General features: G+C 34.0%; 6 protein-coding genes and 2 long non-coding RNA genes across 9 annotated transcripts; 6 read left to right on the plus strand and 2 right to left on the minus strand.

The window, feature by feature from the left end:
• Nucleotides 1–5495: 5495 nt before the first annotated feature.
• LOC125210800 lies at nt 5496–9749 on the minus strand. The gene is made up of 2 exons (XR_007174405.1): nt 9601–9749; nt 5496–5694 (listed from the first exon to the last, which is right to left on the minus strand). It is a non-coding gene; the product is annotated as an uncharacterized LOC125210800 (long non-coding RNA).
• LOC125210799 (ABC transporter G family member 14-like) lies at nt 6463–9473 on the plus strand. The gene is made up of 5 exons (XM_048110394.1): nt 6463–6675; nt 6944–7733; nt 7986–8159; nt 8278–8465; nt 8692–9473. The coding sequence occupies exons 1-5, from the start codon at nt 6514–6516 to the stop codon at nt 9334–9336; spliced, it is 1959 nt and encodes a 652-aa protein (XP_047966351.1). The 5' UTR covers nt 6463–6513; the 3' UTR covers nt 9337–9473.
• A 2153-nt stretch (nt 9750–11902) lies between the features above and the next one.
• LOC125215220 (uncharacterized zinc finger CCHC domain-containing protein At4g19190) lies at nt 11903–15408 on the plus strand. The gene is made up of 7 exons (XM_048116579.1): nt 11903–12165; nt 12518–12580; nt 12858–12991; nt 13146–13259; nt 13468–13669; nt 14402–14516; nt 14609–15408. The coding sequence occupies exons 1-7, from the start codon at nt 11953–11955 to the stop codon at nt 15178–15180; spliced, it is 1413 nt and encodes a 470-aa protein (XP_047972536.1). The 5' UTR covers nt 11903–11952; the 3' UTR covers nt 15181–15408.
• Nucleotides 15409–16592: 1184 nt separating this feature from the next.
• LOC125212384 lies at nt 16593–18231 on the plus strand. The gene is made up of 3 exons (XR_007174660.1): nt 16593–16727; nt 16987–17031; nt 18157–18231. It is a non-coding gene; the product is annotated as an uncharacterized LOC125212384 (long non-coding RNA).
• Nucleotides 18232–19735: 1504 nt separating this feature from the next.
• On the plus strand, nt 19736–21406 carry LOC125211011 (protein FAM133-like). The gene is made up of 5 exons (XM_048110681.1): nt 19736–19784; nt 20034–20140; nt 20248–20371; nt 20603–20633; nt 20700–21406. The coding sequence occupies exons 1-5, from the start codon at nt 19752–19754 to the stop codon at nt 21068–21070; spliced, it is 666 nt and encodes a 221-aa protein (XP_047966638.1). The 5' UTR covers nt 19736–19751; the 3' UTR covers nt 21071–21406.
• A 6683-nt stretch (nt 21407–28089) lies between these two features.
• Nucleotides 28090–30333, minus strand: LOC125209936. The gene is made up of 7 exons (XM_048109510.1): nt 30250–30333; nt 30010–30054; nt 29820–29864; nt 28982–29535; nt 28868–28908; nt 28684–28761; nt 28090–28588 (listed from the first exon to the last, which is right to left on the minus strand). The coding sequence occupies exons 4-7, from the start codon at nt 29059–29061 to the stop codon at nt 28137–28139; spliced, it is 651 nt and encodes a 216-aa protein (XP_047965467.1). The 5' UTR covers nt 29062–29535; nt 29820–29864; nt 30010–30054; nt 30250–30333; the 3' UTR covers nt 28090–28136.
• Nucleotides 30334–32067: 1734 nt separating this feature from the next.
• On the plus strand, nt 32068–36466 carry LOC125217085 (F-box protein SKIP31). 2 transcript variants are annotated; one of them, XM_048118910.1, is made up of 9 exons: nt 32068–32343; nt 33176–33538; nt 33627–33700; nt 33788–33860; nt 34125–34235; nt 35146–35290; nt 35421–35539; nt 36069–36132; nt 36227–36466. In XM_048118910.1, the coding sequence occupies exons 1-9, from the start codon at nt 32269–32271 to the stop codon at nt 36295–36297; spliced, it is 1095 nt and encodes a 364-aa protein (XP_047974867.1). In that variant the 5' UTR covers nt 32068–32268; the 3' UTR covers nt 36298–36466. The 2 variants fall into 2 exon arrangements, with proteins under 2 accessions (XP_047974867.1, XP_047974866.1); XM_048118909.1 differs by having other exon boundaries at nt 32069–32343; nt 35116–35290.
• A 19265-nt stretch (nt 36467–55731) lies between these two features.
• On the plus strand, nt 55732–57906 carry LOC125211295 (abscisic acid 8'-hydroxylase CYP707A2-like). The gene is made up of 6 exons (XM_048111026.1): nt 55732–56275; nt 56372–56758; nt 56839–57001; nt 57091–57197; nt 57280–57398; nt 57516–57906. The coding sequence occupies exons 1-6, from the start codon at nt 55772–55774 to the stop codon at nt 57607–57609; spliced, it is 1374 nt and encodes a 457-aa protein (XP_047966983.1). The 5' UTR covers nt 55732–55771; the 3' UTR covers nt 57610–57906.
• The last annotated feature ends 3042 nt before the right edge of the window (nt 57907–60948 follow it).

The following is a 60948-nucleotide window of genomic DNA, read 5'->3' on the forward strand; positions in this document are numbered from 1 at the left end:
GTTTAGTGACGAGTATGTTTTTTAACTACATTATGCCCAAAATAGTGACACCGCCCAAAAAAATTAAGTACTGTACTATCTTCAGAAACAACAAGATTTATATCATAACACATATATTAATATTGTGACTTATATTATAATATTAATCATAGAGTAATTAAACTTAATTTTCAAATAATTACTATAATACTATATAACAAAAATTTTCAGTATGGCTTTAAAAAATCAAATTTTATCAAAGTTCAATAATTTATAGTATGCTATTATCCTTAAACTTAATTTTCATTATATCTCCTAGTCTTCGTCAGACGAAAGTAAAGTTGTCCTCCACTTTATATATAGGAGGATTTCCACCCTAACAAGAATTGATATAAACTTGACTCTCTATGTGGGGATTGTGTGGGACAAATATTGATTATATGTTTCATAGTCACAATCTATATTATTTGGTACTAGGAGTACTAGACATCTAGGTGTATATTAGACTCCCAGCCAATCAACATGAAGAAAAAAAAGCATCTTCCTACTACAGTCCTTCCAATTTTGTGTTCCGATAATTTTACCACAATTAAAGTTTAAAGAGAGTGTAATTCAAGAGCCACAAAGTAAGTCGATGTTATATATGCCTCACATTTTTAGAGAATAATACAAAACAAAATCAACATGATTTACTTTGTTTGACTAAATTACAGTTCTCTAGCTGAATAAAATAGCATGTGGGGCGAAATTCTTATACACAAAAGTAGTGGATTTGAGCAAGAATTGGGGCATAAAAAAAAGTCCAATTGATGCCAATTGTTGGCTATTTATAGTATAGCCATCAGCCATGTGAATAGATATTGCATGTTTGTTCCTTACTAACCTCACCACTCGATTATATATACGAAATTCAAAATAATACATATGATTTGGTGACGAATATATCCGATCATGTATGTAGGGGCAGGTGTGAGATTAAAGGTGACAAGATTGGATACAAGAAAAACAAACGACAAGAGTTACTGCACATTAGCACGCCTCTTGCAAAATATGTGCATAAAACAAAACTAGTACTACTACAATTTATAATCAACTAATGTAGATATCAAAAGTTAATGTTAATGGAGATTATGCTATTGCTGCCTATTATTAATTTCAACAACACATGTCAAGCTTCAATACTGTACTTTACAGCAACACTACAAATAGCATTAGCATACACACATATATAGGTAGTAAAATACGTACAACTTGAGGTGTTGAACGAACAACGAGGATTGGGAATTTTGTGTTTAAGGCTGAGGAAGAAGAAGAAGAGGGGTTTTATACTTTATAAAGATTGGGAATTTCGTGTTTAACGATTGGAGGGTAAGTAATTATCAATTGAAAATATAGAGATTAATTTGATGAAAATATTCATTAAGCTTTTTATATATCTTTATCATGTAAGGATTTAAGGTGATGCATGAAGATGTGGAAGTACTAAAATATGAAAGCGATCAACTTGACACCTTTTAAAAGATGAAGACATGATTTTCACTTCTTTTTCTGACCGAATTGAAGTTCAACTTCAAAGCCCAAAAGCTTAGATTCTTGTTGAGTGGATCACGCTGCCCAAGAACTCATCATAGATATCGAAGGTTAGTATTAAAAACGTGGTTTTTTCTTTTCAAGAAAAACAAATGAAATGTGATATTTTTTGACGTTTTTATACTACATCCAAACATTTCACAAAGGTATTTGGATGATTAATCACCACTATGTGACAATGAATTTTTTATTTTTTTTTTAAAAACATTTTTCAAAAGTTTATTTCTGTAGAAAAAACCTTAGGCATTATTAAAATGAGTCACTCACCCCTTAAAAGGCCTCATAAGGGGAGGGTTATCCACACTTATATAGATTAGATTGGATCATCACCAAGTCGATGTGCAACAGAATTGAGCCCCCTCACGTGTGGGCCGGAAAGGACATCGGTCTTCCATCACGTGGGTAGGCAATGCAAGAGATAAGAGAGAACCATCATCGATATGGGTCGGAAAGGACATCGGTCTTCCACTCGTGAGGTAGATAAGAAATAAAGAGAAATCCATCACGCCCCCTCACGTGTGGACCGGAAAGGACATCGGTCTTCCATCACGTGGGTAGGCAATGCAAGAGATAAGAGAGAACCATCATCGATATGGGTCGGAAAGGACATCGGTCTTCCACTCGTGAGGTAGATAAGAAATAAAGAGAAATCCATCACGCCCCCTCACGTGTGGGCCGGAAAGGACATCGGTCTTCCATCACGTGGGTAGGCAATGCAAGAGATAAGAGAGAACCATCATCGATATGGGTCGGAAAGGACATCGGTCTTCCACTCGTGAGGTAGATAAGAAATAAAGAGAAATCCATCATCGACTTGGGCCCGCTCTGATACCATATTAGAAATGGGCCACTCACCCCTTAAAATGCCTCATAAGGGGGAGGGTTATCCACACTTATATAGATTAGATTGGATCATCACCAAGTCGATGTGGGACAGAATTGAGAGAATTTAACAGGCATGTCACGCCAATTTTTTGGTGACCAAAGAAAATGGATGTGTTATATTTGAAAAAATATTGACATAATCACTGTAAAACTACTACTACTACTACTGTATTTTTCCGAAACTTAGATCAATTGATTACTAAAAACGTCTACTAGTATAATTTATGAAACATCCAAAGCCCCAATAAACTAGCAAGCGAACCTATTCAAAAATATGTGAATGGATAATCACTATATTCACTAGAATTACGATTCTAATCTGAAGTCTCGGCCAAGAGAAAAGAAAGCAAAAAATATGGAACGAGAACGTTACATCCAATTTTGTGCTAACTTGCAAAAGAGCAACTAACTCTATAACATCAGCATGATTTTCTCTTATTACTACTTTAATGTCTAAACATCTTACCTAATCTTATCTTTTCCGAAAGTCGCATTAAGGTAGTTAAGTGACAATAATTAGGCCTAAGCAAGAAAGTGAGAGACATGAAAGGCCAACTAAACTTTAAAAAAATAATAACAGAAAAAGATGAAATCTCTTATAACTGGATTTAATAATGCAACAGGCAATTAAAATCGAGTGAGTAGGGTCGGTCAGCCCACTATCCCTTCCAACCAAAGATATGTGAACATCATTTTCCAATCCAATGATTTATGATACAATAATCCCACCATTGATCCCCCACTAGAAACTAGGAGTGCTTGCCACGTGCCGCCTTCCTAACTCCATTACACTAACTTGAGAATATTTCTCAACACCCAATTTTTAATCATAGAGAGGCATTTCTTCAAGAATGAATATTGTGAGTTCATTAGTAAGTTCTAGGATGATGAGTTTCAATGTATAAAACATATGGCCAACAGAAGACAATGTGTATTCAAATTTGAAATTTATACTATAAACCATGGTTATAAACTCTCACTAATTCACCTGAAACATAAATTCTCTATGGAAATTACTGATTGTGCCCATCATTTTCTTGAAATATCATAATCAACCTACCTAATGAGGATCCATAATGGAAGGAAATCAACAGGAATTTCAGTGGGGCAAGGACATGATAGTGGCTGGCTTTGGATAGAAAATGAAATATTTTAGGATAATAAAATGTAATGGATTAAAAGTGGCTACGAAAGTTGTTTCCATTTTCTTCAAAGTGAATCCTTCATAAGTGATAAATCTGCAGTATGGACGTGATCGTAAGGCAGCTGATGTCACATGTGCTAATCAATGTTTAATACTTCTAAGCCAACCTTGATCAACACAGTATTTATCAAGAGAGGTATATAGTCTACGATGTTGTAACTACAAAATCAACAAAGATTTTTCTAATAGTGAAACCACCATGTCCTAAAATTTCAATCAAATCTAATTCAAACCCAAAAGCTAATTTGAAGGGAGTGTACCCTAATTGAAACAAAATGCTATACTTTACCACTGTGAAACTCTACCATGATCACAACACTTTCACCTCATTATAATTGCAGTTGTAAGAAAAATATTAAGCTTTATGTGGTTTTGTCCCATATGCTCGATATATAATATTTGAGCAGTTAAAAAGTCCAAAAATTCGAGGATAAACCAATGGATACTAAAGTAAGTAGCTAGTTCATATGCACAGTAGTTGGCAAGAGTTGGCAAGAGTTCCTCAGATTCACAATGGCATATTGCAACTCAGATAATTCCTGAATATGGTCCTATACGCAATACAAATACAAATATATATAGATATATACGTGCATGTTTTAAATTCTCAATTCCCATTCGTGAAAACATGAATGATTCTGTTCATTGTTCCACCCAGTTGGCTGTTTATCATTTTGATTTTCAATCTGCCTCTCACATCAACTTAGACGTGAGGGTGTTCAAGGTTCGTTTTGGATAGTGATTCAGTTACGAAAAGAACAAATGCAGTGAATACCTAACATATTGTGGATTTCAAATTTATGATCTGTCTGAGCATAGATACTAATGTATGTCAAATATCTCATAATTCATATATTCGTTTTCTACTATTGTTACGCTGAATTCTCAGGAGCCGGACAGAATGTGTGAAATAGAAGAAAAGTGGCTCAGAAATGCATATAATAACAAGTTGGTACTACAAGGATTAGCAAAAAGACAGAAACCAACTTAGTTACAAGAAAAGTTGTGATTATGCATATCATCATATATGCATAATGCGCATCCCAGTGTAAGTAATGTTTTTAAAAGAGTCTAGACTCTAGCCATCTTACCAAAACAATGCACACAAGAAAAAGAATAAAAAATTGGCTCCACCATAACATGGCCCTGGTCCTACTATCTTGGTGCTCTGTAAAAATATAATTTCTACACGCAAGAATTTTCAAATCAGATTGATATGTCGCTTCCTTTAATTATTTCTCTTTTAACATCCACTTGAGTATGGGGATTAACCTTCATTTATCTTGTTTTACTTCACCTTTTATGACGAATATTGCCGGAGAAATGTTCAAAAATGGAAGTTTAAGTATGTTTTGAGTATAAATTACTGAAAACTATAGTTGAGGAGTTACCAGGGTCCAGGAAAAAGAATAACGAAAGAGACATGAGAATCAGTTAGCTTTATAAGGAAAAGAACATTTACTTTCAACTTTTTCAATTTCTTAATCTCGTACAAATGTTCTGTCATAATATTATGGGTTTCTTCTTTTTAGCGAAGGACTGGCATTCAATGTCTGACAAAGGGAATCAATACTCCCACTGAAGATATGGATATCTGAATCAACTTTCAAATGATAAAAGACCTAATGCAGATTACTTAGATTTAAAGTTTGTTTTGACTGTTAATTGTGAACATGCAATTGATTTTGCTAGTATAGGAGATAAGAGTCACATCAATAGGTACTTAGATCACGGACCACAAGTCACATATCACAAAATATACAAGCAGATTCTTCATGTCTAGAAATTCATGCTTCTTTTTCACAACATTTTAAAAGATTAAATTTTAATATACAGATGACAAAATAAACCTACATTCCATATATTTGCATAAAAGTTAACAAATGTATAAACATACTAGCAATTATAAGAAAAGGACAATAAAAAATGAGACGCAGACGACATAATTACCGTTCAAGTTATGGATAAAGGAGAATGGGTAATATCTTTCGCCACCTACTGTGCAATTTGTTCTCTTAGTTTTCATAAATAAATTCCTGCCATAACAGCAATTTAAGTTACCAGCAGCTACAATTTTTGATAGCCAAATGATGTTGAAGAGATGAATAGATCAATAATTAGGCACATCTTATGCAAATTGCACTATTCCAGTAGCATATACAAATTGAATACAGTATTTATCAGCAAGGAGAAACTAAATCAGTAAGTGGTGCTGCAGGATAAGATTTGTCATTACAGTGCAAGAATTCATTTGCAGATAGATCTATAAACAAATAAAATCAAAACTAAATAAAGTGAAAGGTGGGAGCACTGTGTGTCTCTTTGGAAAAATGCTATAGTACAAGGCTCAAATACAAATGTAAGAATTGCTTAAAATGCCCCCATTGTTCCTGTGTTTTTTCACATTTTATATTATTAGTATGTCAGCTGAGCAATGATTTAATCAAAATAGCACAACAAGCTTGTAATAAATGCACAGTAGTCCAGTGATCATTTGCTGGTTCAGTTTGTAGGTAGGTTGCATTATTTAGGAGTTATCTTCCGAGCAGAATAGGTCATACCAAATATAATCCAAAAGTAAGGCTATAAGAAGCAAGCATCAGATGACCAGAAAGAGAGAGATGAGTATAAATAACCGAATAAGACTAGTATAAGTTATTATTACAAAAAGAAGGTGGGGTCAACTAGAGGGTCCTGGTTTACACTGTGGGGCACTTTAGCATGTTGTGATCCTTGTTTCCAAGTGCCCGCCTATATATATGTAGCAACAAGTTCATTTTGGAAATCGAAATTAAAAGCAACTCTTTAACTTCTTCCTTCAACCTAGAGACCACCAGCATCAACTGTATTCGGCCATGCCCCTCTCTTCTGTGGCTCCAAAACCAGAAAATGAGTGCCCAGAATCAGCCACAGATCCTCCAACTAGGATGGAAGCCTCTACCACAGCTTATCTTCCTTACCCCATGCAGAAGAACTCACAGTTCTTACAACGGACTTTATACCCCATAACTATAAAGGTTCTCTCTCTCACTCTCACGTACGCACACACACACACACACACACACACACAAGCGCTACAGCTGAAAACCCACATATTGAAAGGGCCTAGGAAAATATAGGTTCTCTTGACGATTAATGCATTTGTCAGTTGTCACTTACAAAGGACTAATTGAGCATACAAAACAAGTATCATGATCAATAGAGCTTCTCCACATTAAGGAACCATATAGTTTCTAGTGCGATGCACTGCATATAATCATTCTGAATATTCTGCTTGCCTTTCAGTTTGAAGAAGTTGTTTACAAGGTCAACTGTGAAAGGAAAGGAAGCTGTGGAGGAACATCAACCACTAAAGAGAAAACAATACTCAACGGAGTAACAGGCATGGTTAGTCCAGGAGAGCTACTGGCAATGCTCGGCCCCTCAGGAAGTGGCAAAACCACCCTCCTCACAGCCCTCGGAGGCCGCCTTTCTGGAAGCTTGTCAGGGAAGATCACTTACAACAGTCAGCCACTGTCAGGATCAATCAAACGTCGGACAGGATTTGTTGCACAGGACGATGTTCTATATCAACATCTCAATGTCTTTGAAACTCTTCTGTTTACTGCACTGCTGAGGCTACCCAAAAGCCTGACCAGAGAAGAGAAAGTAGAGCACGTGGAGCATGTTATAGCAGAGCTTGGGTTAACCAAGTGCCGGAACAGCATGATAGGAGGGCCACTTTTCAGAGGAATATCAGGTGGAGAGAAGAAGAGGGTGAGTATAGGTCAAGAAATGTTGATTAACCCGAGTTTGCTGTTGTTAGATGAGCCAACTTCAGGGCTTGATTCGACAGCAGCTCACCGCATCATAAAGACACTCAAAGGGTTAGCGAGTGGAGGTCGAACTGTCATAACCACTATTCATCAGCCCTCTAGCCGTCTCTACTACATGTTCGACAAAGTAGTTTTGCTCTCTGATGGCACTCCGATTTACTATGGCCTCACATCAGTTGCCTTGGAGTATTTCTCTTCCATTGGGTTCTCAACATCCATCACAGTCAATCCTGCTGATCTCTTGCTTGATCTTGCTAACGGTAATTAAGATTTCGACAATGTACTTTATATAGTTAGCAGTAAAAGGTGCTAAAAGTTCAAACAGTTCACTTCATTGTCCTTTCTCACCAAAAGATAGAATGTCACTTAGTGCACTTAGTGTGTTTCTCAATATTAAAACCATAGTGGGATAAGATGCCCCGCCCTCACAATATTCCACACACGTTTTTCTAATATCTTTTAATAGTGGAGTTTAACAGGAAATTCTCTCTAAACATGATATCTTCTTTTAGGAATTGGACCTGATGCCCAACATGATGCTGAGGACAGTGAAAACCCACAACAAGATCCAAAATCTGTGAGGGAATTTCTTGCAACTTCTTATGACAAGAACATCTCTACAAGGCTAAAAAGCGAGCTATGTAGTTCAGAAATTAGCAGCTACAATAACAAAGAGGCATTTACAAGTAACTATCTCCAGTCATCTCCTTAACATTTTAGGAGCTTGTTACATACTGTCATTAGTAATATTAATACAATATGCTTGAAGTAATGTCACTCAGTACACTTTTATGTATGACGCAGGGAATCGAGGGAATTCTGAGAAATGGTGTACATCTTGGTGGAATCAATTTAAGATCCTCCTTATAAGGGGACTAAGGGAGCGGAGATTTGAAGCCTTCAACAAGTTAAGAATATTCCAAGTCGTGAGTATGGCAATACTTGGAGGGCTTTTATGGTGGCAGACTCCAGCGGCTCACATTGATGACCGTGTAAGCATTCCCACAAAAAATATCATGATAGATAAATCCTCATATACATACATCATACAAGCAAACATCCTAAAAAATTGTGGCAGTTTTGGACACCAAAACTTAGATCGGCATTCACTAAGCTCCAGAAACCATAACTAATAACTCAAGTAAAGGTCTTAAGCATTCATGTAACTAGAACATTTACAATTGTCGCGCTAATAAGAGAGTATCTTGCAATGTGCAGGTCGCTATGCTATTCTTTTTCTCAGTTTTTTGGGGCTTCTACCCCCTCTACAACGCTGTTTTCACCTTCCCTCAAGAAAGAAGGATGCTGATCAAGGAAAGGTCATCTGGTATGTACCGCTTCTCCGCCTACTTTCTAGCCAGAACAGTGGGAGATCTGCCAATGGAACTCGCCCTCCCAACAGCCTTCACACTCATCTTCTACTGGATGGGAGGCCTCAAACCAGACCCATCCACCTTCATCCTCTCCCTACTGGTAGTCCTCTTGAGTGTCCTCGTGGCACAGAGCCTTGGCCTGGCCTTCGGGGCCATACTAATGGACGTCAAACAAGCCGCGACTCTAGCCTCAGTAACAACCCTAGTGTTCCTAATCGCCGGAGGCTACTATGTGAAGCAAATCCCCCCATTCATAGAATGGCTAAAGTATCTAAGCTTCAGCTACTACTCCTACAAGCTTCTCCTAGGCGTACACTACAACGAGAACGACTACTACGAATGCTCAAAGGGGGTCTACTGCCGAGTTTCAGATCATCCTGCGATTAAAGCAGTAGGTTTAAGCCATTTATGGATGGACATATCCGTGATGGTTCTGATGCTAATAATTTACCGATTACTTGCATATATCGCTGTGCACAGGGTGCATTGAAGCGTTCTCGGATCTGCCTGAAAAGGAGCTTCGACGGTTTCAATTTTTTCTAGTTTAACCGTGAAAATAATTTTGGTGTAGGCGATGCGAATATATATAACTTGAAATATTAATGTAGCCGTTCAATTTCTGCCGAATTATGACGAGTATTTGAGTATTTTTGTTTCTGGCACAAATTATAGCATTCATTCACAGAGAAGATATGGAATGTGAACACGGAAGCACAATCGAGATGAAAGTTAAGCAGTAAACGAGAAGACAAACCTCCACAATTGCATTTTTGCTGATCAGAAGCATGTTTTAGGCATTTGAATCAATAAATCTGTTCTGTATTAGCTTCCTGGAGAGAGAGAGAAGAGACCACGATATCATTGTTTCTTTCCCGGCTTTTTAACAGCAGACTAACAAATCCTTTTCCTCTTAAAAAACAACTAATTTTAGCAGTATAATTCTACGATTTAATTACTTTTACTCTAGGATATCGACTTTGAATACCTCGTTGGGCTAGTATATTTGGAGCTCTACAATTTTATTCAACAACTGATGGTGTTCAATTTGTTGGACTCAATAACATATTCGAATTTATCTATTCATAAATATGTTAGTAAGCAAACCTTCATACCGAAGCCGAGTCTATTATCCACAATGGGGCGGACTATGTGATGTCCTAAGCTTCGCCCTATGCATCGTCACATTAGCATTTTATCTTTCGCTCTTTCCACCTACAATGAGGCGGACTATAGCCCGTTCTATGCCTCGCCCTAAGCATTTTATTTATTATTTGAATATTTAAACACTACAAAAATTCATTAATCCTATATTTTATGTTTGCAAATATATCAATTAGCAAGAATAAAAATATAAAAAACACCACAAATTAAAGGCATATTCTATTGTTAGTATTTATTTTTTATTATTTATATTTTATGCTTGCAAAATATGAAAATCTTCAGAATTCATTGTTGAATTTAGAGAGAAATTGAGATGGGAAAGATAGTGGAGTGAAAGGTGTGAAATGAAGTAAAAAAAATGGTGATACATATAGAAGAAAATACAAAAAAAATAATAAAAATAATAATAAAAAATGTGTGCATCGTCCGGCCTATCCTCCGTACCCCCCATAATGGGGCGGAGGATAGGCCGGAGGATGCATCTTCCGTAGGGGTGGGAATACGGGTATATGTGGATACCCGACCCGAAAAAACCGGGTATCCAAATCTGACAATCATTTAAAATGTCCACCCGATACCCGACCCGATATATTTTTGGATAATCCAATACCCGCCTCGGCTATCCAAACCCGATGAATCGGGTACCCAAATACCCGATTCTTTACATGTGTTAAAAACTAGTAATAAAAAAATTCAAATCATAATTATATTTATATAACTATTGAAAATATTTAAATAGACTAATATCTTTAATGTTGCATTTATTTTGTAGTATAAAACTAAAAAAAAAATGGGTCACTTTTATTTTAAAGTACACGATTATATTTATGAGGATTGGTTATGTAAGTAAAACGGTAAAAGTTACACATTTAATTAAAATGTAGAAACATTGACCTAGAGTAAGAGAGATTGACTTATTTATACTATAAGGTTAGAGAAAGTTATAACTGGTAAATAAATTAGCCCGGCTCTTGAAGCCCGAAATGACTAAATCTAATTTATAAAAATACTTAAAATAATAAATTGGGTATTCGGGTAATTCCCGAAACCCATTCGGGTTACCCAATACCCAATACCCAAATTATCTTAAATTTCAATATCCAATCTCATACTCAATCCCATAAAAGTGGATATTGGATACCCAATACCCGGTGGGTATCCGGTCAGGTACGGGTAAACCCAATACCCGATATCCGTATTCCCACCCCTATTCCTCCATGCCATAGTCCACGAACGATCTATCCTCCGCGGAGGATAATGTGTGCTTAGTCCGTGGTGCTGCAGTGGCGGACTACGGAGCGGAGAATGCATCGTCCATCGCATCCTCCGCTCCATTATGGAGAGCATATTTTGCATTTTTTTTAACGTGCTCTTGAATTAAGAGTGAATCTAAATATTTTCCAAATTTTTCATTAGATTTTTAAAAAGTTCAAGTTTGGACATCATACAATTACAAAATATAGCATATTGTTAACTTTGAAATCAAAATTGAATAAGATATTTTTAAGTACCACATGAGTCGAGCCGAGTTCAAGTTCGTTAATTAGGTACCTTCTTCCCAACGTAAAATAAAAACTGAAATATACTAGAAGTATCGATTGCATATGCAACATAAAATTAACTTGGGTGGAATTCTATAATTCTTTTTAAAGCTCTAATTTGGGATACATCTAGAATAAACTTTATTTTTAAAAAATATATAGATTTTAAACCTTGATTTTTCGTTCTCAAGTCCTAATTTTTTAAAATTTTAGTATCGAGCGGAACGAATTGATTTTATTTCAAGATTGTGAAATAGAAATATTTTTTAAATTAATATTAATAAAAAATGAATTTTAGTTAGAAAACAATTTTGACAGCGGCGGTGAAAGAGAGGTAGAAATATAACATTGAAACGCGCAGAAGTCCGGCAAGCGTGAGCTCGGCACTAACCAAATCCCCAATTATGGAGGACGGTGGTGGCGGAGGGTTCCGATCAAGCAAGAAGGACAAAGAAGGCGAAGTCGACTACAAGACCAAGGCCGGAACGGCGTGGTCCCATTCCTTTCTCAACCAGAAGCCGTGGCATCCGCTCTCCTACCCTAACCAGCGCCGCAAATGGATCGCCGAGCAAACTCACTCTCAGAATCAGCGCCGCGCCGAGGAGGTCGCGCGCGAGGTGCGCTCTACTTTCCCTGATTCGTTCTCTGTATCGAATGTCTTGTTGAAAATTAGGTCTTTTTTTTCTCTAGAATTGGGAAATAATGGAATTGGAAGTGGTGAGTGTTGTTATGCTCTATTTGATTGTATTTCCATTTAGTTATTCAGCTCCAATGGAATATCGGTTTGTTCCGCTTACTTGTTTTTGGATTTTGCAGCTATTGTATGCGTTCTTCATTCAGTGCTCTGCGTTTCTTATTTATTTTTTTGTTTTCCTTTTTAGATTTTGATACTTAAGCCTTATAACGCTGATATATTATGCTTTTTGTTTCTAAGATTTTTACTGATTTTTGTTTCTTTCCTGTTTCCAGTATGCACAACAGCAGGATTTTCTTCGGCAGACTGCGCTTCTTTCACATAAGGAGAAGGAAAAGGTAATGTTTAAAAGTGTAGGAGGGAATTTATTTCCTATAACCACAACGAAAGGGAAAATGAGTTATGGAAGTTTTGGCAAATGAACACACACATACATCTGGTTTAAAGAACAATATGGATTATATTATCATTATATGATCTGACTTGCCAGTTGCCACTTTACACGTCGCATTCGTTCTTGTGCTTTTATGCAAGAATGCATTTAGTCTTTTTTTTTCATATATCTTGAGTTAATTACTTGGATTTTCATTTTTCTTGTAACCTTGTTACAATCAGTTGGAAATGATGCAAGCTGTAAGCTTTTTATATGTAAAACCTCCTGGTTACAATGCCGAAAGTGCTAAAGCTGCTGAGATTGCTGATGAGAAAAGGAAGCTAGAGCAATCTCTTGAAGAGGCATCGTCTTCCATGTAATAAATAGTCTTTACTTGATCAATTTAAAACTGTATGCTGATCTATGAGGTCTATTTTTTTGTTTTCATACTACTATAATTTTTCTCATAGGGAAGGTGGGCTGTGTTCTGTTTCTTTTATCAACTAATATGGTGTCTGTTACTTTTGTAGGAAGATGGAAAATGAACCTCCTGCAGGGGAGAAAAAGAAACCAGTGCCAAAAGATGTTTTTGGTCGTAAATTACCTACTGAAGAACAATTTGAGGTTCTAAAAAATGCTCCAAAGTACGTGTGAATATTTTTCTTCTTTAAAGATTGTGTGGCAGACATGTTTAATTATTAAGCTGTTTTAAGTTTTGCTTATTTCTGGAGGTATTTTTCAGAGGTGACTTTTTCTTTTCTTTATATGTTTTGGGCTATGGCTGGGAATGTCTTGAGGTTCTGACTTCTTAGGATATATAGGATGATTTGAGTGCCATTTCTCTCTTTTCAGGTTAGATACTGGGGTTGCTGGCCGGGCAAAACCATTTGGAGTTGAAATTCGCAATGTGAAATGTCTTAGATGTGGGAACTATGGGCATCAAAGTGGTGATCGTGAATGTCCATTAAAGGATGCAATAATGCCTAACGAGGAAAGTAGATTAAAACGGGATGACCCTTTAACAGCCATTCTAGCTCAAACTGATGCTGGTGAGGTAATTATCGTACATACCATGTATCTTGTAGCTGTGTACTGTATAAGAATTGAACTCAGTTAGCTGCTGATTAGAACCATTCTCTGCTGTAGCTTGATATATAGTGCTGCAATAGTGACATTTGATGTTTCATATCCATGCCAGATGGTAAATAAATGTCGAATTGCCATTTCAAATATTAGATAGAACATGTGAATATTGTGAAGGAGATGCGACAAAGAGAATTTTGTCTTGGGAATTTGAGATTTTTTTGGAAGTTCATGGAATGCTGAACTACTTTGTGGGATACAGCTGCTGATTTGGACATAGAATATGCTGGAGGATTCTGTGAAGCTTAAAAAAACCCGACTCGTCCATTACATAAAATTTTACAGCCCATGTTTTTCATTGTTGATGAATCACTAGTACCAACAGCAGCTAGGGAAAAGGTACAGAATTATACAGAATAAAGAATGAGAACTTCTTTTTCCTTAGGGTAGGGTGGGTGGGGTTAGATAGTAATGGGAGCGGATAGATGTGCTGGGTCGAGAAAATTGTTCATGCATATGGGCGTGTACGCCTGGCTGCACCATCCTTAGACTGAAGAGAATGCAGACCAAGGCATCCCAATTAGAGACAAATGATGCTGAATAATAATTGGACACTGGAAAATCTCGAATCATGTTAATGCAAATGATGTGTTTATTCAAACGAGATGTATATTTTATCATTGCTTTCTTCTCTCTCTTGCAGCCTTTAAAATGGGAGCTGAAGCAGCAGCCCGGAATGAGCCCTCCTCGTGGAGGTTTCAATCCCGACGATCCCAATCAGCAGATAGTTGCCGAGGACATTTTTGATGAGTACGGAGGTGAAAGCTATACGCCTTGCAGCATAAAAGTCAAATGTGTCGTCAGTCTTGAGATTCTGAAAGTGTAATCTTCTTTTTATCTTTATTTGCAGGATTTCTAAGTGAAGTCAACATACCAGAGTTGCTAACCAACTTCTCTACAACAAAAGCAAAGAAGAAGAAGAAAAAGAAGTCAGACAAGAGCAAGTATACGAACACTAGACGGTCTCCTTCACCAGATGAACAAACAAGACACAATGAAGGGAGTGAATCATCATCTGGAGATGAGAGGAGGGAAAAAGTAAAGAGAAGTCATAAGAGGAAGGAGGAGGAAGAAATACGGGATGGTGAAGGGAGGACATCATCATTTGTCGACGAGAGGAGGGGAAGAGTAAAGAAAAGACATGAGAGGAAGAAGAAGAAGCTAGAGCAATCCGAGTCAAGTCCATCCGAAAGCTCAGATAGCAATAGGCGTCGGAGAAGGGGAACCAGACACAAGCATCGGCATTCAAGCTCCTCCGAGGCATCTGACTCTGATGATCGGGGACGTAGACGCCATCACCATCGGGGAACCAGACACAAGCATCGGCATTCAAGCTCCTCCGAGGCATCTGACTCTGATGATCGGGGACGTAGACGCCATCACCATCGGCACAGTCGGCATAGTCATCGGCATCAACACTGACATCATACCGTTTTTGAATCAGATTGGTCAAATTTCCTACACTGAATATAGCGGTGAAATGGATGTGTTAACAGATGCTGCAGAAGTAAAGCAATTGAAAAATGTTGAGATTGTGTAGTCTGAACACAGGCTTTAGCTTTATTTACCAGCATATATTTCATTGGAATCCATTTCAACAGGTATTGCAATTTTGGACTTATATAAAATAAACTGCAATTGATGTGCACCTGTTTTAATATGTTCTTAGTAAATTCCTGTGGTACTTCATATCCAGTTTCTAATTTTATGATTTTTTAATGGGAATAAACTTCCAATTTGAGATGCCAAAATACTATTGCCAAAAAAAGTCTGAAGTTTGTATAAATAATAGAAAAAAAATTATTTACATTGCATTTTAATACATTCAGTCATATATATTTAGACAACGTTAATTTTTTGCATACGTGTGACGTACAGAACATGAACCAGCGATGCAACTTTTTGTGCCAATGAAACTTATTATATCAACATAAAATAATGTTGAAACATCTTGTACCTCGTGTAAATAAAAAGTTAATATTATCTAAATATAATTGACAAAATGTATTCATCAAATGAAATGCACATACAAGGTTTTTTTTATTGTTTATGCAAACTTAAACTTTTTGAGCTAATATGCAACAATAATGAAATAGTTTGAATAATATAGTAATCCGTTGCAAATCATAGATTTCCAGGCTTGGGTGACGGAATGGATTGTATGCATTGAGAATGGAAATATTGACCTAATGAACGGAACAATATAGAGGGAGAAGTGTGTAAACTCGATGATTAATTTGGAAGTTGGAGTATATTATTTGACTTATGTAATTTCTGTTTTTTGTTTAATTTTTAATTTGTGACTTGATATATTTATGATCTATTATTATTGTAACTTGTTTGTTTTAATTTGTGTAATTTTGTGTTGTACTTCATTAGTATGCATATAGTACTAATATTTTGAAAATTTTATTACAAATTAATTAAAATACTTCCCCATTCTCCTAAAAATACGATGAAAGTGTATAAGTTAATGCACAATTATTAAACTAAGAGACATATATAGAAATAAAAAGTGATTGAATTATTATTAGTGGAGAATGAGTCTCATCTTAGAGATAATTTTTTTTCTAAAATAGAAAGTATATAAGACTAATATGAAAAGAAATAATATTTTTAAGGGTTTGGGGAGTATGAAATAATTTTTGTAATGCTATTCGTATAAATTTTAAATATAATTAAAAATATATGAATGAATATTTTAATAAAAAAATAAAATAAAATAAACTAGAGTCAATACTCCACTTATTACAAGCTCCTTGGGGATGCAAAATATTTACCTCTGATTCTCTACACTTGACACCAACACAAAACCAATATCTGATCATCTTTCCTCATAAATACACCATCTCATTTCACTGATTATCAAAAACAACAAATTCAAAATTGTTAGCGAAGGAGAGAAAAGAGAAGTCGTAGTCTCATAGCTCATGGGAGAAGAGGGCAAGAAAGCGGCGGAAAAAGAGGAGGTGATCGATCACTTTGTCTTCTTTCTTTGATCCATTGCATTTCCCCCTTTTTATTTATTTTTTCTTTCCTTTTCCATTGCATGTTTTATAACTGTTGAAAATTGGAAGTGTTGAGTGTAATGCTCAATTTGTCTAATTTGGGGACTGCATGTTATCGATCACGATTAGAATGCTCATTTCTCTCACCTTTTTAGTCTTGCTATGCTTTTGCTAAAGTTGTTCAACTCTTTTGCAAATTTTTGTTTCTTGTGCTTTGCAGGGTGCACGAGGTCATGGAAATATTGCACAGAAAGGGCAAGAAGAGGTGATTTCCTATATCTCACCATTTTGAACATGGGAAAATACTTTATTGTATCTGTTGATTTTTTTTTGGAAATCTTTTATTGCTATTTATGTTGATGTTGATATTTGTACTATACTATTAAAAATGAGACGCTTCTTTGTTGAACGAGATTTAAGAAATTAATATTCAAAGAGATAAGTAAAGAGAGAAAATAAAGCAAGAGAGTGAAGAGAGAATAAAGTAATAGTGAAGAAATAGACTCATTTTAGGTGGGACACCCAAATAGGAAAGTGCGCCGCTTATGGTGGGATGGAGGGAGTACTATATATTTTTTAGTTATACTTATATTGGGTGGAGGACAAATACTTTTTCATTCTTGGTCATTTTGCAACATTGTATTATGATCAAATAATCTCAAATAGAATAAGTTATAATCCTATCACTTAGTTTGAAATTTTTAGATGTTTATTGCCTTCTTTTCTAATTTTTTTCAAGTATTTTTTATTTTTAAATATATAAAAGGTATGCTAGATTCATTTTCTACAATCAATATAATTTTCAACTACAAAAAATGTCTAATTATAAATATTCATATTATAATTTATGATTTTTTATTACATAAGATGTTATGATCTTGGATTCTCTACAATTAAAAACTTACATTATGTAAGTACTATAGCCAGCTTTTTTTTCAAGAATAATTAACTGCATTTCAAAACATTGAGTAAACTAGTTCTTTACATAGACCTAATATTTCTTACAATGTTTGTTTTCGGAAATGCAACTTAATTATATTGGTTATTTTTATCTCCAAAAAGTTAAATTGGTTATTATTTTTACAAATTTAAGTTTGTGGAAAATTTTCTCTATATACCTATTTAAAAAGAAAAAAAATATGCCCTACACAATATATGTAATCATAGGTGCATATGTAGTTATTTTTCATGTATGAAAGATTTAGTATTGAAAAATTTGATGGTTTTTTCTCATATAGTACTATTTGTATTCTTGAATTGTTTAGAATTCATATTACCACTAATTGGTATTTGATTGGACTAGTAATGAATTTATCGTACGCAGAAATAGATAATGTCTTGCACCACGCGGGTGAAATACTAATGTCTCAGATATTTTGGGTGTGAGCAGGTTAGTTGGACGTGGAAGAGAAAGCCGTTGCAAGGATTTAGCCATTCGATCTCCCTTTCTTACCGGAAGAAAGTGTTTGATGACATCAGGTCGGTTTTGACCTGTGTCGGTGGCGAGAAACTACTGCAACGATTTTTGGATGGCTGCTTTGGTCATCTTATGCGTTTCATCGGGGGAGTTAGTTGCAGCAAAGCTCTGCATGAGTTGATTAGTCATGAAATCACATTTCCCAAAGCCAAAGGAGATGAGTTGTGGTTCCACGTTGGTGAAACCAACATTTGGTTTGCAGTTGCAGAGTATGCACTCGTGACCGGACTACATTTTGGATCATCCACTTTTGATCCACTAGGAAGTCACGAGATGCCACGGGAAGGGCTTTTTATGCGATTATGGAAGGGTCGTCCTATCACCACGAAACATCTTTGGGGCCTGTTTAATTTGCAGCGTCTTAGTATGTCAGCGGAGGATTATTTGAAGGTGGCTCATGTCCTGGCCCTGCATCTGATGGCGTTGGGGTATGACCAGTGTAGGAGGATCGAGCCATGGGTGTGGGTTTTGGTTGAAGATCTCGATCAGTGGAATAGTTTTCCTTGGGGTGCATACACGTACCAGGCGCTCGTGCACTTTGTTAGCGTCCTGCCTACAAAGAGGGGAAACATGAAACATGGACTACGGTATATAATTTCTGGGCCGGTATGGGCCCTGCAGGTATACACTCTTTGTGTTTATTGCCTTTTCAACTTTATTGATTCTTTTGACTCAAGTTGGCACGCCTTATTTTACAGATTTGGGCGTATGAGGCTATACCACGTCTACCAAATAGGTGTGCTTTGATCACCAAGGAGGCCCGTGTGCCCCGATGTCTTAAGTGGTCGTTTCTGAGGAACGGAAGGTTGCACAAACATATTTTGGACAGGAAGGTATCATATATCATGCTTTGACGGATATTATTGCAAAAATATTCAAATTTTTTCCCCGCCAAATTTCTTTTTAGAAAGTAGCTAGGAGATTAACTTATGTAAAATTCATTTAGTAAGTTTTGTAAAACAGTATTTTAATCATTCTGCATTTTTTATTAGAAATATTTATGTTGATTAAATTGTGTATGTCTAGATTTTATGACACAAATTTATTTTGTCCAGCTTGTTTGTCATGTGACATTGGAGCCAACAGACGACGAGCGCTTGCAGCCATATTGGCTGAGCTTGCAAACTCAGCAGCCACTCGGCGTTCGTTACGCTTCCCCACGGACCCGGCAGCGGCAAGTAGTGGCGCCTCCGCCTCGTGTCGTGGGAGCTGTAAGGCGGGCCAGGGTTCCAGTCTTGTATAACTATTATTTAACTTCATCAGATGGCGCTTCAGCTAGTTCGTCGCCGCCAGAACCACAACGCGCGGCTCCTCTGGAGCCTGTCGAGGTCCCTGACACCGATGGTAGCTCGCGCAGCACTCCAAAGCCATCAGATCGTCCCAACCGCAGGCTGAACCGCACAACACGACGCCCACAGAGATGTCCTGAAGCACTGGACGAGGCTCGCTTTGTGGATCAAGTTTCTGGTAAGGTGGTTGATCATCTGGTCCAGCTTCTCGTTCCCCAGATGAAGCAGTGGATAGACGACCGGTTTGATCAGGTTCAAATTGATTATTCAATATTTTAGTTTTCGATTGTTTCACCATTTGTTGCAAGTCTTTGCTAGTTTTTACTTCATTAACACTAAAACTAACTAGAATACTTATGTTTGTTATGAGGTTGGTTAATTTTTTTCACTTTTATTATCCAAAGTTACTTGTAATATAGTGAGACACTTTTTAATAATTCATACAAGAAGCAAATTGTTGAGTGGCCTTACTAGATTCTCATTTTATGTGACGATGATCAGATGGAAAAACCTCAAGGTTGCAACCCAAAAAGTGCTAAAGCTGTTGCTGAGATTGCTGTCAAGAATAAAAAGAAGAAGAAGTACTTTGGTGGGGGCTCATCTTCAATGTAATTCTTCAACTACTGCTTTTGTTCATAGTAGTGTGTGATGATCTCTGAGGTTTGTTAGAATTTGGGTTAAATGCTGTGACTGAGGAATGACACATTCTTTCCAGGTTAGACACTGGTGTAGCTGGCGACGGAATATCAACTTCTAATCAAGAGGATTCTGTGATGCCTAGTGAGGGAAGTCGAGAAAAACGCGATGTCCCCATTCGGCCTCATAGTGATGCTAACAAGGTAATGCATAGCAATTGATTTATGATGAAGGGAATATGATTTGATGATTTCTGTCAATGTTAGTAATTTATTCACATGTAAAAGCTGTATATTGAGATGAAAGTTATTGACCAAATCAAGTGAATACTGTGAAGGTGTAGTATGATTTATGTGAATGTGAATGTGAATGTGAATGTGAATGCAAATGCTTTTTTATTCAAAATAATTTGCATTCTTATCTCCTTGATGCAGCCAGTTAAGTCTGAGATGAAGAAGAATTCAGGTGAAAACTTTGCAACTCAATCCTTATATATAATGGAACTATTTGATGAATTTGTAATTTTCTTAGTTGAAGCCAGTGCATCCAAGTTGCAAGCCAACCCTTATTCAAGCAAGACGATGGCGCCGAAGAGGTTGAAAATGAAGAAGTCTCCTTCGTCCAACGAAGAAACAAGTGATGGTGATAATGACGGAAGCAAATCGCCTTCTGGCGACGAGAGGAGGAGGAAGAAGAAGAGGAGCAAGAAACGGAAGCAGAAGTATTGGCAGTCGCGTTCGGCTGAAAGCTCAAGTAGTGACGGTGATCGGAAGAGGAGAAATAGACGCAAGTGTCGTCGGGAAAGTTCCTCCGAGTCGTCTGATTTCGGCCGTCGATCCAGTCGGCGGCACCATCGTTCCCGTCAGAGCCACCATCGCCACGAACAACATCACTCCGGTTGATCGGCCTCTTTCAGTGATGTAGGTGATATGTTTTGAACTATGCATTATCAGAGTTGAGAGTAATTTCTTGATGCATGGAATTTCTAGGTAACTTAACATGGAATTTCTAGGTAACTTAATTTTGAGCCTTACTAAGTAAATGTTTGATATTTTGTGGCTACTAATCTTGTGATGCATTACCATAAACCTAACTCAAGCATTACCTTGATGATGTTGATGTTTTATGGCTGCTTGGTTTTTGAGATGCATTACCTTAGTCTTAGGATTGTAAGGTTGTAATTTTCGACTTTTATGTACTGCCGTACTGATGCATTTTGACACTATAATGGGTCTTCAGTTCAATTCCTATGTGTTTTTTGTTGGTAATGCAATTCCTATGTTTTTAACTATTGGTTAATTTGCAGACTTTATGCAATTTTATTTATGTGTTTGGTGGAAAGATTTTTATTTTATGTGTTTGGTGGAAAGATTAAGTAAAAGAGAGAATAAAATAAAAATAAATGTGTTTTTACTTTTAAATTATTTTAATTGAGATAAATTAAAAAGGAAAATAAGTTATTTTTCAGTGGAAACAGAGGGAGTACGTACTAATTTGATCATTGAATATCATCATTGTAAGGGCTTGTTCACCTTTCAACTTGGGATAACCCAAGAAATTCAATCTGGGTGTTTGTATTCAGCATGGGCCCACAGAAATGAAAAATTATATGTTGTTCGCCTTCTTTGTCCAATACTCATTCCTGTACCCAACAGTGACCACTACACAGAATAAAAATTAATTTTTTATACTAAAATCAGCATTTACGGAACCCTAGTTTTTATTCTCCATCAACATCTCAAAGCGGCAAAAAAAAGCGGGAAGCCTATGGTGGGAGCGCATAGCGATTTTTCAGAAAGTTCACAAACAGAGGGTGCAATTGTTGAAGTTGGCTTGAAGAAACTGACTTCAACAGGTGAGTCGTGTCCCACTCCATTGCTTGGTGTTTGTATTTTTCTGCAACGTGTTCTTAAAATTTCTTTGTGTGGAAATATTTGCCGACAAACGTGTAGATGCGAATCATTGGCCGGAGTTGTTTATGCCCTAATTTCTTGAGATTCAATTGAATTATTTATCGTTCTAAATGTGTGCATTTTGATTTTGTCTGTTTGACTAATGGAATAATAGATAAAGGGATAAAGTGGTTTATAGAACAATTTTGTGCGAATGATGTTGTTAGGTTCTTTGTTGTAGTTATCATGTCTCAGTCGATGCGCTTCGGGTCTGGATCCAACAGTGGGTTTACTAGTCAGGGTGAGTAGTTTACAAATCAATTATTGAAGAATTTTCAAAGCACCTAATTAGATTTTAACCATGTAAACATAATGCCTTTCGTCGCTTCACCTTTTCTGTGCGCAAAGGGGGTATCTATTCTGGGAGAACGAAGTACCGAAAAGGGGAACGCAGTCGGCGTATGTGGACTACACGTGAAGAAGATGTATTGGTTTCTGCTTTGATTGAGCTGGCCGCTACAGGGTGGAAATCCGACAACGGTTTCCGAGCTGGTTATCTTGGGCGTATCGAGCAACGTCTGCGCCAGGCATTCCCCAATACTGATCTTATGGGTGACCCCCATATTAACTCAAAGATTGGTGCGTGGAAAAAGAATCACAAGAGTCTTTCCCAAATCCTATCGAGGAGTGGTGTGGGCTTCACTGCTGACTTCAAGATTGATTGCGATGACGAGCAGTGGGAGCAGATCGTCAAGGTAAATCAGTGTGAATCAACTTTAATATTTGTTTACTAGTAGGCTATAACAATCTGGTTACTGAGCTTTATGATTTGCATCTTAGCTTGACAGCAGTGCCAAGACAATGCGCGATAAGGCCTGGACTTATTGGGATCAGTGGGTGCTCATATTTGGAAAAGACCGTGCAATTGGGACCGGTGCTGAAGAAATCCCTGATGCTGCCCGATCACTCCAGCAGCAAAATGTTACTGCCAGCGAGAACTACTCAAATGACTACTATGTGAACATGGAGGATATACCTCAGGAGGACAACACGCAGCCACAGCCAACCCCGACACTCGAGAACTACTAGGAAAGCATTGGTCAGAGTGAAAGCACTTTGCGGAACAACATCAAAGGTGGAAAGAAGCGTAAGATAATCTATTCTGACGATTCAGCTATAATGGAGTTCCTTGGTAAGTTACATGTTGAGACTAACACCCGTCTGGAGATGATATCGGCTAGGATCGGCTATGAGTTTGATATCGGAAAGGCGAGGCAAGAAGTATTTGATAAACTTGGAAGTGTTGCGGGGTTGACCCTGGCGCAGAGGTACGATCTTTGCGACATACTGTGTGAGAAGACGCAATGTCTTGATATCTTCATGGGCATGCCTGCCGAGTCCAAACTAGGCTACGTCCTCAGGTTTCTCAATCAGAATTAGATCTCGAGGTCAACCACATAGCAAGCTGGTGGTAGAAGATTTGGAAGTATTTTGGTGACAACTATTCTATCTGTTATAATATATTAGCTAGAAGACTCTTAGCACTTATTTTGTAATATCAGACTCTCACTTGCTGTGTGTTTTGTATGTGCCCCTTTGCTGCACCTATTAAGACCATCCGACCTACCAGGTCGGCCCCTTTTGTAGTGGTGCTTATAAACCTATCCGAGGGGTTTATTATGATCATACTTGTGTGTTAACATCTAGTCTATGTTCTGTGCAAGTTCCGTTGTATTTTAAGTTCTTGAATCACGTTTCTGTAAATCCGTGAAAATTTATAATGGATACAACAACAAATAATTGGTGACGTAACATCCCTAAAATAAGCCTAGATGAAATATTTGGTTTTATCATAAAATAAAAAAGATATATAAATGAAAGAATTTTTTTCCAACTAGAAATAATATTATATAATTGAAGAGTGTCCAATTAATACATCACCAATGAATTATCATTCTAAAATATGTGAAATATTTAAATGTTTCCGAAAACCAATGCTTAAATATAAATCAAAGGTATTTGAATAAAATGATAATTAAATATATTATTGTTGTAGGCAAAAGAAATTAAAAATAAAAATTGCGATTGGTCTTCTATTGAAATGGAATGCAGTGGAGAAATCTAGAGACATTGGGAATTTGTATATGAAACAAAACCGTGCCATTTGTCCACAAGGAATAAAACTAAAGAATGTGACGAAACATGTTTTCTTTATTGGTTAACTAATTGCTAAACTTATTTGATAAATTTGATAATGAATAAGTAATTACGGTTAGTTTAGAGCTATGCTATGATTTTATTGGAATTAGGGCGTTACAGGTGATGTGCGAACAACATACATACAATTAATCCATACCAAATTATAAAACTTCATTCCATGGTTCAGTGAAAAATTCAAACACCATACGATGTTTTAGGAACCCAAACTGTTACATATGCATAGTGAAGAAGGCATATTGGAAACAAGACAAAAAAAAGTGTAATGCAAAGCTACTACTTTTTAGCCCCCATATTCATATTTTATATAAGTTGGACTAGCACGTGCCTCCTCATCGAGGTCGAACTTCAAACTTCAGGATGGCGCCACCATGCAACCGGAGAGGACGACGCACAAGAACTTGAGAGTGGACTTGCACGCATAGGAGTTCAAGCCGCTTGGCGGGGTGCTAAGTTTTTGGCATAGTTCTTGCTCTTAGCCAAACGGTTTACTACTACTACTACATTTGCTCCGGCTTTGATAAGAGGATTGAGTGGCTGGTTTGTCGATTCACGGTCAGAAACACCACCCTCATCAACGAAAAGCTTGCGTTTGACTTTAGATGTAGGGAAGATAGCGGGTGAATTGACTTCCTCATCCCCATCTCCAAATGGTTCGGCCACGGTGGTGTCCGAGATGATGATCACCGTCGGAGACTGCTCCAATTTGACGTCGTCCATGCCGAACAAGATTGCAAGCTTACTCCATATTGGCTCATGTTCGTAGTAGTACGCTCTTGCATAGGTGTTTTTCTGAAAAATTCACGATGTATTATATTTATTTTATATCTATAAACCATGCACAGATAGCAAACCTTGTGGGAAAAAAAATATTGATGATCATACCTCAAAGATCTCCTTCCAAACATCATCATCGGCGGTGACGATCTTCTCCGGCCTGTTATAGTGCGTACCTTGATGAGCGGTGACCTCCTTAAAGGTCCGGTAACGCAGCAACAAAATCTTAACTCGAGTTTTCAAGTCCCACTTAGTATACCTTGTCCCCACCTTCCTTTCTATCTCCTTCATGGCAGTGAGCAGGAAGTAGCTTAGCTTGGGAACTCATCGAGAGTCCACATAGTCTCGTTCTTCAGGCGTATCAGTGTGTCTACCAACACATCGTCGCCTTCGGTAGTCCAAAGACCTTTGTACAGAAACTGACTTTGGCGCGGGATGTTCATAGTGAGAACCAAACAACAAATTTTTTGATATGATAATTTGTTGAAGTGTGAATTGTCTGTTTCTACTTGGTTATCAATTTATAAATGGAGTTTCATAGCTAATAAATTTTTTGAATGACATTTACCTAACAATTAAATGATTAAGGGGCGTCGTCTAAATTGCAAAGTCAGTTCCTTTTTATTCATAAATTTATACTCAGTGACTCAACCACCTCTTCATTAATGAAGAAGTGCCGCATAAATAGTCAATTCTATTGGCTATAGTCCTGAAAATGTATACTGTGTTGTCATTACTTCTTTGAAGAGGTAGTTCTACGGCTCATTTATTGGAGGAACATCTCAAATACAGCTTGGGAACAAATCTTAGAACTAGTTTGCTCTAGATCATCTCCGCCGAAAACAACCCTTGAATCATGGCTTCCAATGAAACAAGCACAAACAACGAGTATGTGATGCAGAGAGTGTGTGGTCACATACAATATTGAAATTTGATTTTTATGAACGTCAGATCAGCTAGTGAATAGGAATCTGCCCTCATATTGCAAATCTGCAACAACTCAATAAAATTTCTTCATTTCATTTTCCCCTGAAATGAGATAAATGTAGTGAATCCAGTTGCACTTTATGTAAAAATTTCTGACATTATTTGTTTGTAGGTTACTAACCCCAACACACCCTCGGCTTCCGGGATTCATAAAGGTATTCTACTCCATCCAGAGTTCCAACGCACTTGTGAGTATTTTAATTGGTTATGCACCTACGAAAGTGGTACGACTTGTTTCCATGTTTTTAGCTTATCTATATTTCGGTTTGTGAAAGCGCTTACCGCCGGAGTTCATTGCTACACACGGTGAATTTCTTCCATAGGATTGTACCGTTGAGATGCCTAATGGTCGGAAGTGGAATGTCAAAATTAAAAGGCGCACATGTGGTTGGTACTTCAAGCAAGGGTGGGCCGAGTTTGTGTATAGAAATCATATACACAATGGGGATTACCTCACTTTTATCTATCCTGCCACCGTGTGTTTCATATTACGCGTTACGATTTCATGAGTGGGTGCATCCCGACCAGCGACATTGAACGTATGTAGTAGGCGTGGTGATATTAGATACACTGTTATCCATTTATATTTAGTGAACAAATAATTTACAATTTGACTTGTTATAATTATAGACTTGCCATTTCACGAAACCACTCAAGAAGCTGATATAGATTCGTCCGATGATTGGTTCCTTTCGGACACCGATGAAAACTCCATAAAAAACTCTCCCACCGGTGTTGAAATAACTACTCACGCTGCGTTGCCTGCCTTCAGTTTCATAATAACGGACGTTCACATGGGCCCTTATATGGTTAGTAATTATCGATTGCGAGTAATCATTCTAGTAAGTACATTTAAAAATTTATTTGATTTATGAGTATATTTCGGTATTTGTTGAAGGCCATACCAATTGAGTTCTGGTCTGCCAACAATGTCAAACAAGGAGAGAACATGGCAGCATTTTTCACTGTCTATTATCAAACATGGGGGGGTGTTCATAACCAACTGCAATGATAAAGTCATTGTTCATGGAGGTTGGAAGCGTTTTCTTCGGTACAACGATGTTGAAGTCGGTGTACGATGCATGTTTCAGCTCGTTGATGCTGAAAATCTGCACTTTCGGGTCATATTTAGCCGCTAAGCACGTACCTCTTTCAATCTAATTCGTGCGCTTTCATTAGGATTGAATTCGTGCGCTTTCATTAGATGCTCTTGTTTTGACTACCTATTTTGTCTTCGGTTTGTGATGTCCGACCCTCTGAGCATGCTTTTGTTTTAATGATAATGCTCCATGAAGTGTAGTATGAGATTGTCGATTAAGTCTTGAGGCATTATTTAATTACGAAGAGGTGTATGCTCACAATGAGCCAAGAAGAAATTTTTCTGCCCAAAATGAAATTTTTATTTAGGGAGTGAGTATACACAAATTCTAAATTGCCAACTAATAATTTCAAAAAATAAATATTGACCAATTCACTAAGTTTATTAATATATGTTTTGTTACTCTTATCCTTTAATAATTGATTTTTGCTTGTTTAATTGAAGATTTAAGGTGGGGAGATTAGAGATATTTATTTTGGATTTTGAGTTAAGTTATAATTTCTGCATAAATTCAATTTACAGTTGTCGGTTTGATAGAATAGACAATATTCAATTTTCTATAAAAAATTTATCGTCAGTATTATTAAATTATGCAAAAGTTTATTTTTTTTGTCATTCTTAATTAAAACATTCGAGGTTAAGATAAAGAATGTGTAAAAGTGATTTGTTTCATTCTTTAGTATTTGTCAATTAGCTTCTTGCAATAAAAAAAAATAACTTTGCATTTTCATAGATTTTATAATTGTGATATGCTATTACTTCAAAAAATATAAATAAAAGTTACCAATTTTTTTTTTGGATCCATATTCTACTTTTTGAAATGCACGGTCTATGTATTAAATTAATAAAAAAAATGAAATATATATAAGTGATTTTAAAATAGAGAAGTGCAAACATAACAAGTAAAATGGACAACACATACACACAAAATATAATAGAGATGGATAATGTTTGAAGTGATAATGATAGAACATAAAGTCAATAACATATTCCAAATCATCTATTCATCCACATTTCTGTTGCAATGTTCTCTCGTAATTGGGTCCAGTTGGTGGTTGGCTCAATGGACTCAACAATCTGTGTACCAATGACCTTATCTTCATGTATTGGGTTGTACTGGGCACCATCTAGCTCGGCTTCTATCGGATCTATGGGCATCTCACGGCGGATGAAGTTATGCAACAAGAAGCAAGCCATTATTAGCCGGATCTGAGTTTTAATTGGATAAAAGGACGGACTACGAAGGATCCCCCAACACATCTTTAACACGGCAAAAGCACGCTCTATAACATTACGCGCCTTGATATGACGCATATTAAAAAGTTCAATTGAATTCTGCGGCGCCTCAGTACCCGGACCCCATTCCTTGAGGTGATACCTAACACCCCTAAAAGGTGTTAGGAACCCATTGCTGTTGGCATAACCGTTATCGCACAAGTAATAGCATCCTGAAATATATTCGACATTAAATACAACGAATGAGATTATAATTTTCATAACAAATGAACTATATTCATAATAATCACTAGGGACAATGAAAGACCTTTTGGGACTTTTAGTCCATTTTGCCTTGACACCTCATCCCTCAACACACGAGAGTCTCCAGCTGACCCCTCCCATCCTGGAAGGACATACACGAATTGCATGTTACGGTCACAGACAGCTAGTGTGTTTGTAGCTATTTGCCCCTTCCGAGACCGGTAACGGGGTTTGTCTATGCTACTCACTAACACGGGTATATGTGTGCCGTCCAAAGCACCTAGACAGCCTGCAACCATGTGAAATCTATGTCAAATAAACGAATATCAGAACATGATGTAGAATATGGACACAAAGGATACCTTGAACCACTTCCATCGATTATCAGCACAATCGTCGCTGACTGGTGTAGGTTTTGCAAGGAAATGACAAAACAGCACATAAGACCTTGTTTACATAGTATGAAACAGTGGCCCCCGACCTCCAAAACTCAAACTTAACGACCCTATTCTTTTTGTGGTGTGCAAGAACTCCAAGAAACATGGCAACTTGTTCCTCCACCCCAACGACCTTGCCGGCGTGCAGCCCACCACGCTCAGTGAGAAGATAACACAGACGTGCGAATGTGTTACGATCCATTCGTATATTCTCAACACAGTTTGCATCACTCAAATGAAATAGACGGTCAATTCTATGTAGTTGTCTAGGTACCCTACAAATCACATTGTACCGTTTAGCCGTATCGAGGATTTGACGCCTCGAACGGACTGTGCGAGCCCTCAGATACCTATGCATAAGCAGAATAGTCTCCTCCGAAATATGGACATAATATCCTCAATCAACTGACATAGCCAAGCATTATTGGCATTTGGGTGCCTCATCTTCCGGTCAATTAAGTTCACACAAGATAATTTTGCTGCAACGAAATTAATATACTTTATATAACATAAAAAAAGAACCTCAGTTTACGGCTTCCCACTGAGGTTTAGATTCGGTTAACAAGATTTAAGCAAAACGACATCATCAATGAATTACATACAAAATGAGGCAAGATTGATAACATATAATCAAATCATAGACTACTTGAACAATCATCGTCTGGGACAACATTTATAGATGGACAATCAGAAACAAACCACAAATATAGTACAGTTTCATATTTGAACATGTATAAAAGAAGAATAAGATTCCAGCCAATACCTAGCCTGCGGATGTGAAGTCGACGTCGCTTCCCGAGCTGCACAGCTGTGGACATACATTCAAATAAAGGGCATATCAATGGAAATGCATTCAATACACTTCGACATTTTCGTAGTAGTTAAAGCTTTATTTGGTGACCCATTGACATAGAAACATCTACCAAAATGAGAAATCCCCAAGACAAAATTACCTACAACGCAGTTCTGTGTTTTATGATGCCGATCGAGTTCCAGATCTGTGGAAATTTGAAAAAATTGGATTTTCAGGTCACGTTTCTAGATTCACTCAACAAATTCACAAAATACACAAAAATTGATATGTGATGTCGAAGAATCCCTAACATATTCTTCGACGGTAGAAGAATATATAGATCTTCATTTTGGATGAGGAAAAAGCTCAAATTAAATCAAAGGAAAATGAAGAGCCTTACATGGGGAAGGAAAAGATGAAAAGGATTTTACGGCCTCTTTCCAAGCAATTTTTGGATGCGTTATCCCTTCCGACGACCCGCCGCTCTGAAAATTGAATGAGAAAGTGAATCCAATTTTCTCTTCACAGACGAAGAAGATGGAGTGTAGTCCGCCACTTGACACGTCAACAACGAGGGCAAGTTAGGGAATTAACCTTCAAATCCCGGGTGCAAAACTCAATGCAGAAATAAAATCTTAGGTTTTTTGGAAGATTTGAAATCTGGTCCAAAACGGGTGAATAGTGCGGGCCTGTCCTTTTATCTCGGCCCAATCAGATTTTAAATAGCAGAAGGCAAACATTATGAGATGCACAGATTTGGAGTGGAATCTGGGCATATCTGATAAGGTGAACAAGCCCTAATGCTTATGTAGCCGGATATGACATGCAACGTGTACATAAGACAAAAATAATACTTACATAGTCGGTAATTGCAACGGATATCATCCCTCAGCATGTTTCGAGCCAATCATACTCGGGTTGTGGGTCAATTAGGTGTGGGTTAGTCGGTTGTGATTTTTATTGGGTTATAAAAGTTCATCCCTAGCACTAAATGTTCGGGTTTCGAGTTAGCGCTAATCGGATTACTACCGATAAAATTAACATACGATCAACCCAATACATAACATTAGTTATATTTATAGGATGTAGTAAAACATTTAATTTTGATAAAATTGAGATACATGCTTATATTCAAACATGATCAAATACTAATTTCACGATATGTATAAATAATACTCCCTCTGTCCCATTAAAATTGAAACGTTTTCTTTTTTAGGTTTTCCTATTCAAAATAAAACGTTTCCTAAAGTGGAAAGAACACAATCTCTACTTTTTCGCCTCTGTTACCTTATTTTCGTCTCATTAACTCACAAAACAACATTACATAAAATTATGACGAAAAGCAAATGTTTCATTTCTAATGGGACAGAGGAAGTCTAAACATAAACATATTTCAAGAAATTTTAAAGTATGTTTAGCAATTATAATTTTTTTTTAGTAAATTTGAAGTTTCTAATTTATTTATATTATATTTAAAAAACTTAACATAGAATAATGTATACTTGTATATAATATTGAATGAGAGTTACTTCCTACGTCCTGGGTAAAATGATATTCTTAGTCGGCATGAGATTTTAGGAATTGTTGGTTAGTGCGTTTAATTGGAGAGAGAAAAGTTAGGTGTAAGTGTTAAGAGAAAATGAGTTGAATATTTAATTTAGAAGAGAAAAATGATTGAGTGTATCAATTGAAGAGAGAAAGTTTCTAAAAATAGAATCGTATCATCTTATTTGAGACAAATTGAAAAGGAAAGTGTGTGATGTTAAATGGGGAACGGAGGGAGTATTTTTTAGTTATTTATATTATAAAAATAATCAATGAAGTGTCAATTAAGAGCCAAAAAAATAGAACAATAGAATTTTATCGGGTTTCGAACCAACCCATTGGGTTTTCAGGTTAGCCCTATTCGGATTGCGGCCAGCCCATTGGATTTTCGGGTTAGCCATATTCGGGTTGTGGGCTAATCGGGTGCAAGTTAATCAGATTATAATTTAACGAGCTAGAAACTTTTAACTATAACCCTCTAAATTCAACAGGTTATTCGGGCCAGCCCACAAGTTGTGGGTTGCACTGAGATATCTAATGCATGCTAGAATAGATATTTTAAAAGGCTCTAGGGAAAGTCGCGTAGACTGTAGAGAGAGTCGCTCTATACCGAACCCGACATCTCCCGTTTTCACCCGACCCGTTATCATCCTGAAACATAATCGCATAACCCGACCCGAATAAACATTCACCCAACCCATCCCCGAATTTCGCATCTCTCTCTCTAACAAAGGGCATCTCATCGTAGCTCAGACGGAGCCGATTCGCCGGCAGCCGCTGCCGTTCACCTCCTACAGATATACATATCCTCGTTTTGAATTTTCTCCGACTTTTTCTATTTATCGACACTCGATATCGAGCTTCTCTAATTTTTATGGCTTCCGATGACGAAGATGCGAGTCTCGTTCATTTCCTCGAATCCGAAGTCCTATCTGGGCTCTCCGAAATGGTATTGCAAATTTTTCCTGATATATGTTTAAATCTATTTTCTGAATCGATATGCTACGAATTTTATGGTATATGTTGAACTGCGTATGTTTTCTGTGTTCAACTGTGTTATTGATATGCTTATAAGTTGTCGTTTGTTCATTTTAGCTTGTTTCAATGAGAAAGAAGTGTTATAATTGTTTAACTATTGTAGAAATTGATGTGCTGATAAGCTTAATTTGGAGATTTTTAGAGCCAGATTTTATTATTATTTTACTTTTTATATGCACTGATGACCTAATTATGTTAATTTGTTTCTATTTATCTAAATAAAAGTGTGACTCTATTCGGAGTCAGAATTATTTTTATATAAGTTGTATTTCATGTCTTTGATTAGACTAGTATAGGCTATTACGTTGCTTGTCTCAATTGTGTATTTTTTCCATTATGAAAAGCAAATGTCCTCTTAAGGTAGCAATATATTGAATATTGATGTATGTATAATTGTTAGATTGTCAGGAAATACTATACCCTCTCAGGGGATATTTCTGTTCTCTTTTCATTATTGTTGCATGCAATACCATTGTGGGCTTCTATTTAGAAAAAAATGTCATCTTGCAACTTTGTTGGTTCATACGACGTGTTAAGAGAGCGAGTCTAGATTGGCATATATGTTATATGTGTGCATCCGTTCGTCAATGTATATATAATTTGCTATCTTTGTAAATTTAGATATGTGAGATCCCTTTATATTGATGTACAACCTACTCATAACTCTTAAGTATTCTTTATTGGATAAACGAAATATTTCCAACACAATTGTAATTGGATCTTTTGGAATGTGTGTGCGGCAGGAAGAGGAAGAAAGAGACATGAAGAGACCGCGTGCTGAGGAGGGGCAACTAAGTGAACAAGAAGAGAAGGAGCAGCAGGAAGCCAAGAAAATAAGAATCGATGAGGGTGAAATTAGTGATGAAGAACTTTCAAGGGTGCTACGGTCATCGTCCTCATCATCACTGTCATCTGTTGAGCTGGAAGCTGAAGTAAAAACTGCATCTTCACCTCCAAAAGGAAGTGAGACTGTCATATCTGGCAATAGCAGTCGTGGGAGGCATGTCATGGAAAGCAAACCTCCCCCTAAGAGGATTGAGACTGGGATTTTCAGCCACATCCCTCCTGAGTTGCTGTATCACATCCTCAAATTTCTTTCTTCTGAGGTTTCAAGAATATTTTAGCATTTGTCCAACCTTATTCTGTTGAGTATCTTAACTGATCGAGCTATAATTTCTGATAATTGAAATGCAGGATCTTGTGTCTTGCACGTTGGTTTGTAGGTTCATGAGTTTTGCTGCTTCAGACGAGTCACTGTGGCGTCGCTTGTTAGTATTATTCCCTTTTTTTTTTCTGAAGCAGTTTGACATCATCTGATCGTTTACAAAAAATATGCACCCATTCCTCTCCTGTAGATATTGTATGCGGTGGGGTCTGCTGCCTCCGAAAAAGCCACGAGAATGTGCGTGGAAGAACCTTTACATCAAGGTAGTTTTGGACTTCAACTTCATGTCGTGTCATTTCTGCTAATGTAATTTTTTATTTGTATGTATTGATGTCTTTAGTTTTCCATAATCAATGGCTAAAGCACACTCTTCTCATTGTGTGGTCTTACTTTATTTCTTTTTCCTCCAAAGATCTGGCTTAATACTGACCCAATAATTTGTGATTATTTTCGTTATTGCTTTCAACAATTGCATTTTGAGATTTAAACTGAGGCTACTCTGCTGTTTCTTTTTCCCTATTTTGCAGCGTGATGAAGAAGACATGGCAGAGTTTGTGCGAAGCTGCCCTACTGAATTCAAAGAATATTACATCCAAATGCAGGTGGCCAAGAGAAGCCAAGCACCTAATCGTTCTCAGGTGAAAAAAATTAAGTGTTCTGATGTAGAGTTTTGTTATACTTGCTGATGTGCTTGATTGGTCACATTGTATGTTGAAGTTCTCCTGATTATATAAGAACCAGTTATGTTAAAGTTTCAGTAGTCATAACTCATAAGTGATGAATGGCCATGTATTCCTTAAACAACTTAAAATATTCACCATTTTATATTATATGGCATGTCAATAGCAAGAGGCTTTTAATGAGGGAAACCAATGTAGGACTGTATCCTGGACTCCCATGATCTTCCAACCCTGCAGCCTGAAATGTTACCAGAAGGCTTCTATTTTAGTTAGAATTTAGAAATCAATGGAGGAACTACCTGTTATTGCAAACAAACTAAATTAACATGTTAATCCTTAATTCACACTTACAACATCTATATATATATATATATATATACAGGGTACAGTTATACTACAAACCCCTCTGCCCATTAAAAGCATAAAATACGAGCTATTATACCATGGTGAAATCATTGTGAAAATTGACAAATTCATAGTATTAATTGTATTTGTGCCCACCATGGGGCTTGAACCCATGATAACAAGGTATTTTGATTAGATATAACATGCTAACAAAGTAACAAATGATAATGATGAATTCACAATTCGTAGGAAATCTACACAAATACATCACCGATTTAACGCAGCTCTTCGTAATGTAAGAGCCGAACATAGTTCCTATTTTATATGGAGTATAAAAAAGTCTTATGTGATCCACATCCTATGCATCTTTTGCTATATAGTGTTTATTTTTTATATCCTATTACAAGTGTACTGTATAATTATGGAAAGAAGGTGTACATTTGAAGTATCTTCTATTTTTTTGGTTTATGTGTAATAAATAGCTGATGTTTAGGTGAATGATGACCGTATAATTCTTGATAAGACTCTTGCTGATCAAGTGTCCATTTGGAAGAGTAGCAGAGGCCTAACTGAAACAGCAGTACCCAATCATGCTTGCTCCGGAGAAAACTGCACTTACTATCAAATCGGAGATGTATTTGTGTGTGAGAAGACTGGGAATGTTCATGGTAAGGCCGTCCTTCTCTTTTGGTCAGAGTCAGAGACACGATGAAACTTTGATGAACAAAATCGTTTCTTCTCATTTCAATATTTGACAAGGATGATGTAGACTGTTGACTTTCCCTTCTGTTTGTGTAGTCTGTGATGATACATGTAAAGATGTTATTATGGATCCTACAAATGAACTCTTGGTCTGCACCATCTCTGGCCGATGTTTTGATCGATTAATCTCACCGGATGAAATGGAACCTGATGTGGTAAGACATTTTTCCATGTATTTGGTGGACAAATTTTTTCTCTGGGTTTCTTTCTGTTTGTATACGTTTATCAGTATATTTCTTATTGCATTCATGAAGCTCCACAGAAAGTATTGGAAAGGGTGGGGAAGGAATCATGCTTCTTGTTAGTTGTCATAATTGGGAGACTCTCCCTACCTTAGATTTATGATGCACCATCCTACAAATCTCATACAGTATCTACAGCTAATTTGCATTAGGGTATAGCTCAGGCACAATAGATAGCCATAAGATAATTAGTCGAGAGACTGTACGAAATAAATTAGTATTTCATAGCACTTGGCATGTTGCATATCCTTTCTTTGCTCTCATTGTGTAGAAGTCATTCTTTGCTCGCCTCGTCTCCATTCTTTCTGATATATTTTTCTCCTGCTAATATTTCTGATTCTTAAATATCTTTTGGTGATAATTGTAACGACTGTGGTCCTCTTAATGAAACCAGACTATTATGGGGCTGATGGTTTCTGAATATTTTTTGTCGAAAATTCAGGAACAACAGCAAGCCGCTGCTAACGATGAAGCGGAGGAGCCTTTCATGGGATCTGGTCGTTTTGGTACGTGTATGCTACACCTTGTCTCGTAAATGAACAGATTCTTCTAGCTCCCACGTACTATTTGTGATTTTTTACTGTGTAATCCGTGCACCAGCTCGGGCATATTTACTTGGATATAACTGCGATGATGAGAAAGAGTTGGAGGCCGCATTGAGGTTTTGCTGATTTAGGTTCGTCTCTCAATTCTAGCTTCTACATGGTTTCGGAATCGTTGAAATAACATGGTGATGTATTTATAAGGGACACTTTAGCTGGTCACCTTCAAGTGTTTTCTTGTGAAGAAGAAGCTATATATGTATTTAATGTATCAGCCGAAAGAATGGATATTCTCTCATCTTGCATCTTTGCTTAGGTGTTTTTTGTGTTTATCTTAAATTACTAAAAATTGGGCATGATGTTTGATAGGTATATAATTCGGACGAAACCCAACAAATTTGACTGCAAAATGGGATGAATATTGCTGTGTTAGATGTCTATCAATGGATCTATTTTATTTTATTTTGTTACAAGAAATCTTTAAAACCAAGACAAAATACATGAATTGTTGTGTAAGTGCTAATGCTTAAATAAATTTCATGAATTGTGAATTAAAGTGAAGGGAACAAGTTGGATTCTAGTTCAGTTAAATTTATAATCCATTCGTCCTACAAGAATATGTATTTGTTTTTAGTCTACCCAATAAGAAAATGCACTTTCTAATTTTGAAAATTAGATTCTCTCTATTAATGTGAGACTATTTTTCGCTAACAGTACTTTAATTATTTTTCTTTCTGCTTCTGTTATATTTTACCAATTGTTCATTATAAATCTTGCCCAACTAAAAATATACACCCTCTGTTCCGCGGTAGTTGAGTCATTTTGTCATTTCGGTACATTCCATAGTAGTTGAGTCATTTCCTTTTATAGCAAAAGTCAACACATTTCTTATCTCTTACTTTACTCTCTATTAATTTATTCTTTCTTCATCTCTCTACCTTTTCAATTTTTACTTTATTCTTCATTTATTTAACCCACTTAACACAATTTTTCTTAAATCCCGTGCCGAAAAGAAACGCCTCTACTACCGCGGAACGGAGGGAGTATATTTTTGTAGGACAGAAGGAGTACCATATTTTTTTGTTATATGGTCCATTATATTTTCCATTCATATCACATTTATTCGGGATTCAAAAATCATAAAAATTTATATACTTATTATGAATACAATTATTCACTCATCTACAAATAGTTTCATTAGTTTTAATTATATTTACGAATAGTTCCAGAAGTAAACTGTAACTTATGTGGAAAAGTGAAAATTTTGAGACTAACAATTAAATTAGAATGGAAGGTCCACTCATTACGTACTTCTAAAATCAGAGGTAACAAAAGCACGTTTTGCATGGATTTCCCAAATACTACAAATAGTTCAAATACAGTATGCTGCTTAGCTGGCAAATGTCGTTGTTTATTGATTTCTTCATTCCAACTCTAGTGTCATTTCTATCTATGTTTTCACATATATTTAAATAAAACGCATTCATTATAGTGCAATATTGTGATTCGTTTATAGCTGTTACTACTACTTTTCATGTTAATAGTCCATGAGACTATCACTATCTACCCATTTTGTTGATCCGTGAGTTATTAAGGTTTCAATGGATGAACTATTTATTTATCATAAATGGGGAATATTATGTATATAAGGAATATGAGAGTACCACGGGACACTTCCATAGCAATAAAACAGCTACAAGTTATCTGTAAAGCCCAGAAATGACATGGAATGAAAGTGATTGTTCATGTTTGATGTAATTAGGTGGGTACACGCTAATCATTTCAATGTATATAACTAATTTCATAATTATTTCTTGTTGAATAAGATTATAAAATTATGTTAGGTTTAACAAGGATGTTATTGAGTTCTTTCAAAATTACTCCTCGCAATAGAAGGCGAGAATTTTATATGGATCCTAATTATAAGACAACACATTTAGCCAAATATGTAATCTAAGTACACATAGTATAATCTACACACACACCTTAGTTACAATGATAAAATGTATAGCTCAACTTAAAAAAAGCACTCCTTCTGTCTTTTAAACATAAATTTTTAAAACAACACAACTTTTAATGTATAATCGGTCAAATAAGAGAGATATACAAAGAAAAAATGAAAGTTGAGAATGGGTCTCACTTCAACAGCGAGATAACAATTCTTAAAATAGAAAATACTAAGTATATATTTTTAAGGGATGGACTAAAATGAAAATTGCTTCTTAAAGGATGAAAGGAGGACTCCGTATTAATTATGGATTTTTTTATGTAAGTATTTTCCCTTTTAACGGTGTGTCTAATTAACTAGTAGCATGAAGATATCAATAATCAAGAATAAACTACTTACATTATTCTTCGAGAAATTGAGAGACATTAACTTAATTTGATTTTTGCAAACAAACAAATGATCTCTTCAAATATACAACCTAACCGTTTATACAAGACAAAAATTGAGTGAAAATTCATGTATTTAGAGACATTATATTTATCTTTATGTTTTATTTACACTTATAGCTTCTATAAATTTAAATCCTAACAACAGTTTTTAAGATTAAATAATGTTAATTTTTGTTTTATTCTGAGTGTTTGCATTATAAGAAGTTTGCTTGTAGATTATTCAGGATAAATAATAAATAGGCGATGCATGTTTCCCTTATCACAAAAAGCAAAATATCGAATAAATCGTATCTCAAATTAGTTTTTCTATAAAAAATAATTAAAACTAACAAACTCGTTACATCATCCACGCCGTTTCTCTCGATAAGATCAAAATTTTAGAAAGAAAAAAAAAAGTGGATGTGGTACTATATACCTCATTTTCTTTAATCAATTTATAATTATTTTTCATAGAATTAAAGGGAAAAAACAAAAAGAAAAGAGAAAAGTTTGATAGCGAATTAATTAACTAACCAAAAAATACAGACAAACAATGAAACAACCCAATGAACTCAAAACATGTTGTATTTGTTTCAGAAAAGGGTTTGGTAACATGAATTTTATGGGTGGTTTCCATGCACTCCACAAATTGCAAAAAATTAGCTGTAAACAAATAAATGAATTATTAAGATTTGTGGGGCAAGGGTCTACGATTTTATTTTGTTTTTACTTCTTTCTATTTTTATATTTATTTTTCATTTTTCTACATAGAATTTGGATTTGTAGGTCATATATTAGGCATGAGTTTTCACATCCATCCAGGGTGGATTCCATTGCTACACCTCATACATGATGTATTTATTACCTCATACATGTGTTTATAGAGGGAATATTTTTTTTATCCGCAAATTTTGCTAAGGTATCAATTTTGGTACGTAACATTTGAAAATATATTCTGAAGTCCATGAACTTCGATTTAATATCATTTGAGCAACTTTTCAGTGTTTCAAACTTTTTATGGCAGAAAATACACTTGAGTAATTCAGTATATTTACTCTCTCTTCTTCATTATAATATTTGGTGAACATTTTTTTTGTCTGCGAACTTTACAAAAATATCATTTTGGTCTGAGCTTTAATTCCTTGAGAAAGTGGAATTTCTCCGGTGAGATTGTTCTCGAAGATATCAATGGAGTTTAACGAGGTGATGTATCTGATGATCTGTGGGGTTCCACCTCATAATATGTTGTTGTTCGGGTTTAAACAGAGAGATTTAGAAGTTTTTGAATTGAGTCTTAAATTGAGACATCAAGATTGTATTTCTTAATATTTATCCTCTTTAAAGACAACAAACTGCCAATTTCATCAATTATTCCTTCAAATTTGTTGTAATTCAAATCCTAATCTTCAAGAAAAACCAATCTTCTTACAGAATTGAGAATTTGTCCTAAGAGAGAACTGTGATCAAGAGTTAAGGATTTAAGGTTAGTAGTACAACTCCATGAATTAGGGAGAGGGGAAGTGAGATTATTGTGTTGAAGAGCGAGAGATGACGAGACAGAAAGACTCAATGGGATCGAACCCAAGAAGGAATTAAAGCTCAGACCAAAAATGATATTTTAGCAAAGTTTGTGGTAATCAAGATATTTTCTTCTTAATATTTTAATGAAGAAGAGAGTAAATAGACATAATTGCCCTTTATCGCCTCGAGGGTCATTTTGCCTAAAAAAATTTGAAATAATGAAATGACATGCTTGGATGAGAGTACTACTCCCTCCATCCATAAAAAATAGTCCTATTTGTGGACGACACAAGTTTTAATAAGAAACTAGTGTTAACCCACGTGCGATGCATGAAGGAATATTTTTTTGTCATACGATTTGAAATTGTTAATCGATTAATTAAAATAAGAAACAATATAATTATATAAGATTTAAATAGAAAAATATACTACTATATAATATATAATAAAAATTCAATAAATATATACTCCTCACTTCATTTTACACCTAAAGACATTATAATTAAAAAAATTTAAAATGGAATTAAAACAAACACAATTATTTGGACAATGATAAAGAGACTATATTAAGTGTTGGCATTTTTGAAAAATATATTTAAAACAATCCTTCATATTTCTCTACTAAAATAAAAAATTATGTAAAGATGAAGATAAATACTATGTATGTTTGAGTTAAGGATGTTACAATTCTTCCCTATCTAAGAACTGTAAGAAATATTGGAATAAAATTCTGGAACCATATCACGCGGTACGCTAACTATTGTAATCAAAGAAAAAAACCAAAAATAAATGAAATGGAAATTACAATGAAAATTAGTCAAGAAAAACCCTCTTTCCACAATACAAATTACATCACGGTTAGTGCTCTCGAATTGACGTATTTTCCCCAAAGATGAAACGACTTCCTCTTAACGTATATAACATCTCAAACCTGCTAGGCACCTATAAACTTGATGAGACTCCAAAATCGAGCAAAACAGTGTTCCTACAATGTGCAATAAACTGTTGAGAACTTGAGAGAGAATGAAAAATGTGTTGTTAGTGTGTATTTCATCCACAACTCTATACCTTTTATAGGTACAAAATTAGTACTCCTACATGAGAGATCATGGAATTAAAACATCATAAATTACAAAATCAAGACAATATAGGTTACAAAATTTGTTAAAGGCTCATTATTCTATTTAAATATTTGTAACCACCAATGAGTCATTGTAGTGCTTTAAGAATTAGTCAAATGCTCATGAAAATATCTAAATAAATATTTATGAGAGTTACTTAAAATATTCAAATTGGTCCATATCTTATAAATATTTTAGAATAAGGACAAAATATATAAATATTTCAAAAAAAATGCCAAAACTCACCTTTTATATATGTATAGATTGGTAAAGTAAGAGAAGTAAGAGAGATATGGAGAAAAAGTAGGTAAACTAGTAAAGTATATAGGAGAGAGGAGAAAAAATGGGTAAAATATAAGAGAGAAATTTTTTACTTTTAGAAATTAAACTATTTTTTGTTCGATATCCAAAAATAGCGAAATGACACTATTTTTCATGAACGAAGAAAGTATTTTTTGTGGAAATTCCAATATGATAAAATAAGGCTATTTTTTATGGACGGAAGAAATACATATATTAGGTTCAAACTCTAATTATTTCAAGTATTCTTGTGCTCAATGTTTCAAGTGGATTACGACTTTATTGGTTGGTATACGTGTTGGGACGAGATTCAATAGACAAGTGTTGATACGTGATCATGAATAATTGACACCTTCATTAGTAAAATCGACATATTTAAGGTTAAGAGTGATGGCACGTAGTATGAAATCCACAATTTAGGTACTCCGACATAGAGGTCTTATTAAATATTTAGTCATTAATGAACATAGAGTACATTAATTTAGATTCACAAGGTAGTCAATGAAATCAAAATACTAGGATTCATCATCTTTGCATCACTTCTCCAAGCCTGTTTGTTTACATGCTTCATTTTAGTTATTAAATGAAATACGTTATAATTGATTATGTTGATAGTGAAAACTAGTTAAAGTTACAATATTCAAGTTTAGATTATAAGTTAAATAAAAAATTGTATTAATATTAATTGTTCACGTCGTCAAAATATACACATCAACAGACAACAACACCTTATGGTTACAAACTAACAACAGTTGCAATATAAAGTTTTGAAAAATCATAACAAAAGCTTTTTACATTAAGATAAATTTAGAAAGAAATCCGAAACAAAACACTTTAAACTTACATGTAAAGAAGCTAAAATCATTAGAGGAGTTTGCATTTGTGTTTCTGAGACTTTTGTTTTCAATTTTTTTTAACCCTGTGATTGGTGCCCAGCGTGGAACCCGACAATGGGCCACGATGGTGCAACTTATGGCCACCATTCTGTGGCCTTAAGAACTAGACAAAATGTTCGTTACATCTCACATTTTATAATTTTACGTATTATAAATGGACTATGAATTATGATCAAGTATTGCTAAAGTATATAATGTCTAACAAATTATTGTAAGATTATACGTAGTTTCACTAGATGTCGTGTGTAGTATCAAGATTTTCAAAATACAAGTGGAGATTATATTTTTGTTAGTTCAAGTCTATTTTGACAAAAAAGCACTCCGTGATTGTACGTATGAATATTGTCACCTTATATCATAAAACTTTTTGAAAATTTATTTTTTCTCACTAACTTTCAACTTGACATAAAATATCACGAACTTAAATAGTTGTTGAAATTTTTTTCCCCAGACGACAAAATCCAACTATTTTAAAATGAGATGGATAATTATATCGAGCTTTTATGGATTTGTAATCACACAGCTATCATTTTTCACTGGTAACTAGTATATCTTATACTCCAAATATTTGTGTAGCATTATGGTGCAGTAATAACAAATAAAATGTAGCAGAAGTATGATGCAATAACAAATAAAAGTAGTTGGATTTTTTGGGTGGTGAAAAAAATTATACAACAATTTAAGTTCATGATATTATATGTCAAGTTTAAAGTTTGTTAGAAAAATCAAAATTTTGAACTTTTTTTATATTAACGCCAATATCCCTTATATATATTGATTTGTGAATATTTTATTTGGTTCACAATGCTAAGACAAATATTTGCAGTATTATATAGCACCTTCAATATTATACATATGATTAAATAATAAACATGAAACAATAGTTTGCTCAGTGATCTTAATTAAATACTTCGTTCATCTCTTAAAATTTGACACCATTTGACCCAACACAAGTTTTAAGAAATGTAATAGAAAACGGGTTGAAAAAGTTAGTGGTATGTGGGTCCCACTTTTATATATTAGTTTTAAAATAAAATGTAAGTGGGAAATGAGTTAGTGGAATGTAGGGTCCACTACTAAAAATAGTAAAAATGAAAGGTGACAAACTTTTAGGAACGGACAAAAAAAAAAATAGATACAAATTTTCAGGGACGAAGGGAGTATTACTTACTACTACTACTACTATTTATTACTCTTCTCGTTTAACCATCATAATTCATAAACTATATATCAACACCAACATATATAACTAATAATATTGTAATTAATTGTCATATGTATAATTTAAGTTGGATTTCTTCAATTGTCAAACAGCAACAACAAACTGGTTTGGTGTGGCACATAGGATTGGTATAATATAATGTTAGTAGTAGTATTTATTAGTATTAAAACCACATCCAAAACAATTTGTGGAAACAATGAATTGATTGATGTCAAAGTCATGCGCAGTGTATAACGTTAATATAGTACTACTAGTTAATGTAAAATGTCTCAGGTCCACGACTAAATATAATGAAAATGAAATTACGAATTTATGATTATCACGTTCACTACTCCATAATTTTTTCTAATCGAAATTATCGTTTTAAAGAAACAATAAAGCTATGCAGCCAAATTTTGTACAACCAAAAATTAGTTTATTTGAGAAAAAATGTAATTTATTTATGCATTTAATTAAAAAATATAGATATATATAGTATAGGGAACGTTCATAATATTATGGTATTTATGTATAATTTTTAAAAAAAAATTTAATCATAAAATATAATTAATGCATATTTTATTTTAAAATTTAAAAATAATAGAGAAATAATTCAAATATAAAAATAAAAAATTGAAAATGAGGCCAAAAACTAATAAAGTATTTTTAATTTGTTAACTAACTAAATTTATTATTTTAATATTTAATTAACACATCAAAATTACTAATATAATCTTATTTTGGTTGTACAAAATTTGGTTGTTTATCATTACTCAGAAAGAAATGTCACGGATATGTTTAGACTTCTACAATCATTGCTTTTTCGAAACAATAAATCTATGTGACCAAATTTTGTACAACCAAAATCTAGTTTATTTGATCAAAAATAGGTTTATTTATGCATTTAATTAAAATATTTAGATGCATATATAATACATGGAAAGTGCATAATATTGTGGTCATATATTTATAATTTTTGTATAATTTTTTTTATTTTTTTAGAACCATAAATATAATTAGTGCATACTTTAATTTAAATATTAAAAACAATAGAAAGAAAATTCAAATATAAATATAAAAAATGAGGTTAAAGGCTAATAAATCTTTTTAACTTATCCAATTACTATATTTATAGTTTCAATATATAACTAATCCATCAAATTATTAATATAATTTTATTTTGGTTGTAAAAAATTTGGTTGTTTATCATTACTCTTTTCGAAATGTCTATTATTAGATTTCTACCATCATTGCATTCTGACGTTCACAGTTTCTGACTGATGTACTTTTTTCTAATCGAAATTATCATTTCAAAAGAAATGTCAATAATATGGTTAGATTACTACAATCATTACTTTATCGAAATGTCAATAAATATGTTTAGATATCTACAATCATTGCATTCTCACGTTCACAGTTTCTGGTTGATATACATTTTTATAATCGAAATTATTATTTCGAAAGAAATGTCAATAATATGTTTAGATTTATATAATCATTATTTTTTTGAAATGTCAATAAATATGTTTAAATTTCTACATCGTTGCATTCTCAACTTCATTTAGTTCATATCCCTATTCTTTCATTTTTTGACATATTATAATTATAGATTAGGTGTGATGTTCTAACAATAAAGACGTTGTGACGAATTGGCGATGCCTTTAGTTTTGACTTATTAATATTGAATCTATGCATTAGGAAATTATGTTTTCATTGACAATGAATGTATAACCGGAAGTCAATGTAGAAGTGGGCTTAATTAGGATCAATTAATCTCGCTTATGGATGGAAAAGCAGAAAATAAATTTCAATAATAAATAAATAATCGGAAAATGCCGGGATGCAGAAAATATGTTACTCCCTAACTCCGTCCCATATTAGTTGCACTTTTTATTTTCAGACATTTCCAAATTATTTGTATTATTTTTATTTTAAATAAAAATTAGAGTATTTAATTAATATATTAGAGTTAGTTAAATGTTCCTTTATTAGCATTCTCTTATTATACCTAAAATGCTAATTTTATTACAATAATTATTTATGAATAAACTTACGCCGTAAAGATGAAAAGTGCGAGTAGAAATGGGACGGAGGGAGTATTTGGGAACGAACGCAGTACTTCCTAGTCCCTTGGTCCACAATTACAAGTCCACATTTGTCCACGATTACAAGTCCACATTTGACATGGTGCGGATTTTAAGAATTAAGTAAAGATTAGTGAAAAATGTGTCCTACTTTTATGTACTTTTAACTTTTATATAATAATATGTGAGTGAGATAAAGTTGGTGGAATGTGAAGTCAATTACCAAAAATGGTAGTACTAAAGTTATTAGGTTTTTATTGATGGGCGGACGAAAATGGCAAAATGAGACGTTTATTGATAGACGGATGATGTAGTCCCTCCGTCCCTTAAAATTTATCTCTTATTTCCATTTTTGTCCGTTTACCTTTCACTTTTAATATTATTGGTAGCAAAACTATATAAAAGCAAGATCAATATTGCACTAAATTTGCAAACTCATTTTCAATTATATTTTTTTAAAGTCCGTGTTAAATTAAATGGTCACAAATTATTAGGGAAGTTGTATTTTTTTACTCCATAAGAAGAAAGCTGGTCATATATTATTAGGGAAGTATTTTTTTACTGCATAAGAAGAAAGAAAAAAAATAGTTATAGTCTATTAGATTTATTTGGATATATGTCATGTCCAGCTGAAATGTTATGCAGCTGTCATTTACTATTTGCCCAATCCTAATTCTGTCTACTAAAAACTTTAATTAGTGAAGTCAACTGATTTAATCAAGATATAGCTACTAGTTTGAACACTAAAGACAATTCTTTACAAAATTGTCCATACGCATAAATAATCACTACGATTATTGAGAAAAATCTTTTCTTGTTGGGGAAAGATAAAAAATAATCACTACGATTATTTAAAAAAAAAACAAATTGTTTTAGCTAAACTTACTAAATTATGAATTTCCCGGCCGATTGAATTTGTTTGATTGAAGAATATACTATAAAGGAACATTGGAGGATTGAGAAAAATTTCATGCCAAAAGTATCAAGTTTTAACATGGGATTTAAATTTATGTCTTGAGGCTATTTGGAGGACTGAGACATGCCTTTGATGTTTATAATTAAATTAGTAGTTTTACGTTGCTCAAACCATCTTATCGTAGTGTAGAGAAAATTATTGGTGTTAAAAATTTTAATTAGAGTTTTAGTTTTCGATAAGTTAATTTTTTTTATCTAATATCGTGATAGGATCAGTGCATTACATACTATTCACCTAAAATACAAACAATTAATTCATAACTTTTATAGTATAAAGAATTATATTAACATGGCGTAAATTCTCCCTACTCTTTTTTTCCCATATATCCTTAATCCCCCTTCCTTCCTGTATATCAAACAATCCTTAATTATACTAGATTAATAAAAAAAATTACCTCATATAAATCCTGGCAATTGTTGGTAGATTCCTCCAAATGATCATACTTCCTCATGAATTCTGGCCGGCGGCCACTGCGGAATCTGGCTCGATAGATCATAAGCGCGCCGTGCGCATGTCTTAACGTCGAAAATTTTGGATGAGCATGGTAATCGCTCGGACAATAGTGCTATTTTGCAAATGTAAAACTATTTAACTTTTTGGACGTTATATTGATGAGAATTGAGATATATACGGATATTGAACCATAGCTTGCTCCAGTTATAAGAACCCTTAGAGGTATGGAGTAGAAGAAAATAAATTATCTAATTCTAAAATATAAGAGTATTTCAGAAATAGATATTTTAGGAAATTGATTATTTCGCTAACAATTTTCTTATCCGGCACATATATCTAGAAATACCGGTTTTTTGTTTTCACTATATAGTTCCTCAATTTCCAATTTCCTCTTGTTCCAAGATAAAAAATTTATCTATATTTGGATGCATTACACAAAACTTATTTTATATATATTGTGTTAGGGGCTAAACTTTGCAGGACATGTGAATATCTAGATTCAAACTCATATTTAATAACATACTATATATAAATTTATTGATATTTAATTTGCATATTAATATGTCACATTAATTTCAATCAGTGGAAAATGAGAATATGAAATTTGATTCATGACGGTCTTATATATACAAGACTTGCCCTTAGATTAAACGGATTATCATGACAATTTTACTTATTCTTGTATCTCATATAATAACCTTGCACTATTTACGTACTTTAATTAGTTAAATAAAAGAAAAGTCTTTTTTTGAAATGGTGTTAGTAAGCTGGGTGAATAGAATATAAATACGATATACGTTAATTGTAATTGCAAATGCCAATAAGAACATAGATATTCCAACAAATTATAGATTCAAAATTGAATCTCAAGTCCTAACCATATTACGAGGATACGGTCATGTTATTAAAATAAAACATTTTCTTATCAATGTTGTAGAAATTAACAATCGAATAATGTGTGTGGATGGTAATATGACCACGTTCAATCTACTTATTCACAAATTAAAATCACATCTAATCAAATCCAAAAATAGAAAATAAATAAAAGTCGGCATCCGATCACACCATCATAGTACACACCACAACCCTAATATGGAAAACTTCACTACATTCCAATTTCATGTACATCATCATCATGATCTTCATCATCTCTCTCTCTCTCATAGGGATTTTAAATTTATTAGTTTTCTATTTCGAAGAGATTATTTCAATTGTGCCGATGTTACTATACATGTTGAAAGATGGTGAAAATATACTATTTTTTTTGCAACATAGACTCACAATAATTTCTCATTTTTTTTCTATTGAAGAAAAAATGAGTATTTCTGAGTTGTATAAACTCATAATGTTGCTTAACTTTGAGATACTATTTCATCGAATTCAAATTGATTGATTTAAATGTAAGCACGGTTTGGTAAATATAAAAAAGAATACAACTTCATTACTAGCTTGTTATTATTATATTGTATGAGAAAATTTGCAATATTGCATATATGAGAACTCGAAATTTGAGCATATAGTACTTATTTTACATACACAGTGATTTCTTCATATTCTATTGAATGTCTAGATATTTAGGTGATCTAGTTTGGGAAAACTAGGTGCCCACTTGATATCGGGTTGTTAGAAATTTAAATATATACGTATCTCTTATTTCATGGAGTATATATTTGTAGATCTGTGTTAAAATGACATCACCTTTTAAAGTGATACCATATCATCATTTTTAGCTAATTATTTATACACGTGGACGAATAATCAGCTGTCATGTGGCATTCATAAAAAATGTTTAAGGATAAATTTTCTCGGCCTGCAATATCCAATACGCTAGACTGCAATCTATAAATTGCAGTGTAACATTTATAATATTGCAGGCTACGTGATATCACAGTGTTATTTTAAGAGGTGTTGTCATTTTAACGCACCCCTATATGTGTATGTATAAAGATAAGTTATGGTTATAGCTAACCCCACTGAAAATGTAAACCATCAAGAGTTCATGGTAACATATGACTAAGTTGTTGATGTAATGAATTAAAAAAAATGAAATTCTCGTTATTCTCGTTAGTTGTGGAAGTAATGAATTCATGAATTTTGAATCCGGAGCATCGATTAATTTAACAAACTGATGAATCTAGAAAAAGCTTTACTGTTATACTACGTAAGGGCTAAAAATTGATCCTTGTTTATATTATAAAATAATTTTCAATTTATATTCTATCCTTATATAGATATATATTGTATATTCAGAGAGAGAGAAAGCGAATAATTCAATTAGCTTGCGTACTGTTTATACAAATCAATAGATTATTTTACGCCTCAATTAATATTGTCATATTATAACTAACTGTCATTATCTATTCAATGTGCTTTATCAATTCAATTAGCATGCATACATATGATACAAATCAATAGATTATTCCATGCTTCTAAGTGCATGTATACCTCAAATTAATATTGTCACATTTTACTTGGTGTGTTTATTTATTAAATGTGCTTTTCCAAAACAAATTAATTTGACTTATACTAGTAATTAAGTAGATGGAATAATGTAATTGCCCTTCTAAGTAAGTAGTGCACCACTTGCACTTTCAACTTCCCCTGAAAAAAAAGAGGAAAATTAATTCTAGTAAATACTATAGTGAATGCAATGTATCTATATGATACATCCAATTTCCGTGGCATCATCACTTCACCGCATCAAATCTCAAACACCTAAAGTTAGACACGATATCAAATTTGTTATTTTGAGATATACAAATGTGTGGTTTCAAATATGATATACATCATGACATGTATATCTAAGCGGCTACCCCATATATCCCACGCTTTTGCTATAAAAGAAACCAATATATTGAGTTTGAATTTCTCGAATAAGGTGATAATTCCAAAACAAATTAATTCAATTCATTTTCAAGATCTTCGGTCGGCAATATGATGTGATGTCCATACTTAATTCGAGCTATAAATTGATACTATTGTTTTATTTAGTATGATTATTTATGAAGTTTTAATATAATTGTATAATAACTTTTAATTCCGCCACCTTTAATTTCACAGGTGTGCCGACTGCCGAGATTAGCAACACTGAAGTTTCTCTATGACGACTGAATAAAAACAATTTATTATATTTTTAATGATAAAAATATGAATTGGCATAGATTTTTTTATAAGGATGATTCATTCACATGACACTCTCTAGTCATGAGTCATGACTATAGTCTATATACCACTATTTCAAATTGAATTTATGATTTTGATTATAGAAACTTTGCACTCGTCACTCGTCACAACTGAAATATTGGGGTTAGTGGAAACTAAATTTTCAATAATGAAAATATAGATACGTAGAGAGAGCACAAGTGGCTAGCATGCATATTGAATGGCTATTCCAAGTCCCAAACCCTCACTTTATTTGTTCTCATACGGCTAAAAGTAGAAATCTTGGCTCTTTGGACATTGCTTCCATCACTAAAAGTATTATTAAGAAAATTTTCTTAATAATAAAATACTATTCAATCTCTTTTGGTTTCAACGTGGTTTCGGTTTATGTACTTGATCCCCTTTTCGGAATAAGATTGATTTCCTTGAATTCTATAAATTTTTCGAAGCAATATATGTTGTAGAGAAAATAAACACATACTTATATCGAGTTGATCTTAGAATTTAAGTAAACCAAATTTCTTTATATCATAAACTTGATTTTTGTGTGTGATTATTTGTACAAAAGTTTTCATCACCACATGAAATCTAAGAAAATTTTCATAAGAAAGTCTCAAGTTCATATATAAAAATACACATTTTTTTAAAAAATAATAATGCTAAGATTAAGATATATGAGAAAAACAAATTTAGTTACGCACAATTCTAGGATTTAGGAGAGGAATGATGCATTTGAAATGATACTAATCGATGAACAATATTGTGGAGCAAATATAGTACTACTAGTCTAGAAATGTTATGAAGCGATCTCTTTTAGCTTATGATACAATTTAAGTACTCGTATTATAGCTTTATTATTTGCTACGTTTTATTCCACTAATTATGATAAATTGACCGTCTGAAAAAAAATTCTAGCTACCTCATTGATCATATCCAAACCTTCTGTTATGAAATGGCAATTGGTCTTGCATCACATTCTACATATTGCATACTAAAATAATGTGGTTATATTCCTACTATACATTAATATATTGATTCATACGTATGGAAAATGTATTTTAATCACTAAATTATATATTGCTGCATAATGAATCACACTTTTATACAAGTAGTATTAATTTTATAATTGAATATGAGTATAATGATATAATAGAACGTGGCATCCATTTATGAAAATAAAAAATAAATGTAATTTTGAAATTGTGAATATCTTGCAAAATTAGACATTATTTTGGTCACATATGTATATTTTTGCGTGTATGCGATTTTTTCACGTAACCTCAACCTCAAGCTAGGTTTCGGTGGTGCTAATTTTCTCTTAAATATATGTATTCTATTAGAATTAAATTGTTCCTCATCTAGTTGCAATATGCACATCTATAGGATACTTTATTTTGCTTCCATCTAACCTTTTAGATTCTTTCAACTAATTTATAAAGTTGGATGATTTCCAATTAGGTGAATAGCAAGCACATTACCAACTTAATTACACTATTAGAAAAAGATATGAAAGGCGTATAGTCGTTCCTTTACTTCAATTATTATTATATTGTTTTGAGTAATGTATGTTATTGTGCTAGAAGTTTATATTTTGCTAACATTTCAATTCGTATCACAATTGGTCCTGAAGATATAGAAATTTCATAACATTTTTAATAAACTGTGTATAAATTAACAACCTAAAATGTTAGCAATATAACACGTCCCTATGTATAAAAGTGCAATACCCAATTTGTACCCCGATCATTCTTTATTCCTTAATTTTGAAGTAAAAATATATTTTTGGGTACCAACGGAAAAATTAATACTATATTAATATATGTCTCTTTGAATGTCTTCACCATCAGTTTATCTAAAGATTTTATGTAGAATCATTGACTTGACCTTCTCGTCTCACTAAAAGATCTGCTTTGACCTTCTCGTCTCACTTTCATATCCTAAATACTAGTAGTACTAAATAGCTTTTCCATTAGTTAATATACAAATAAGTTGAAAAAAAGTCCTAAAGGAAACTGTTGATTGTTTACTAGTTCTACAATATTTAGTTCATTAGGTCTTTATATTAATGTGTTTTATTTCGTTAATTTATTTTATATTTTTTCTTATTTCACTACGTCCTTATACCATTAATACATTTTGATTTAAGAGATTTTTACACTTATTTTTAATTTAGTTGGATTATTATTGAATGGACTTAAACTTTAGTTAACTTTTTTTATTGATTAAAATTCATTTAATTTTTATTTTTTCTCATACTTATATTGGAATTATTTCAGTTAGAATGTCTTCTCAAGAATCATTGTGAAAATTTTGATATTGCTTGTTATCAACATATAAATCTATCATTTTTTCCAATGATGCTCGAGTCCATAGTGCAACTGAATTAATTTCAAATTAAATTAAATAAAATAATATAACCAATACATAAAATTTAATTAAATTATAAAGTCCGTTAAATAAAGATTCAATCAAAAACCTAATTAAATAAAATGTATTAATATAAAGACCCAATGAAATAAAAAATTTATATAACATCCTAATGAAACAAAATGAATTAGTATAATAAGGATCTAATGAACCAAAACTTTTTTTCAAAAACCTAAGGAAATAAAATGTTTTAGTATAAGGATCTTCATATGTGTTTTGCCTTGATTATATCATACTCTCACTTCCCATAAAAATCGACACTTTTGAAAGAATGTGTATTTAATGCGCGATGGGTAAAATGGGAGAGATAAAAAACGATTGAAATATTGCTAATGGAGAGTTGAACCCACCTTATTAGAAGAAGAAAAAAGTTAACAAAAATAGAAGTGAACTACTTTTATGAGATGAATAAAAATGGAAAGAGTAGAGGGAGTAATTTTTTCAATATTTCTAAATTGTCCCATAATTACGAATTTTACAAAAATTATTATAATGTGATAGACGAAACATATTATGTTGAGAAAACAACCAACGTTGTTCAACACACCTAGTTAGTCATGTTTTTAAATTTTTAAAAACATATACATCACGTTAATAAATCTAGAAGCGTAGCACATTTGAAATTTTCGCCATGAGATTATTGGGAAAAAAATGTTAGAATTATAATATTATCGACATCTTTAGATGCTGTGGATTTACCAAAAATTGACCAAAATTGAGGTTTTTTTCAATAATTTAAACGATTAATTGTCATATATAGACTATGTATGTATAAATCCTACACGCATGCATGAAACATATTGACTTTAGCCTATAGGCTAATTTGACCTTTCTCATCTCTTTGATTAATCTTAGGTCCTGATATCATCGATGAAGAAAACCAATTAACATTAGTCTATATCAAAATATTCATTCAAATCTTATTAAGTCAAGCTAAAAAAACCACTATACCCAACCAAAAAAATATTAAATTTCATTTTCTCATATATAAAAAAGCAATTTAAAGATTCAAGTCGCACATGTGTTTTGTATTAATTGGGAGGCACTCCAATGCCCAATCTGGGTCAAATTCCTCTGATTATGTCTTGTACAAAGCAAGATATAAGACAAGATTTTAATACACGAAACACAATCTCACATATACACGTGTATTAGATAAGTAAATGAATACGATATTCTATAGTTGAAAATGGTAATAGTTCTACATTTAATGTATTATCTTTTGAAAACCTATTTATATATATCTTGAATGATTACCAGTTTTTGGTCAAAGTGTGGGATGCTTATTGCCAACTTAACGTGAGCTTGTTTACGTTGAATCATTGCATACGTCATAAAACAACATTAAATGCTATAGTAATGAAGCCATTTTAACAAATATAAACTCAAGCTCAATAGAGTTGTTTGTAATTGACCATACCTACTTTTAATTTTGACTGAGAGTGAGTAAATAATATACTAATTCTAGGGAGGTCAATCCAACCCGAAACTCGTGGGTCCTGAATAGCTCGTAAAATTAGTAGGTTAGGATTGTAATTTTGTAACCCGAATATAAATCAAGCTAAATAGGTTAGCCCGAACAAGTTAACGGGTTAAACGGATTGGCCCGAATCCAAATGAGTTAGCCCGATTGACACTCCTATTGATTCTATTCATAAAGATAGATTATGTTACTTTATTAACATATTTACAGATATCACATATCGATGGGATACAAAATCCTTCATATTAAAAAGACATAGGGACATAGGGTTATAATTAACCTTTTCAATATCAAGAAATCAGAATGGATATAGTTAATTAAGTAAACTGACCCTTATCCACCAACATAAACAATTCGTTAACAGCTAATGATGAATGATTTTTATAGAGTAGAGTGAAGCAACTACAACGAGTATCGGAAGGTTATTGGTCCTAAATAAATAATTCTATTAAAAAATATCTAAAAATGCATTTATAAACAGTACTGAGTACTTCAAGTTAGATTTAATTGTGTTACTAGCTTCAACCTTAAACATTGAATGTAGCGAAACTTACTTCCAATAAAAAATTATCACTAGAAAATATTAATATTCTCTCCCGGTCCAATAAAAATAGACATTATTTTTAATTTTATTAATCCAATAAAAATAATTTATTTATGTTTTTATTAACTCTTTTTCTTTAATGAAATGAGTCTTATACTCCGCTAATAATAATACTAATATAACTTATAATTTTATAAATAAAACTAATTGATGTTGAATTACTTTCGAGAATGATCAAACATATCATGGAATCGAAATCAACTGATACAGAAACTCAATTTTCAAAATTTTGTTCTTTTAACTGTAAAACAAAACACCATTCAAATTAACCTATATATAGCCAACAAACGTCATATTACTAATCAAAATAATAAAAAAGATAAACTCAATCTCTTAAGGTGGTATTCGTCTCGTTAGACAAGATAATATTGAGATATAGTAGCATGTGATAAGTCACAATGAGTTTTATCTATGTTTAAATTAGTCATGGGGTGAAGGTCATATTATTAATCATGAGATACAATCTAATCCTATAATTATAAAGACAAATCGAGCTTTTTAGATTAGTTATGACCATTATTTATAAGTAATTATGACAATCGAACGATATCAGTAACGAAAAAGATTATATCCAATGTGAAATCATAACCCTGAAGGAAACAACTGCAAATAAATGAAATCTTTTAAATAAAAAAAGGAGAGAAGAACCAAAAATATGATGAGTTTTCAATTTTAAAGCAAAAGGCCTCACACCAGCATCAGCAATGGCTAAGAAAAACTATGTCCAGGCAGTGATGGTTGGGTCAGGTTTGATCCCGCTCTCTAAACAAGACCACTAATGGCAATGGTCAAACTTGAGTTCCCCACACGTGTCCTTTTCCACATCTCAACCTACACGTGTCAACCTCTCAACACCCATAAAAAAAACTTCTCCCTCAAAAATTGTTGGGTGGAATTCAAGCTGTAACAGAAATAGCCGTCACTTCAATCCTACCTATATATACAATACACCCTATATTTATTTTCTCAAGATCAAATACCAAACGCATTCTATCAATCATGGAGCCAATTAGTAGCGTATCCCTCTTTCTCCTCCTTGCAATTGCAACCACAATCATCCTCAAACTCCGCCATGCACGCCTCCCCCTCCCGCCGGGCACCTTGGGCTGGCCCTACATCGGCGAAACCCTCCAACTCTACTCCCAAAATCCCAACATTTTCTTCTCCACAAAAGTCAAGAGGTACGGATCCATTTTCAAAACGCAGGTGCTGGGCTGCAACTGCGTCATGATGGCCAGCCCGGAGGCAGCCAAGGCCGTCCTCGTTACCAACGCCCATCTCTTCAAGCCCACATTTCCGGCCAGCAAAGAGAGGATGATCGGAAAAGGAGCCATCTTCTTCCACCAAGGCGCCTACCACGCCACCCTCCGGAAGCTCGTGCTCCGAGCCTTCTCCCCCGACTCCATCAAACTAATCGTCTCCCACATCGAATCCATCGCAATCTCCTCTCTTCAGTCGTGGGAGTCCCGCCCCCTCATCACCACCTTCCATGAAATGAAGACAGTATGTTTTTTTTTTTTTTTTGAGTTGGCCAAGCGGTAGAGAGGTTAAGGTAATTAAAAAAAAATAAAGCTAACCGTGGAGTACATTTTTTTTTAGTATGCATTCGATGTGGCGCTGCTTTCTATATTTGGAAAGGATGAGGTTTCGTGCGGCGAAGAGCTGAAGAGGTGCTACTACACGCTGGAGCGCGGCTACAACTCGCTGCCGATCAACGTGCCGGGGACGCTCTTCCACGCCGCCATGAGAGCTAGGAAGAAGCTCGCCGCGATCCTCGCCGAAGTCATCTCTCTCAGAAGAGGCAGAGAGAGCGAAGACTCCAACCTCCTAGCGTCGTTCATGAGCGACGCCGAGGGCCTCAGCGACGAGCAGATAGCGGACAATGTGATTGGAGTCATCTTCGCCGCCCGCGACACCACCGCCAGCGTCCTCACTTGGATCCTCAAATTCTTAGCCCAGAATCCCACCGTTCTTCACGCTGTTACCGTGAGTTATTTTTTTATTTTTATTTTTATTTTTTTTAAATTTGAACTTAAATTTATACTATTTTTTACTGAATTATGCAGGAAGAGCAAGAGGCGATAATGAGGTCGGGAGAAGGCAAGGGATTGAGTTGGGACGACACGAGGAGAATGGCGGTGACGACGAGAGTGATTCAAGAGACCATGAGAGTTGCATCCATCTTATCTTTCACATTCAGGGAAGCCATTCAAGATGTGGAGTTTCAGGGTATGAACTATGAAGTGAAGCGCCCAATTAATTAACACAATTTTTTTAATAAGATTTTAATATTTGTTTGTAAAAATTAAATTATGCAGGATATAGAATTCCCAAAGGGTGGAAAGTGTTACCGCTTTTCAGAAACATTCACCACAGCCCAGAAAATTTCACCGACCCTGATAAATTTGACCCTTCAAGATTTGAGGTATATGACTACTATATTTTTTCTTCTTTTTTTTTTACATTTGAATTTGATAATTAAAATGGATATTTTGGTGATTGGACAGGTTGCACCGAAGCCAAATACATTCTTCCCATTTGGCAGTGGGGTCCATTCCTGCCCAGGGAATGAGTTGGCCAAGCTGGAGATCTTGGTGCTTGTGCACCACCTCACTACAAAATACAGGTAGGGTGAAATTAAAGTTAATACTATGATTGATTTTGGTATATTTACATAAGATTGTTTTATGGATCATAATTGAAATCTATGAAATTTTAATTATTTTTTTTAACGAATTTGCAGATGGTGTATGATGGGCCCACAAGACGGCATTCAGTACGGACCATTTGCACTGCCACAAAATGGTCTGCCAATAAAGATCTCTCTCAAAGAATAGAAACTTTGTCTCACAAAACAAAAGTGAGGGAATCTCACATTGCATGCCAAGATTGTTTCACCATAAACTAATACTAGTATATATATATTTATATCTAAGGATGTGATAAGTATGTTTAAGGAATTGGGAAAGAGTACATAAGGAGTTGCCCATCTACATTAACCAGGATCACAAGAGGACTTAATTATGCATAGGATATAATTTTATTTTTATTGTTTCCTACATGTAAAAAAAGTCCGCAAGGCAGATGATGATGATCCCATGTTATATTTCTATGGAAATTTTCTTTTTCTCAAACTAGATCTCTTTTGTATACTTGTTAATTACACCTTAATCCGAACTTCGGAATATTCAATATGTAATAATTAAATTAGGAATATTCTATCATAAACAATGAGGAAATTGATGAGGACATACGCTTTAGATACATGAAAGAACATGGAAAATGGTCCAAGAATGAGTTCATTTTGCAGAAGCACTTATCATTGTGTCTGTTTCATTGATGTCTATTATTTGTCACCATTGTGAAGAGGTGCATCTAGTGCAGGATTCCAAGCTCACATAGCTTTCACTCAACATGTTTAAATTGTTTTCATTTTCGACACGCTGACAATGAATCCCAAGTACTCTCTCCGTCCCACAAGAACATACACTTTTCAATTTTTATAATTCTTTCTTGAGTCACATTCTCCACTAACAATACTTTTTTTTACTTTTTCTTTCTACCTCTCACTTACTTTTCTAATTGTACTTTAAAACTCGTGTTCAGCCTAAAATGCATATTGTTGTGCAATGGAGGGAGTATAAACAAATTACTAAGTTATTCAACTAAAAACAATAAATAAATACTCTATCGGTCTATGAAAATTAGTCTCATTTGCTATTTTGGGATGTTTACGAAAAATAGTCTCACTTTCTTTTTCTCTTTCTATCTCATACTTCATTCGTTCCATATTAGTGGAGTCATTTCTTTTCGACACGGAGATTAAGAAAAAATTGTGCAATGTATTAAATAAAAAGATAAGTAATAAAGTAAAAAAGAGAAAAGAGTAAAGATAATAAAGTAAGAGAGAAGAAAAAGTAAAAGAGGGAAAATGTGTTACTTTTTTACTGAAAAATGAAATGACTCGACTATTGTGAAACATATAGAGTATTTTATACTCCCTTCGTCCTATAATAGATGTCACATTTTCTTTTTTACTACTTTTATAGACTAGTTTTATGATAAATTTTGAGTATATGGAGTAATTTTAAACGAAATGGATTTGCACTATATTTTAATTTAGGAGGCGTCAACTAAGTCTTGGATTAGTTTTGATGGGTAGAAAAGGGACATTGAACATTATATCGTTCGTTTAGTCATAGTCGACGCCAGAAACTAAATCAGTTTGAAAACTCAGCACCACCAACCGTAATTATCTAAACTATGTAAACCTCCCTCTTTAAAAAATATAAATTTTTGAAACGATAAGTTTTAAGCACAATTGATAAAGTAGGGTTCACTTCCTAAAATAAAATATTTAAAATTTTCCAATTTCAAGGAACAGACTAAAATAAAAATAGTTTTTATATTTTAAAAATAGAGGTAGTATTAATCAATTCAATACACGGTTAAATTATTTGGAAGAGTACTTAATTTAGTTCACACTCTAGATTATTGACTGGTAGAATCATATATGATTTTTCTTTAAATGTTTGGATCAAAAATAGATATCATAAAATTGTTGTTTTAAATGTTTGGATCAAAAATAGATATCATAAAATTGTTGTTTAAAATATGCATTTATTCATTATTGAGAACTTGACTATATGTCTTCATTTTTTAAAAGAATAATTTACATTAGTGAGGCTAATGACTGAAAGTGAGGGTGATCGAGGGTGATAGAGAGTGAGAGAGACCGTGGTAGCATTGGACTCCCCTATGTGCTAGGGTTTTAGTCCATTTTGTAAGAGAAGTAAAGAGATGAGAAAATTGTGGATATTATTTCTCATTGGAAAGATCTACAAACAATTCCAAACCATATGCGGTTTGACTATATTAATACAATTTCAAAAAGATTCGATAAAGAAAATCAGAAATGATAAACAGTAGGGATATTGGCATTTAATATTACGAAATTTTCAAAAAGTTGGGTTTTTCCCACTAACTTTAAAATTGGCAAATCATATCACGAACTTTACCCCGGGTTTGTTTTTTCCCATGAATGAAAAAATTCATGTTATTTTAATAGATTGAAGAACAATTTTGGAGGGTGTGCTTCAAGAAAAACTATCTTTAAAGATTGAAAAACTTGAAGCTTTTAAAATTGTTGTCGAGAAATTACGAAAAAAAATCCTTATCATAATATTATTTGTGGGAATTTTTTTATTCGTGGGAAAAAACAAACACGGGGTAAAGTTCGTGATATTATTTGCCAATTTTAAAGTTCGTGGGAAAAAACCCAACTTTTTGAAAGTTTCGTGATATCAGATGCCAATATCCCCTAAACAGTAATACAAGACTCGATAAAATAAAGATATGCTTAACTGAATTGAAAGATTTACCCATCTTAACGGTCTTTATCTTCCCAAAATGTCTCGATAATTTGTGATGGTGCGACGAGGCCAAACAAGTGGTGAGGTTTCGGAATGGACTAAGAATCAATACAAAGTGCGTGTGACAGAAGCAACAATGTTAAAATTCATGAATTTTTCAATCGATGTCTAAAGTTAGAGGAAGAACGAGAATTTCAAATTGTACGTGGGATAGAGGTAATAATGTTTAAAGTTTATATTAATGTATTTTGAAACACCATTAATAATCCTTTAAATTACTTATAAGTATATTAAAAAAATACACTCCCATGTTTAAAAAATTAGCGTCATTCCATGCATCACATAAATATCTAATTCAGTCATATAGAAGTAATCAGTTACTACTTAGTTTTATATAATTATAGTAAGGTCGTCTTCATTATTTGTTGATGATGTGATGATCAGGATTGTCCCATCGTGATTTCGATTTGGTCAACTTTTTAAAAAATTAGTGTTTCGTTATTAGAGCAGTTCGAATCCTCCACATATATAATTAAGCACCGAATTTGGATTAATTTATTTTATGTATCTTACAACTGCAGGAAAGTTAGAGGTTAAACTTATAAAAATTATACCAGAGCAGTGTTGATTAGCTACGTCAACCTTCATGCTTCTATTATTTTTAAAGTAATAAAAAAATACAAATTGATATCGACAACAATAAAAAGACAAGTGCAAATCTCAGTCATATTATTGGGGTTTGTTTCTATTTATCCATTTACCCTACTGTGTTTCCCTGTTAATTTTTGAAAATTTATTTTATTA

This window comes from Salvia hispanica, chromosome 3 (genome assembly GCF_023119035.1).
Source record: "Salvia hispanica cultivar TCC Black 2014 chromosome 3, UniMelb_Shisp_WGS_1.0, whole genome shotgun sequence".
NCBI lineage: Eukaryota > Viridiplantae > Streptophyta > Magnoliopsida > Lamiales > Lamiaceae > Salvia > Salvia hispanica.

Bases quoted from the DNA above. Each gene is read 5' to 3' on its own strand.
- LOC125209936 (XM_048109510.1), bottom strand. From the start codon at position 29,061: ATGTGCTGTTTTGTCATTTCCTTGCAAAACCTACACCAGTCAGCGACG. The intron at 28,909-28,981 runs GTATCCTTTGTG...ACATGGTTGCAG, and splicing joins ATCGATGGAAGTGGTTCAAG to GCTGTCTAGGTGCTTTGGAC. The intron at 28,589-28,683 runs GTCTTTCATTGT...AATATATTTCAG, and splicing joins TGGACTAAAAGTCCCAAAAG to GATGCTATTACTTGTGCGAT.
- LOC125211011 (XM_048110681.1), top strand. From the start codon at position 19,752: ATGAAGCAGTGGATAGACGACCGGTTTGATCAG. The intron at 20,372-20,602 runs GTAATGCATAGC...TCCTTGATGCAG, and splicing joins CTCATAGTGATGCTAACAAG to CCAGTTAAGTCTGAGATGAA. The intron at 20,634-20,699 runs GTGAAAACTTTG...TAATTTTCTTAG, and splicing joins TGAGATGAAGAAGAATTCAG to TTGAAGCCAGTGCATCCAAG.
- LOC125215220 (XM_048116579.1), top strand. From the start codon at position 11,953: ATGGAGGACGGTGGTGGCGGAGGGTTCCGATCAAGCAAGAAGGACAAA. The intron at 12,166-12,517 runs GTGCGCTCTACT...TCCTGTTTCCAG, and splicing joins CCGAGGAGGTCGCGCGCGAG to TATGCACAACAGCAGGATTT. The intron at 12,992-13,145 runs GTAATAAATAGT...TTACTTTTGTAG, and splicing joins GAAGAGGCATCGTCTTCCAT to GAAGATGGAAAATGAACCTC.
- LOC125210799 (XM_048110394.1), top strand. From the start codon at position 6,514: ATGCCCCTCTCTTCTGTGGCTCCAAAACCAGAAAATGAGTGCCCAGAA. The intron at 6,676-6,943 runs GTTCTCTCTCTC...CTTGCCTTTCAG, and splicing joins TATACCCCATAACTATAAAG to TTTGAAGAAGTTGTTTACAA. The intron at 8,466-8,691 runs GTAAGCATTCCC...TGCAATGTGCAG, and splicing joins CGGCTCACATTGATGACCGT to GTCGCTATGCTATTCTTTTT.
- LOC125217085 (XM_048118909.1), top strand. From the start codon at position 32,269: ATGGCTTCCGATGACGAAGATGCGAGTCTCGTTCATTTCCTCGAATCC. The intron at 33,701-33,787 runs GTTAGTATTATT...CCTCTCCTGTAG, and splicing joins GAGTCACTGTGGCGTCGCTT to ATATTGTATGCGGTGGGGTC. The intron at 35,291-35,420 runs GTAAGGCCGTCC...CTGTTTGTGTAG, and splicing joins GAAGACTGGGAATGTTCATG to TCTGTGATGATACATGTAAA.
- LOC125211295 (XM_048111026.1), top strand. From the start codon at position 55,772: ATGGAGCCAATTAGTAGCGTATCCCTCTTTCTCCTCCTTGCAATTGCA. The intron at 56,759-56,838 runs GTGAGTTATTTT...TGAATTATGCAG, and splicing joins CCGTTCTTCACGCTGTTACC to GAAGAGCAAGAGGCGATAAT. The intron at 57,198-57,279 runs GTATATGACTAC...GTGATTGGACAG, and splicing joins TTGACCCTTCAAGATTTGAG to GTTGCACCGAAGCCAAATAC.